At 38.8% G+C, this 72,089-nt stretch overlaps 3 protein-coding genes and 1 non-coding gene across 7 annotated transcripts; all 4 read left to right on the forward strand.

The window, feature by feature from the left end:
* The first annotated feature begins 834 nt into the window (after positions 1–834).
* Positions 835–2,534, forward strand: LOC121527882 (translation initiation factor IF-2-like). Of its 2 annotated transcripts, none has more exons than XM_041814901.1 (5): positions 835–987; positions 1,068–1,112; positions 1,199–1,285; positions 1,432–1,758; positions 1,793–2,534. In XM_041814901.1, exons 1-5 carry the CDS (start codon positions 933–935, stop codon positions 2,461–2,463), a joined length of 1,185 nt encoding a protein of 394 aa, XP_041670835.1. In that variant the 5' UTR covers positions 835–932; the 3' UTR covers positions 2,464–2,534. The 2 variants fall into 2 exon arrangements, with proteins under 2 accessions (XP_041670835.1, XP_041670836.1); XM_041814902.1 differs by having other exon boundaries at positions 1,432–1,725.
* Positions 2,535–6,855: 4,321 nt separating this feature from the next.
* trnas-acu lies at positions 6,856–6,929 on the forward strand. Its single transcript has one exon. It is a non-coding gene; the product is annotated as a tRNA-Ser (tRNA).
* Positions 6,930–23,872: 16,943 nt separating this feature from the next.
* LOC121528539 (mast cell protease 3-like) lies at positions 23,873–26,138 on the forward strand. The gene is made up of 5 exons (XM_041816041.1): positions 23,873–23,926; positions 23,998–24,149; positions 24,236–24,368; positions 25,621–25,884; positions 25,980–26,138. The coding sequence occupies exons 1-5, from the start codon at positions 23,873–23,875 to the stop codon at positions 26,136–26,138; spliced, it is 762 nt and encodes a 253-aa protein (XP_041671975.1).
* Positions 26,139–49,379: 23,241 nt separating this feature from the next.
* Positions 49,380–54,818, forward strand: LOC121528010 (C-type lectin domain family 4 member F-like). 3 transcript variants are annotated; one of them, XM_041815103.1, is made up of 7 exons: positions 49,380–49,441; positions 49,818–49,913; positions 51,124–51,225; positions 51,368–52,864; positions 52,960–53,102; positions 53,555–53,664; positions 54,444–54,818. In XM_041815103.1, exons 2-7 carry the CDS (start codon positions 49,841–49,843, stop codon positions 54,580–54,582), a joined length of 2,064 nt encoding a protein of 687 aa, XP_041671037.1. In that variant the 5' UTR covers positions 49,380–49,441; positions 49,818–49,840; the 3' UTR covers positions 54,583–54,818. The 3 variants fall into 3 exon arrangements, with proteins under 3 accessions (XP_041671037.1, XP_041671039.1, XP_041671038.1); XM_041815104.1 differs by having other exon boundaries at positions 49,400–49,441; positions 49,797–49,913; XM_041815105.1 differs by lacking the exon at positions 53,555–53,664.
* Positions 54,819–72,089: the final 17,271 nt, after the last annotated feature.

Genomic DNA, 72,089 nt, shown 5'->3' on the forward strand with positions numbered 1-72,089 from the left:
AATTATTGACATTTAAAAAAATCCCATTCATTCAAATTCACACACCACTGACACAGCCACACCTACTCACTACAGGAGAAGAGGCAAAGCTGCATTTGCAAACGCCACAGGGTTATAACAACACGGAAGATATTTAGGCCTCTCTGACATTTTTTTAACTCCTGATAGGGAAATTTTAAAACCTATATGACCTTCTGTATTACCTTTCACAAACTCTGCAACAGTTGTTCTGTTAAAGCCTGCACACTGAAACCTTTTCAGCAGAAACACAAGGATGGCCCTAAAGATCCACATGACTCCTAACCATCACTACAAGTGCATACATGAAAATATAAGTAACTTGAAAATCTTGACCTTGGCTTGTCATCCATCATCTTAAAGTAGACATAAAAAAATAGCCAAAAAAAAAACAGTGGTAGTCTAATGTATGCAAACACATTTTATATTGAAACATACCACAACAACTAACAACTTTAATTTCAGCAACTCATGGGGAAAAAAAATCAAATTCTTCTTGTTGATCTTCACATAAATTCCTGCTTTTCTCTTTCTCCTTCCTGCAACTTGTACGTTAGCAAAGGATAATTTATACTCATGCATAAATGCAGAGAGTGACTGCTATAAACTGAGGACTATCAGTAGTATTTAACCCACTGTTTATATCTCTCATGCTTTGGTTTGAAGGTTTGCATTGTAGACTTAAATATTGGCATGCTTGTTTTCAGAAGGCTTTCTCTTGGGGTTTAGATGTTGAATAAAGAGAAAAGAAACATCCCATCTTGTCACATGAAGAGTTAAATCCCAGTCAACTCTTCCTCCTTTTCAGAGAGAACCAATTAGTGCTGATCAGCCACAGCTGGACCTCCTGCATGGTGAGGATTTTTAAGTCCAGCATGTGGCCCAGGTGAGATTTTCTGTTGGTGGCTGGTGCAATGGGAGCTGTGTGGGTCTTCTTCTTTTGTATCCTGACTCTTTGGCTTGACCAAGGTTCTAAATCTTCACTAACATCCTCATTCTGCATTTGAATGTCAGATTCTATAAATGTTAACCAAGTTCACTCTCCACAGGGTCTTCTTGGCCTGCTGCTGTGAAAAATAAAAGACAAGATAATGGTATATAGAGAGAAAATCTAAAGGTTGGAATATCACTGGCTAAATCTTGGAGTTGTTTTCTAATATTGCAACACTTTGTGCCACAGATCCATCTCCAAATGAGATTTCTATAAAGAAGGCCCTTGCACTTCTCCAGTCAATGGAGTCTGTGTTGGAGCAACATGCTGAAGAAGGTAAGCAAATTAGACAAGTATTAATGACACATTACTTTCATGCATAGATGTATCTGGTTCAAATTTAAGAGCCCTCAGCTTCAAGTCAGTGGTATTGTTAGCTCTCTGAGTCAGATAATCAGCTTCAACGCTTAAATGTCTTTCAGTACGTCTGGAAACCAATGAAGTGGAAGCCGAGGCTTCAGTCGGCCACATGCGGGTTGTTGAGAGGCCGCTGAACACTGGGGGGCAAAATCTGCAGATGCCACAAAACATGCCTTGTGAGACCCCCAGTAGCAGTAGCAGCAGCCAGCCGGCAATGGATGAAGGCTCTGGCAGCAACCGCACGTCCATGGACGAGGGCTCCGGCGGCAACCGCACGTCCATGGACGAGGGCTCCGGCGGCAACCGCACGTCCATGGACGAGGGCTCCGGCGGCAACCGCACGGCCATGGACGAGGGCACCGGCGGCAACCGCACGGCCATGGACGAGGGCTCCGGCGGCAACCGCCGCGACCATGGGGCGAGGCTCCGGCGGCAACCGCACGGCCATGGACGAGGGCTCCGGCGGCAACCGCACGGCCATGGACGAGGGCTCCGGCGGCAACCGCACGGCCATGGACGAGGGCTCCGGCGGCAACCGCACGGCCATGGACGAGGGCTCCGGCGGCAACCGCACGGCCATGGACGAGGGCTCCGGCTGTAACCGCGCGCCATGGACGAGGGCTCCGGCGGCAACCGCACGGCCATGGACGAGGGCTCCGGCGGCAACCGCACGGCCATGGACGAGGGCTCCGGCGGCAACCGCACGGCCATGGACGAGGGCTCCGGCGGCAACCGCACGGCCATGGACGAGGGCTCCGGCGGCAACCGCACGGCCATGGACGAGGGCTCCGGCGGCAACCGCACGGCCATGGACCGAGGGCTCGGCGGCAACCGCGCGCCATGGACCGAGGCTCCGGCGGCAACCGCACGGCCATGGACGAGGGCTCCGGCGGCAACCGCACGGCCATGGACGAGGGCTCCGGCGGCAACCGCACGGCCATGGACCAGGGCTCCGGCGGCAACCGCACGGCCATGGACCAGGGCTCCGGCGGCAACCGCACGGCCATGGACGAGGGCTCCGGCGGCAACCGCACGGCCATGGACCAGGGCTCCGGCGGCAACCGCACGGCCATGGACCAGGGCTCCGGCACTAATGGCACCTCCATGGACCAGGGCTCCGGCACTAACGGCACCTCCATGGACCAGGGCTCCGGCACTAACGGCACCTCCATGGACCAGGGCTCCGGCACTAACGGCACCTCCATGGACCAGGGCTCCAGCACTAACGACACCTCTATGGACCAGGGCTCCATCAGCAAACGCACTTCCCGAGCAGTCATCCCTGATCAACCACTTGTACCTCAACCCCGCCTTCAACGCCACACAACTTTTGAGGCAACCCTATTCCAACTAAACCACGGAGGCTGGCCCCTACGGCCTGGAGAACCACAAGAACTACTGCAACCACATGTCTAGGGTTGACTTGGAAACTGTTTTTAGTCTTTAAACAGATTGAAAATGCCACCTTGTCAGGGTCTTATGGTCCATTTAAAGTTTATTTAAGTTGGGAAGAGGTGTTTGAATACATGCAAGAGTTCATTTGCATCTGTCTGCATGTACCATTGTTCTCTTGGCTTTAAATAAAACTGTAAAATTGTCTTTGCTACCTTTTTTAAATTTCTTAACTTTTCACTGCACACAACTAAAGCTAAGCTGAGTCTGTTAAAACTAGGGCTGTCAAGGTTAACCATAATTAACTAAGATCTGCAATGCCTGCATTCCTTTTTTTTTTTAAGCTTCTTTATAAATGCACAACTGCATTGGCTCCCTGCAGCCAAATAGCAGATGAGTATTTCATAAAGCCAACTATTTAAAGAGCCAATAGAAATAAAAAAAAAAAAAAAATTCTCCTTGGAAAAACATGAACTTCCATGCCCTTTTCTGATCACTCTTCCTTGACCTCAATGAAAAGGGTCAGTGTCAAAGGTGAGTGAGTGGATAAACTTAAGTATTACTGCATGTAAATTTGTGAAACATTTTAAAACTCAAAAATACAGACCTATATTTATGTTTATCATGGCTATATGTATCAAAAGCCCATATCCTAAGCTCACATTAAATAGTGCCAAATGGCAGCTTTCTGGGTGAATGAAATGAAGTGTTACATAAAAAAATCCATGTTTTTAAACTATAAACTAAATTATACCTGTGAATGGTGCTAATAGCCTAGCTTCTCATGACGATTTCTTACTAAAGGGGAAATGCACACTGAAATCTCTGGAGGATAATGGCATTACTATGGCCAAGTACCTCATACAACCCAACTTTAAAACAAGACTAGGTTACAAACTAGTGTATGCTTGACTGCAATTATCTGGGATGATGCATGTTGAAATACCAGACTGAATTATCTGTTCTGGCAGAAACACCCTCAAAGTTTAAAGCATGAAACCCTGTCGGCAGGAAACGGCTAACTCGGGTTAGCTAACCTGACACACCGGTTTGACTGAATATGTTCCACAATCATCTGGGAAAGCTCCCTTAAAAAAATCCTTTGGGAAGGGCAGGACTTTTCAGAAAATCTTCAGAAGGTGATTTGAGGAACGTTCTGTCCGTCACGTTCATGACGAGCTATCACAGCAACAAATGACGTAGTGTGCATCGTAGGTCTTGAATGGCGGTGCTTTGTGTAAAATTGATGACAAGGCCGCTCAGGAGATGTGCAAGAACAACTTCTGTGCAAAGGCAAGCTTTTTGGTGACTCTTTATGGTTGTTTAAAATGAAATGCAGTTTTATGCAGATCTATTTAAACTGCCGCTCCTCTAGATACATCAGAAAACTGTAACCATAACCATCCCAAACCCACGCTGAAAGAGCACACATTTTCTCTGTCACAGAAAGCTTTCAGTGTTGCTCCCTGCCCTTGTTCTTAATAAAGAGACATTCTCTAGCTCTGACAAAACTAAGTCTAAGCTAAGGCTAAGGCTAAGTCCAAGCTAATCCCTCCACTATCATGCATAGTATACAAGCACTTGAAACAACTAACCCCTTCCCCGTAACTACAACACAGCAATGCCAATGCAGGTTGGCAGAAGAGTGAGAACATCCCCTCTGTCACGCAAAGCCTTCATTGTTTCTCTCTGTGCTGGTTTTAATGAAAAATGTTGTCCAGTTCTGAAAAAAGTGCCACTGTTGCTAATTCTAAGCTAATCGCTCCACTAACAACCACTGTATATAAGCATTCATACAACAAGTAACCCTCCATCACACACTCACGCTAAAGCAGGTCAGCAGAAGAGTGAAAACGTCTTTCCCAACACGGAAAGCTTTAAGAACTGTTTTAATTCCTTATTTCATACAGAAACGTGGTCCAATTATAGTTAAACAGACGTAATGCTAAAGCTATATCTGAGGTATTTCTAAAAGTCTAGGCAGCCATTAGAGGGCTTTCAGTGCAGCTAAACCCTGTACCCCCAACCCCCAACTCTGTATGTATGGTTCTGAAAGTAGTGACACTCAGTCAGACACATAAAAACCCATGTAGAGGGCTGACCTCAGCCAAAAATCTGAAATATACCTTTAATTGTGATAGACATCCTCAAGACAGACCCTTACTCTCATCCTATCTGGACTAAACAAAACTCTTAGCTTGCTGAACACAGCAACCCCTGTTAAGGTCTGCATTAGCACCACTGAAAAATGTAGACACCACAAAGCATGATGGGAGATGTTGCTCTGTGATACTGGATGAAAGCAAATTCTCATACAAGAGAAAGGTAAGTTACCTCCTTTGTGAATTATTAATCTTTAATTTATCTCTATATAACTCAAGTAAACCTTCTTTATCCATCTTGATTTTTTTTTCAGTTGCAAATGATTTAAATGCATGAAGCGTGAAGCTCACATCAAAGACCTTTTTGGTTCCCTTTTTAAATCCATACAAAGCAGCCTGTTAGGGCAGTGTTTCTCAACCTTGGGGTCTGGACCCCCTTGGGGGTCGCGAGACACTGAGAGGGGGTCTCAAGATTCCCTAAAAAAACAAACAAACAAACAAAAAACCTAAGAATGTTTTTAAATTACACTGTTGCCACTTTACACCAATTTTAACCCATTTTCATCAATTTTCTCACCAATTTCAACACATTGTTGTCATTTTACATCTATTTTGTCAATTTTAAACCCCTTCCACCACTTTTTTTCTGCCTGTTTTTGCCACTTCTAAAACCATTTCTTGCCACTTAAGCTTAATGTTGCCTCTGTTGACCCATCATTGCCCCTATTAAAGATGCAGTGTGTAATATTTAGCCTAGTATCATTTAGCTGAACAAACTTGGTAAAATAAAGCAAAACATTTCTAAGAAGGTCTATCTAAATAAGTGTTTAGTCTTCTAAATTAAAAAAAAGCTATTTTGAAAAAAACAAAACAAAAACAACAACTCAGGGTCCCCTCCATGGATGACGCCATCTTGGATTTTTACATGTTTCCATGGTAACATAGAGGAAAAAAGGATAAATAAAGTTATTGTATTGTATTGTATTCACATTACAGATACACATTAAATTCAACTGGTTGCCACAGTTTCCAGCAGAGAAATGCAATCTAGAACCCACTACTAGATGTTGATATTCAGTTTAACACAGCACCTTTAACCCCCCCCCCCTTTTTTTTTTACCACGTTTTTCCACCCAATTTTATCATTTTACCAAAATTTCACTATCCAATATGCCCATTTTTTGCTAGCTTAACTTATTTCTGCCAATAAATAATATATTTTCTCTTTCTCAATAAATACTTTTTTACTAGTTTATATTAAATTTTCATCCCATTTTACCAAATTTTCACACATTTTTGCCAATTTAAATCCACTTTTTAACTCCCTTTTATTACTATTTATGCCCATTTTTCCACTTTAACCCATTTTTGCCATTTTTCTGTAATTGATACCACTTCTAACCAATTTCTGCTACTTTAAGAATCCCATTTCACTTCTTTTTCCACCTTTTTGCCATTATTAACCCATTTTAGCAAATTTGAACCAATTTTAATTCATTCTTTTTTAACAACAACAACAAAAAAGCCAAATGCCTACACAAATAATTAAAAAAGATATTTCTTTCTTTCATAAGAGTGGTTATTTTTTTTATCAGGTTTTATATAAAATATGGTTATCACAGCTCAACTCCATAATGGATCATGATTTTGCTGACCTCCATGGACCCCCAGTTTGGCTGGGCCCCGGAAAGCTCTCCTCTTTGTCCCCCCTCATGGACGGCCTTGTCTCCACATGACTACTCTTGAATGTGAATAGCTGTGTTCAACCACTGCAAAGCAAACCTGCTGTACAGCAAATATATATAGATATATATTTTTTTATTCAAGTCATCTTCATTTCTAAATATACCTCCCATGGTAGGTTTGTGAAATTATGTGAAAAGAAAATTCTGGTTTTCTTTGTCCAGATTTTTTGGAATATCAACCAAAAAAGTGGAACATGTAAACCTATAGAAAGAGTTGTGACAGGCCGGTCTAGGAGTGATTTCCTGTGGCTGGTTAGCTCAGTTGGTTAGAGCGTGGTGCTACTAACGCCAAGGTCGCGGGTTCGATCCCCGTACAGGCCATGCGGCACCTTTCACAAAGCAAAAAGAGTTATCCAATCAGAGCTGATCTCCTGCCTTCCCTAACTGATTATGGGAGAACAGGCTCCTAAATCGTCACTGATGAATGGTGTTCTTACTTCCACTCAAATCCCTTTTTATGTTGTAATCTTCTTTTACCAGAGATGTCCACTACAGGGCTTATGGGTTCAACACATTGTGGAAAATAAAAGTAAATAATTATAGTAATAGTAATACAAATAATGGCTAGGATTTATGTTACATCTTCATATGCTCAAATATTAATGCCTGAAGTGGTAAAATGATTATTATTATTAACTTGTATATGATCAGATTCAAATATACTATTAAAGAATAATAATTATCTGAATTAAATTCTAACAGCACGGGTCAAAGTCCCCTCATTTCAATCAGAGGTGATGCAGTTTGCATGATCACCACTGTGTTAGTCAAAGATGGAGAACTACGACAGGAAAGTTTGCAGATCAACCATGTGCTTGAGGATTTCAGATTTAAATTCAGGTACATTGGCCCATCTTCAAGGGTAATATAAAGTTAAAGTTGAATGTTAATCACTTGAAAACATGTGAAACGTGTCCTTGAATATTCTTAACTAAGCTACTTAGCTAGCTATCATATAAGGTAGTCTTAAAAAAAGGTTGATGTTGAAGTTTGGACTTGTAGACGTTCTTTTACATTAACCATTGTACAGAAACGCTGAAAAAAGACTTAAAATTGGTACTATATGGTACTTTTTTGAATTTTATCAACAATTTGCTGATCAAATGGTAAGTAAAATACAATCAAAAGAAAAACAACAGAACTCGTCCGTAGATCACTGTATAGACATAGCTCTTACATTTATTCACAAAATTTAAAAAGGGTACCAAGGAAATTGTTTTAATATCTTTTCTATGGGGGGTTAGTGCGCTTCCCTCATTGCAACAAGGTTCCTGGTTCACTTCCCAGTCAGGGCCTTTCTGTGCGGAGTTTGCATGTTGTCCCTGCGCATGCATGGGTTCTCTGTGAGTGCACCGGCTTCCTCCCACCACTAAAAACATGCTCATTAGTTTAGTTGGTGACTCTAAATTGGCCGTAGTTGTGAGTGCGAGTGTGCCTAGTTGTCTGTCTCTATATGTCAGCCCTACAATGTACCCCGCTTCTCGCCCAATGGCAGCTGGTTTAGACTCCAGCCCCTCTGCAACCCCCAACAGGATAAGTGATGGATGGAAAGCACTTATCAGGCCATCAGTCAAAGCAGACTCAAGGAGTTACTTTCGTTTTCAATGCAACACCGCCACCTACTGGACTTCTTTAAGCTTAAATTCAGAAGGTACAGACAGGGGATTATGTGAGAAGGGGGTACCTGTAGGCTCACAGGCAGAAGTTTCAGGGCTGTAGAACTAGGACTCTGCTTCGGACATCCGCGTTGTTGAGCATTTGTTTGAATACAGATTGCTAGCTACGGCTACCATTAATGACAGCAATGGCCAATAGACAGTGAGCTAAGTTTGATCTGTTTAAAATAAGATATACATTTCATTTAAGCAAAATCTGGCTTCTAACCTGAAGCCTTACCAAGCCCTGTACCCTACTTATCCCTGGTTCTGCTCTAAATGTTCTGTTTGTTCACTTGTTTTCATGTTGTATTTTGTGGGAAAAAAAGAAAAGTTTGTAAAAAAAGTTTGTGAATTTAAGGATCAAAGACTTCGGGGAAAGAATGGCTTATCATGCATTAAACAGTTAACCTGACATGCCAGATGGATTTGTTTCAGACGTCCATCTGAAAAACCTTCCATAGAAGGTGTTTGGGAAAGGTCAGAGCCTTTGAAAAAAAAAACTCAGAGGGTGATTGGATGAACTTTCTGTCTGTAACATCTTTACGGACCAATCAGAGCAACAAAGCACGTGACATTATAGCCCCAAACTGAGGTGCACTGCTACCGACGAATAAACTCCATAGATAGCTGCGATTGTAGACATGTCAGTACACGACTTGTGTCTTTTCTGAAAAGAAAACAATTCACTGTTGTTCTTTGCTCTTTATTTAATGAAGAAATTTCATCAATTTCTGATAAAACTCACGCTCTAGCAGCATCCATGCTAATGTCTTCCACTTTATTGCACCAGCCCCTTGTTGCTGCTTGCATACGTCACGACTCCACCTCGCCTGAAAGTACTGCCCCTCGACGCTGATTGGTCCTGTCACTTTGTAACCTGGCCCAAACTGTTTAGAAACAGGAAAATCCATCTGCTTTGCAAGGTTATAAAACAGTTATATAAAATGAACAAAAAAAAACACTTATCACAAAAAAGTATGTCAAATTAACTTTAAATTCCTACCTTTCAAGGTCATGTTAACTTAAGCAACTTGATTGCAATGCTCATTTATTTTGCTAGGTGGCGCTGTTGCGGAACACAGGTCCTGGTTCTGCGGTCCTGAATCTGTGGCCCATCTTAACCAACCTGCTAATCTTGTTTAATCGCAATGCTCCTCGACTTCACTGGGTGGCGCTGTTGTGACAAAAGACGGGTCCTAGTTCTACAGTCCTGAACCTGCGGTCCTGAAACTGCTGCCTGCAGATAAGGACCAGGGTTGCCAGGTCTGCGGTTTTCCACCCGAAATCCTCTATAAAGGTGAAAACTGTCAGCAGTAGCCTAAAGATTGCAACAAGTCACATCAATAAATCTAAGTCCACACAAAGGAAACAGACTTTAACTGCCAAATTCAAATGAAAACGTGTGTATTATTACCGTTGGGTGCGCCCAGGACGGAGGAACGTGCATAAAAGAGTGCAGAAGAAGTCCGCTGATGGCGCGTCTCTTCAGTAAGTCCATAATACCTTCATAGAGGTGTGCTGTCTGGTGTTGAAACTTCTAATGCTCTAATGGTCATTTCCTGCCGATGCTCTCCCATACTCGTATCTGATGATGACTTTTGTGATGCGCATCATCATTAACGAGCCAAACACACACGGATCACATCTTAGAATAATGTAAAACTGGGTAAAACTTCTTATTTTATTTGATCTTAAACATACCAAAGATAAATACTGTCAAAGGGCAGAAACAGAAAAATGAAAGCAACAAACTGGCAGAGCAGAAGGATCTGTGAGGGGGAGCTGCAGGTGTGAGGCAGGGCCGCTTTTAGCCATTTAGAGGCCCAGGGCAAAGACCACTATGGGGACCCTCCCCCTTTAGCTAAAAGTATCAAAAATTAGAGAAAAAAATAGAAAGCATCCCTTTAAGTTAACAGAGTCACAGAACTACAGTAAATGTCCAAATATGAAATATAAATACCCAAACAGACACCCATGATTCATCAGCTCCTTGAAAAGCTTCTCATAGCTCTAAGCTGTGGGGGTGGGGGGGCTGTGCTATATCCCTCAGAAAGTAGGTAGTTGCACCCCTGTGTCTTGTGTATGAGTATTTAATATCCATAGCAGAAAAACTACTCTATTTACACTCAGGTACAACTAAAACAACCTGCAGAGAAGCAGGAAAACATGGAACATGGCACACAGACACACACGCCAAGCACAGAAAAGCAGAATGTCTGCAGACATTCGAGCAATGTATGCAGTTTGGCAGAGGTTTTAACCGTATTATTTTGAATTTCAGCATTGGGCTTGTTTTGGGCTAGTTATTTTTTTATCAGCCATTGGGCTGGTTTTGTCACACAGACCTGGCAACCCTGATAAGGACTATTGAATTATTTCTGACTTCTGAGGTCTTCTTTTTCTCACAATTTGTCTTACTTAAAGAACCTCCCAAGAAAACAAGAATAACATTGCTTTAAAAAAGCATGCAGTATTTTTGATGTATCAAATTATCTAAGAACAAATGAACAAAGCTTAACTGACGTGCAAATGATTTAATGACTGAAGTGTTTTATCTGCCCTGGTATGTTTTATTTACGTGATCAACATCATTCGTGTAAGTAATTCACAGGGACGTAATTTAAAAGATATGTAAAAAAATAATGACATACTGACGTGCCCCTGCTATGCCGCCCATGTTAGAGACAATACGTGAAGTCACCGCCGCTTCTACATGAAGACATATGTAGCATTCTGCTCCGCATTGAATACAATGGAAAAAAAAAAAAAAAACCCATTACCAAGTATGTTGTTGAGCACAAACTACACGAAAGTCAGGGCTGCGACTGTGCATGATGTTAATGTGACTCAAAAGCTATTTCAGAGTCAGTGCTACAACTATGTAGCATATAAAGCAACGCCAAATCATGTTGGAAGCAAGGATGTTTCAGGTCAGAACGAAGAGCAAAGTTACGGTTCTGACTGCCATAAAAAAGCAACCTGTTTCTATGGTTACACCTGCTGGCTCTGGTGCCTTAAATATGGGGGTAAGTGAAATAATCTTTAAGTTATCCAACATAAATTATCTGCTGCACACAGAAGACAATTGTTTTGATAAAACAAAGAAGAAAAGTAGGAAAAACGCCGCCCTTTTATTGCACAGACTCCCTGGGACGGTTAAGCCGAAAAAAAGAGAGCTGCCCTACAGAAAATAACACGAAGACGACTGTCAGAGATCGCTGTAGCACACGCTCCAGTGTACGTCATCAGTGGGATATGCTTTGAAGGCAACAGGCAGTAACGTTCGTTGGACTTACATGTTTTATTGCATGTAAGCTCAAATGCTGTATCAAGCACTATTTTTTTTGTAGTTTCCAACACAACCTTTAAATTATCTATTTTTCCATGTGTATTTATTGTGTACTGTTGCAGGCGAACAGAGAGTGCACAGACAGCACATGGTGAGCTAAGGTTAGCAGCGCAGACTAGCTAAGTCAGCTAACAGCAAGGACGGACTGGATGATGTTTCAGAGTGAACTTTAAAGGGATACTTCAACATTTTGGCAAATTCGCCCATTTCCATAATTCCTATAGTCTTAGTAATGGGTTCATTTCCTTTAGTTGTTGGTGCAAGCTGTTTTTAAATCTGGGGGGGACCGTTAAACCAGCTGCACCGCGAACGCTATGTTAGCAGACAGAATTTTTGCTTTCCCTCATCAAACTCATCAAATACACAATCCAACAACTCCAAAACACTCTCGTGGACAAATAACATCTAATTATGTAACATTACGACACATGAAGCAAATACTCGGAACTACTTCTTGAGTAAACCACTGGGCGGAGTGACACAGTGCAGCAGCCATGTCTGGAGTGTAGTTCTGGCTTTGCATTTAGCTTTAAAACATCTCTGTCTGTACACAAATATTATTTTCAATCACAGGTTTGTGGACATTAAGGCGTTTAAAGTACATTATTTTAAATACTTCAGGATTTTGGCTTTTTGAATTTTGTCCAAAGATTTCTGCATCTTCTATTGTGCCAATAGTTACTGTGTTCATAATCAGATGAATTCACTATGAAATTATCTCCAACATCAGTATTTGAGTTGTCTTTAATTCTCTGTTTACATTGACACATGACAATTATGTAAGCAGTAATTAGTTATAAGTTTGTTTTTATTATTAAATTAATTTTTAAATAAATGTACTTAATGCAGAAGTAAGCAGAATATTTTTTTTTTCTGACAAAGTGATGCAGGAAAAATGTTCATAAGTTCCTGGAATGTGGATTTTCACACTTCACATTGTGGACTACACAGTGCCATCAGCTTAACACTACATGTGAATTTTGCAGATATACTGTTTAATTTGTCCATGCAAAACTTTTTTTTCAAGGTGTCTTTATTAGTTTCACAAATATAAGCAAAATACAATCTGTCATACAATTGTAAACTTTTTTTTTTTCAAAATATAACCATGAACTCACATCCCACTTTCCCTATTACACCATTTGTAATGATCAGTGTAATATAAAACTAAACAATCAAACAAAAAATGCAAATGAGCCAAAAAAAACCACCCAAAACAAAACATTAGAAAATAAATAAATAATAATAATTAAAAACAATCATAATAATAAATAAATAAAAGAGGGTGCGGGGATCCTATACATTTATAAATTCATACATTTTAAACATCTAAAGGGTTCATCTTTTCCACCTGGTTAAGAACTGGTTGCCAGATCCTATAAAAGTTATCAGCGCATCCTCTTGTAGTGTACCTAATTTTCTCAAAGGTCAGATGGTACATAAGGTCTCTGATCCATCCAAGGTTGGAGGGAAATCTGTCTTTCCATTTTATTAGCACAATTCTCCTTGCCAGGAGTGTAGAAAATGCTATCATTTTTTATGGTGTGAATTGATTTTGAGATCTTGCAGCACTGTTCCAAATATTGCTATTATGGCAAGAGGTTTTACGATAATCCTACGATGTCAGAAAAAAAAGGAAAATATTTAACCAAAATCTCTCATTTTCTGGAAAACTTTTTAAAGTTGATTTCTCAGTCATAACAAGATTGACCTCAAAAAGAATTTGTATTTTCACAGTATGCAGAATTTATTAAGTTCCTATGGCAAATAGGGATGCAACTAACGACTATTCCTGTAGTTGACTGGTTGGGTGCCATGCTGTGGGGTCCCCTGATGGCTTTCACAGCTCTTTTTGTTGGTTTGTTTGCTTGTTTTTTTGTTTTTTATATAGTTTTTTTTTAACTAAAAGCTGAAATAAAGAACGTTAATGTACTTCCAAACATGTTCGAACAAAAAATAAAGACAGTAAGTCAGAGTTCTTCATTCAAAAATTTATTAACACGTTTCTTCTCTTGCAATTACACTGTCATTTAAAACAATATTTTTGTCTTGGCTTTTACGAACCGTACATAATTTCACATGTCATTGCCTACTAAACAAATACTAAGAGAGAGAAAAAGACGGCGGAGACAAGGGACACATCGTACCTACTTGATGTGAGCCCTCTGGCAATCATGTCCTTGGAAACAGAATCCCAGAAATCCTCACAGTTGGCCCTCCCCCTTGAAATCCTCAGGAACAGGCTCTATCTACATCACTAACTGGAAATGACAGTCAAAGTAACACAAAAAATAACCAAGTTTTTCTTAGTGGCAGCCTCTACAAAATGTTTAAATGAACTAATAACATGTTTTGGTAAAAACTAACATGGCATGCTAAACACCCCTTTTTTGTGGAGATCCATCACCACCACAGGTGGGAAGTATCCGCAGTTCACACAGGAATATTTAATATTCATGCACTATAAGTGCTTCAAAATGTAAATACGCATTAAGAAGCCGATCCCTGCTCGACAAAGTTGTCTTCAAGGTTTCTTCCAGGGCATCAACAACTCGCCCCACAGCTGTGAGAGCCTATACAGAAAAACAGGCCAGATAAAACATTCATTGTACAACTGACCAACTATTGTCAGCACATGATATATATTTAATTAATTACACAATGAAAAATATTACAGGTTTATATACACTTGGGATGTATGTAAACCATGTACCTGAAGTGAGTTCCGTAAGAAGACACAAAGGTTTAAGGTCAACATAACACCATCATCAAAGTTGTGAAGCCCATCTTGATACTCCTGCTCTGGGTTGCACCGGCTGTGTGTAAGTTCAGATGTCGTCTAGTCTGAACTTAAATTCTTACTGATGAGGGAGTTTACGCTTCCCTAACATTTAAGGTGTTGCACCAGGTGAGATAGCTTCAACGTAGGCTTAAGTTCTAACTTCAATCTTACACTTACCTCCTACTAGGTGTAAAATAGAACATGGTTGTCATAGTGATGGCTCTAAAGGACGGGATAACCCAGAGGATGGCGAGGAGTTGAGAATTTTACCGGCAATTTGGTGTCAGCTCTGCGTTCTCCATGATCAGTAACACTGTTGTTTTCCATCCACTGTTAAATTGTCTTGTGTTAATAGGGATTTCACCACTACATGGCAGTGTTGAGGGATGCTAAGTGATTTTGAGATTTCTAAAAAAAATCAAAATGATTAAATATCACAGCATCAATGGTACTGTGTGTCCATGTCGGATAAATGCTAAACAAATAAATGAGTTTAAAGGCTCAAAATCTGAGATAAAAAGTCAATTTTATAAGTCTTAAGGGTCATATTGCAAATATAAAAGTCAAAGTAAAGTTTTTAAAGGGCAAATACATGAGATAGAGAGTTAAAATCATGAGTTTAAATATCAAGATATGAGATAAAATACAAAATCAAGAGTTTAAAAGGTCGAAATAGAAGATAAAATTCAAAATTGTGACTGTAACAGGTCAAAATATGAGATAAAATTCTAGATTAGGATTTTAAAAAGTGAAAATATGGGATTAAAAGTCAAAGGTATGAGTTTAAAAGGTCAATATATGATTTAAAATGAAAAATTGTGAATCTTAAAGGTCAAAATATGAGCAAAAGGGTCAAAATTATGATTTAAAAAGGTCAGAATATGAAATTAAAAGACAAAATCTGAAGTTTTAGTCATAATCTCGGGATGCAAATTGAAAATATGAAATGAAAACACAAATTAATTTCTTCCCCTCATTCCTGACTTTTTATCTAGTTATTTCAGTTTCTACTTTTTCAGATTTTTATGACTTAAAAAGGATATTTTTTTTTTTTAATCTTCAAGGTTACAAATGCATTTTTATTCTGGAGGAAATCTGCTGACCTCATTCCGGTGAGCCAGTTCTAATTATAAAGATATGATATGACCTTGTGAGCCAGGTAAAACTGCACCGAGGGCCGCATTTGGCCCCCGGGCCTTGAGTTTGACACCTGTGCCATAACTTAAGGCAGAACTTCAGCATAGATGGTGCGACAGGCTACTGGTATCTGTAAACCATCCCACATTTGCTGCATTCTTAGCAGCCTTTGCAGGGGGATTTACAACAGACATGTTAACAAAATACAGATTATAGCTTACCCATTTGAATACCAGTCAAAGACATAATCTGTGCTGGACTTGTGATGAGAATTGGTGGGCCAAGAACTATGTCTCCTGAACATGCTGAGCACAAGGTTTCCAGTGGTATTGACTGCGTTGGATGTTTATTTTGGACAGAAAGGACATTGTCTGATAATACAGCTGGGTATTTCTTTGAAGAGTGAATGTAGGAGAGCTTTTTCTGCAGTCTGTCATCTTCAGGAGGATACGTGATACCCACATTTTCTGCTGATGGTTGTGGCTCAGTTGTATCTAATGTCGCCTCTGTGCTTCTTATCTTCCTGAAGAGTTCACTCTGTGTCACATTTGGCCTTATTTGTAAACACACGAAATTCTAGGCTTTGCACATGGACAGTGCCACTTATTCATTTTCCTGTCATATGTGACTGTCACACAGCCCAGTCAGCTGTAGTCGTTGACATTCGGTTCATAGTTAGAAATTAACCTTTTGTGCTCAGACCTCAGGCTCACATCAGAGGCAGCTGCTGCCTGTGACTGAAGCTGGAGACACAGCTGTTTTTAGCTCTCTCTAAACCACTTGTTTCTGACCATTTCACTGAGACTCTCTTCTTTCAGTTCTGTCTGGTCAGCGTGTTTAGAACAGTAGTCTAGAGAGTGGACATGATGACACTGGAATGTCTTCATGCTACTTCTAACTGCGAAATCACATACCTGTTGGCACTCACTGGACTTAAAGCCTTGCCAACACAGGAAGCTGGCTTTTGTTGCCAGTGTCAGCTGGAGGCTCATCAGAAAGGACCCATCAGTAGGAGGCCTGCATATTTGAAAATGCTTCTCTGAATCCTGCCATCTTATGATCATTTTCAGGCAGAAAGGACAATGAAAGTGGCCATTGCTTCCTTTCCTGCAGGATTTCTGACCTCCAAGGTAAATGCATAAGTCTCTCCTGATTAAACTGCTGGTTGTAAGATTAACTTTAGTTGTTGAAGTCAAGTTTCAAACAGAATTTCATATAAACAAGAATAAATGTAATTATCCAGCAGCAGCAGAAATATTTCTCAGCGGATTACATATTTTGCAGTCCATCTTCAGGACTTCCAACACTAAAAACATGCTTACAAGTCCAAATAAAGAGAACTGTTCTTCTCTGTTTAACACTCTTGAGTAATACTGATATAAGATGTTGTCCTTGCTAATGATATCAGAAAGTGAAAGAATAATTGAATCAGAACAAAACTGGTTAGAAAAAGGAAGCTTTCTACAGAAAAGCCTCTTGGGCCTACACTCTATCTCCAACAGGAAATCCGTCTTTTTGAAGAAAATAGCAATAATTGGGGTATTTTCGCACTGCTCTTGTTCCATATCTGGATTAAATCTTCTGAGAGATTTGATCCGATCAACTTGTACTTCAGCAAAGAGCTAGATGAGACATGGATGATGAAAAGTTGTTCAGGACTTTCTCAAAAGGCGAGGTCGTGGCGAGCCCTCAAAATTGCATATTTTTGAAAAACAGGAAGTTGAGTATAACTCAGCGATGCATTGTCCAATCTGATTCAAACTTCCTGGATTTATGGACGGTCCATGTCTGCACACATTCATATGGTTATATTTTCTTTCTGTCATAGCGTCAATGAGTGGTGACAGAGAGTGTTAAAGCTGCTAGCAGAAGCCGCTGTTTAAAGTCCTTTGAAGATATTTACATGAAATTTGTGTCAGGACAGCCTAAAGAAGTGGATTTAGGTCTGTACAAAAATCTGTGACTTTTCATCAGAGGGAGTGGCCTCTACGGGGCGACATACAAAAAAGTTACCTTTTTGTCTTGCCATCAATTTTTGAACAGCCTTAACTCTGGAGTACATCCTTGTACCTGAGACAAATTTTATGTGCTTGATAACAGTCCTGCCCAGAACACATTAATGTTTGAAATTTTAAAAAATTGCGCAGTGCCACCCTCTGGCAACAGAAAGTCACTACGCCTGAATTTTGCTTTACGATACTGACGTGGTTGGTCAAATCATGCTGAAATTTGCTCAGGCAGTATCCAAGAAGTTGATCTTACACATACTTAATGGTCAAAGATCTACATCAAAAGGCGTGGACATGCCAATTTTTTGTTCGCCATGCAACAGGAAGTAGAATTTTCAAATTCTTAGGACACTTGTAGAGCACTCAAACTTGGCAGAAAAATTCCAAATGCCAATCTGAAATGATTGATATTACTTTTGTAGGTGGGCATGGCCTATTGGCTCAGTGAGGCCCCCTACAACTTTTCAAAAATTCAACCCCTGCCGCAGGTTTAACCTAGGATTTCAACCATTTGTGGGCAGATGTGTCATGTCAGGATGCACAAAAAATCCTCTTGGACCAATGTCGTAAATCAAACAGGAAGTCGGCCATTCTGATTTATTTTGGTTGAACGAGGCATATTTTAGGGGACACATTTGAACAAACTTGTCTGAGGGCGTTCATCCAAACAACTTGATCTTTGGTGCAGAGCAAGAAGAGATGTCTTAGGTCAAAAGTTGTTTACAACTATCTCATTGGTCAAAAGGTGTGGCCATGGCGGCCCCTCAAATTTAAATGCTTCCTTATGTAATAAAAGTAGCTGGCGCTCATTAAAAAAATTCCATTTATTACAAGATTGGCCAAATCGTACTGAAACTACCCCAGATACATCCTCCAATGTTGACCTTACTCAAATTGGAAGGTCAAGAGTCCTTACCTAAAACGATGTGGCCATGACAATTTATCATTCACCATGTAACAGGAAGTAGAATTATATGATGCTTACAAAACTTGCAAAGCCGTGAAACTTGGTACAAAAATACCCAGTAGCAAAATGAGAAGATTTATAGGATGATTTTTGAAGGCGTTGCTTTTTAGCTCAGTTGCGCCCCCTACAACATTTCAAAAATTCAGCCCTTGTAGCAGATTTTACCTAGAATTTTGAATATTCTTGAGCTTATACATCATTTAAAGATCTACAAAAAAGCCTCTCGGACCCATACCAAATAACAAACAGGAAGTTTGCCATTTTGATTTCTGTGGTTTAAAAGCAGCATGTTGCAGAGGTCATATTTAAAAAAATTCCTCTTGGGGCATTCATCCAAACATCTTCATGTAAAGTGTATTGAAAGAAGGCATGTAATAGTTGAAAATTTCATTTAAACTTTTTTGTTACTCAAAGGGGCGTGGCCATGGGGATTTTTTTCCACCATGAACAGGATGTAGAATTATCCATGGCTTAAAAAACTCACAGAGCCCTGAAACCTGACACAAAAATGAATAGTGGAAATCTGAGATGACCTCTCTTTGTATTGTGGGTGGGCATGGCTTTTGGCCCCAGTAGTGCCCCCTACAATATTTCAAAAAATCAGCCCCGGCAGCACATATTACCTAGGCATTTACAAATTCTTGAGCATATCTATCATCTCAAAACCTACAATAAAGCCTTTTAGGCCCATATTGTAAAACCAAAGCTAAGTTTTTAAATGTATTTTTTCTTGTTGAAAGTTTCAAAGCTCCCTGTTCTCTTAATAGAACCAGAATTAAGGCTATGCTGCCATCTTGTGATGATACAAAATACTCCAACCAGGCCCGGCAAGTGCAAACGTGCCCCTATAGGTAAGAGGCAATTTTTCCACCCCTAAGTTTGCACCTGTAGGTAACAAGAAACAATACTTCAACCCTGAGGTCAGGGAAAATAGTCATTGTTTTGTTCTGGATGGTCAGAGAAAGACAAAAAGTCATGAAATGCATCAAAATGTACAGTGCCTCGAGCACAAATAACGCTTTTACATGAACCACTCGAGATCAGCTGAAGAGAAGCATGTGAAATCATTTGTTTACAGCGCCTTTTTTTACCTCACTCTCTCTGAGTGGCAGCAGTTAATCCAGCACCATGGACAGCTTCACATACAAAGGCGCATTCTTGCATTAGTCCCTATCTGCAGTCCGCAGGCAGCAGTTTCAAGACCTCAGGTTCAGGACCCTAGAACTAGGACCCGTGTTTTGTCACAACAGCCCCACCGGCTAAGTCAGTAAGCATTGCAAGTAAGTCGCTTGAGTTAACATAACTCTGATAGGCAGGAATTTAAAGTTAACTTGAAGTTATTTTTTTGTGATAAGTGTTTATTTCCATTTTGTAGAAATGTTTTAAACTCAATAAGCCATTATTTCCCCAAAGTCTTTGATCCCCTATTGAATTCACAACTCTTTTTCCAAACTTTTCTTTATTTTCCACTTAATAAAACACAAAAACAAGAGAACAAACAGAACATTTAGGACAGCACCAGGGGATAACTGGGGTACAGGGCTTGCCGAAGGCTTCACGGACATTTGAGGGTGAAATGCAAGGAAACATAGATATAATATTTAGGGTAATGTTAGCTAGTTTCTAATGAACTGTGTAACATTATTGATAAGACAACATTAGTTCCCTTACTATCAGTAATGTTGTTTTATCAATAATGTTACACAATCCCATGCTGCAACATGTTGTTCATTTTGCTTGGATGAAATCTATATGTTATTTTAAACCTATCAAACTTAGCTCATCAAATACTTGCATTCGTTCTACTGCCCATCTCTGTCGTTCATGGTAGCAGTAGCTAGCAAGCTGTATTCAAACAAATGCTCATTAACAATGTGCACCTGCTCAAGCAGGGTCGTATTTCTACAGTCCTGAAACTGCTGCCTGTGAGCCTGCAGGTACCCCCTTCTCCATTCTTGAGTCAAAACATCAACAATGTCACTTTTCACCACACAAATGCTCACTTGTACATCATGTGGTTTAATAAATTTATTATGACAGTTCCACTGCAGCTATGCAAGAAACAACACAACACCACGCACAAGAACACAAAGAGGCTTTTGAAAAGCAAGTCTGCTTAAATCATAAACAATATTATAGTGAGTCTGAGTCAAAAACTGACCTTTTGCTGCTGCACACAGTATAAACACATGAGTGTGATTAATGACTAATAATCCAATTCAATTAATGTGCAACAAGAGCAGGGGCACAAATAACTGTAATCCAAACTGTGATCCACTCAAACTCATTTCAGTTAACAAGAAGCAGTTCCAAAACAAATCCATAAATACACACACATGCATGCACCCCCCCCCCCCCCCCACACACACACACACAGAGTTAAAAGGAGCCTTCCTTTCAGAAGTTGGCAGCGAGCTTATGTCCCTGCAAAAGTCCGCAGAATGAGACTAGACTGAGATTTTGATGACTGTCCGACTTCTGATTCTGTGAAACTTATAAACGTGGCTGAGAGTTTATCAGTCTGTAAACACAACGATGGACTTGGCAGTTCATGTGGAAATGAGGTAGCATCTTCTCTGATTGATGCTAGTGGCACTTGCAGCTACTGTCGCAATGACTGACTGTGAGGATCAAGTGGCTGAATGGCAGCATTGTGGATTTTCATTTATCAAGTCCTGAGTTCGAATCTTGCGTCTTGCACAAATCTTTTTTTTTAACATACAAGACTTGAAAATTTGCTTTAATGTGTGATCAAAACGACTGGCCTAACAAAATATTCATTTCAGTCCATTACAGTTCGCACTAAACGTCATTTTAATATTTTGATTATTTGCTCTGACATCACGCCTATAGCTCCGTCAGCTGCCCTTAAAATAGAAAATCACTCTGCAGTCCCGTGAGCTAAGGAATCCCAACATTGAAACGTAATCAATAGCTAAAGTTCTGCTGTAGCTATCAGAAAAACTCTGAAGTTAGAGACTTCAGAGTCACCTGGCCCTGCCCAGTGTGGTGCTGATCCTGCACCTGCAGCACAAACAGCGTCAGCGTGATAACTCCCTTCCACTGATGAAGAGTCTCTCTACCTGTAATGTACTCCCGCCCGCCTATACGCGGATTCTGGCCTGATGCTGATTGACTGAAAGCTGAACTGTAATGGACTGAAATGAATATTTCGTTAGGCCAGTCGTTTTGATCACACATTGAAGCAAATTTTCAAGTCCTGTATGTTTCCTAGCCAGGTAATAAAAAAAAATTTGTGTAAGACGCAAGATACAAGCTCAGGACTTGATAAAAGAAAGTCCGCGATGCTGCCATTCAGCCACTTGATCCTCGCAGTCAGTCACTGTGGAGTAATGTAATTAGATATCAACATTGGTTGGTGCCGTTCAGCTCCGAGCAAGACCGACAATCTTTCTCTTCCTCTGTAATTCATATAAACATAAATGTTACAGACCACTCTATCGATCTTATTGCTAACATCACCCGGCTCATACAGCGTCATAATGGCGATTTCTGTTAAATACGACTCATTGAACCCCCTGTCTTGTAGAGATGGCAATTCAACCACCGCTGTGATACGACTTTGGAGAGGAAGCCATTATAATAATAATAAAAATAATAATGATAATAATAACAGTATAATAAGATAACATTTCTCATTTCACATTGACGTTATATAGAGTTGTTACTAAGTCTAAACTGCTGCCTCCTGTGTGAAGCCTATCTGATGAGAAAGGCAGCCTCGCCTGTGAGCCTTCACTGAGGGCAAAGACCCAGGCTCTACACGTACAGATCCAAGCACACGCTTACAGATCTCAGTACAAATCATGTAAGGTACAAGTGTTGCAAAAGTCACGTGTGTATGACAGCCAATTGAGAGGCAGATTCTGAACCAAAATGAACTAAGTCCACAATTACAAATTGGTCTACATATTTGCAGATTTATGGATCTTTGTACAAATTTTCAAAACTTTGCACACATTTGCAAATCTTTACATGCATTTGTGGATTTGTGCACGCATTTGTGGATTTGTGCACGCATTTGTGGATTTGTGCATGCATTTGCAGATCTGTGCACGCATTTGTGGATCTGTGCATGCATTTGTGGATTTGTGCACGCATTTGTGGATTTGTGCACGCATTTGCGGATTTGTGTGCAGATCTTTGTACACATTTGCAGATCTCTGTACGCATTTGCAAATACTTTTGCAACAAATATAGCTCCATAGTATTAACTCATACACAAACTGTTGTGTAACCCTTTTTTTTCCCACTTAATGCATTCCTGGGATGAGCTACAATTTTGCTGTGCTGCAGCACACTGCCCGGGTTTGCAAACATCCCACTATCCCCACATATCAGCAATTGTAACACACCCCGACGTGCCCGAATGTGCTGCTTGAAGCCCTGGTTTAGATTGCTATGTGTGTTAACTGATAATACAAAGAAATAAAACAGGTTAAAAGTGTGTATTTGTGACTGTGGGAACTTCAGTTCTCGTGTCTGCAGTAGACAATAGTGGTTTCTGTGGTTCATCAAGACTGACTCACATTTCAAAAGGAACCTTCTGAGGTTTTAAGTTGTGACACGGACATCCACCACAGGAAAATGGAGCCATACCTTTGTTTATCACTCAATACTTTTATCAAATAAACCAAATGTACATACAAACAAACACCAGACAGCAGATATCAGAGACAAAATTCAATATTCAGTTCATTTAAGCTCACTGGCATTTGACACCCTGATATGACCCGTCAGTACACCAGGGTGAGGTTAAGGTTAAAAAACACATTTGATTACATAACAAACTTGCCACAGCATTTTGGATCACTTGTCAACAATAGAGGGAGATCTCACTGAGTCAGGTGAAAAAGGAATTGTACCTGGAGGATACAAAGGCAGGAACAAGCATCTGTACCTCTGCATGTGAGACAACAGATTTCAGATCAGCAGTGTTTTTCAAATTAAAGATACATGAACAGAGATCAAATGCAGATCAGAAATTACTTCCTGATATAGATTTTAATCAAAATTGTTGAAATTTAATTTCACAGTAAGTCAGAAGGACTGCCAAAGCAACAAGCAACCTTGGAAGCAATAAGGTGCTCTGCTCTGTCAGTGTTTAACTGGAGAGCATGTTCTCTTGTCTAGTCACATATTTGAATCAAAAGAAGAGGGAGAAGAAGAAAATAGAGATGGATTAATGTATCAAATGTATAAGAAATTAATACTACATGCCTTCACAAGACAGGGCGTGACTTAAGCAAGGCTGGTGAACACAATAACCACAGGTCTCATAGTGAGCACACAGGGGGGTCTCTGAAAACCTTCAGACCACAGACTGACTGCTGCTGTCACCATGCATGCTCTGTACAAGATCTTCATTTTTTCTGCTGTGGTGGGATTTGGTAAGATATTTCAATCTGATTTAAACATTTAGGCTCAAAAAGGAGAAATTTCAACCTAAAAAATGTCTCTACCTTTAAAGCCCTGGGTGGTGAAATCATTAATGGTGAAAAGACCAAGGAGAGCGCGATGCAGTACATGGCCTCTGTGCAGAATGACAAAGGTCATATCTGTGGAGGATTCCTCATCAGTGAAGACTTTGTGCTCACTGCGGCTCACTGTGATGATAAGTGTGTATCTTTTTGCTTCAAACATCCTGCTTCACCCTTGTGTTTTGTGTATAATTCTGCTGATTATTCTTAATATCTTCATGCAGGAATCCAACACATGTTGTCCTTGGCACCCACAGTCTCAAAGACGTTGATGAAACGAAGAAATACCTTGTGAAGAGGTGCAAACATGGGGATTTTAAGAGCACTAGGTGTGGGGATGACATCATGCTCCTCAAAGTAAGCATCGCCAGTCTGTTTGTCTCAAAAGACATTATGCTTCTTTGTGTCTGGTTAGCTGCTAAACCTTAAGTTTTGTTGTGAGTAAGGGTAGTGTGAGTAATTTTAAGATCCTTTTCCATTGTGCTTAAAGCAATCATAGACAAGAGAATAAAATTATTCTGAATATGTCTTCCTAGTCAGAAAGCCACAGAACTACACACCAATAGTAGACGTACAAATGTAGTTCTTGCTTATTTTCTGATAAAACAGACTAAAGTCTCCACATTTTAAAATAGTTTAACACATCATATTAATAACCCCTTTTTTTAAAAGAGCTATCATCTGCCATTTCCACAAGTAATTCAGAATTGACTTGATTTTATATATACTTTGGTGTAATTTGCTTGATATGAAAGCAGAGTGGGGAATTTAAAGGGGCTTGAACCTCCATGGGGGGCCTGGGTCCTGCCAAGGGACATTTTTTGGGAAATCAAACGCTATTTTGATGTTATTTAATGCACTCTGGGCACCTTATTCACATGCACATTACAAATACTGACCTTAACGATTCAAGTATGTTTTTTATAACCTCAAATTTGATGCACACCTATTTTGCCTATGCTTTGGGGCCCATTGGTCACCTTGGGCCCAACAACAGCCTGCCTTTGTGTGACGCCCTAAACTGCCTATGGTTGTGTACCACTATAGAAATGAAGTCATCATCATGAAAAACAAGTAGAAAATAGAATTCACCTTTAAAATGAAACATGACATGGTAATAATTGAATTCTGGAAATCAAAGCTAGTCTGTCATCCATCTAATATTTTAAATGTGGACTGTAGGCTGAATTATTTATTGACCTGGATGGAGATCTGCACGGCTGAGTGGCTTAACTCTTGGGCAGATTTTGGGAAAATACTGAATATTTCAGCTGATTTTGTTTGAAGAAACTCATTTACTGACTGAACTTAATGTTTTTAAAGTTCCATTGTCTTAACTGTTTCAGATTTTTTGTGATGCAGCATGAGCTGTAACATTTATTTATTTTTCTAACCTCACACATTTATCACTGTAAACAAAGTTAAAGCAATCCTGAATTCCTAACAGCTGTGTTCAGGTGGCAGCTTTATTAAGGGTAATGAAACATGTTGCTTTACTTCACTTGACGCCACATGTTGTTTCTGTTTGCTTTGCAATGAGAGGTGAAACCACGTCATATTATAAAGAATATTTTTCTAGATTTTAACCTTTTTTTTTTTTAATCTACAGTTGTCAAGGAAAGCTAAACTGGGGGGTGGCACACATATTGTACGCATCAAACTCCCGAGTCATAAAATTAAACTTAATAAGAAGAAAATGTGCCGTGTAGCTGGATGGGGTTCAAGAGTAACCGATGGAAAAGATGAAGATAAACTGTGGGATGTGAAAGTTCCTGTGATTGACTATGAGGAGTGTAATAAGCTGTGGCGGAACACGCTTCCTGAGAAAGTGATCTGTGCAGGTGGAAACAACACAAAGAAAGGATTCTGTAAGGTTGGTGATTCATCTGTTAGCAGTAAAAGTATAAACAGACACTATATTTAAAAAAAATCATTAAAAATGACAGAAATCATTTTTCCTCCTATCAGGGTGACTCTGGTGGACCTTTGGTGTGTGACGATTTGGCCGTTGGTATTGTCTCCTTTAACAACAACGAAAAGTGTGACTATGTAAATAATATTCCCAACGTCTATACAGATGTATCCAAATACATCTCCTGGATTAACAAGATCATGAAGAAGTGCTAAATGTAGCGTTAAACATGATTTCAATGTGATGGATGCATTTGGCTGCATTGTGAAATTGATCCACCTCAATCAGAATTGGTGTTAAACCTTTTTTCCCTTTGTTTTCCAAACCTTGTAGAGTTTTCAGTATAGTTGGGACATTTTATCCCTTTTTATTATCATTATTGTTGTTGAAATGTTTGATCATAGCTTGCTAGCACATCTAACAGGTAATTCAGTTTGTTGCATCTAAATTGTCCTTTGTTGAAAATAAATCACTTGACAGGTTTATTCTGTAATTGAGATTGCTATGTGTGTTAAATGTTGAAACAAAGAAATAAAACAACTTATGATTGTATGTTTGTGACTGTGGGAACTTCAGTTCTCATGTCTGCAGCAGACAACAGTGGTTTCTGTGGTTCATCAAGACTGACTCCCGTTTCAAAAGGAAATTTCTGAGGTTTTAAGTTGTGACATGGACATCCACCACAGGAAAAATGGTGCCGTATCTCTGTTTATCACTCAATACTTTTATCAGATAAACCCAATTTATTTACAAACAAACATCAGACAGCAGATATCAGAGACAAAATTCAATATTCAGTTCATTTAAGCTCACTGGCATTTGACATCCTCATACTGCCTCTTAAGTAGTAACACACACCAGTGTGAGGTCAAGATAAAAATACACATTTGATTACATAACACACTCGCATTGGGAGCATCCAGCATTTTGGATGACTTGTCAACAACAGAGAGAGGTCTCACTGAGTCAGGTGAAAAGAAATTGTACCTGGAGGATACAAAAGTAGGAACAAGCATCTCTAACTCTGCTTGTGAGACAACAGATTTCAGATCAGTAGTGTTTTTCCACTGAAAGATATATGAACAGGCAGTGAATTAATATGCAGATCAGAAAGCATTGCTTGATAAAACAAACATTTATTTTCACAGAAAGTCAAAGAGAGCCAAAAGAACAAGCAACCTTGGAAGCATTAAGGAGTTCATCCCTGTCAGTGGTTAACTGAAGAACATTTTCTCTTTTCTTGTCAAATACTTGAACCAAAAGTAGGGAGAAGAAGAAAAATGGGTATAAAATTATTTATTACATGTTTAAGAAATTTAGGACAAGAATTAACAGTTTGATTAAGCATCAATACTACACGGCTTCACAAGACAGGATCTGACCTAAGCCATGCTGATGAAGACTATAACCACAGGGTCTCATAGTGAACACAATGAAACTTGGAGTGGTCTCTGAAAACTTTCAGACCACAGGCTGTCACTATGCCTGCTCTGCACAAGATCTTCATGTTTTGTGCTCTGGTTGGATTCGGTAAGATTATCTGACCCATGAGCAACAGGCTAATATAACTTAATCTCACAAATTTACCTTTATGCCAACAAAGCATTTTCGTTATGGTGCCAACTGTTGGTAGTAAACAATCCTCCATGCAAGATTTTCTTTAGTCACACGACATTACATTTTAACTCTTTAAGCGCCAAAGTCGCAAACTTGTCACAAGCAACATTTCTGAATTAAACAGGCTCCAGCTGCAAATATGGTGCCTAATGTTGTTACTACTTTACACCAGGAGATGGTGGACATGAGTAACTTTAATCCCAGCAGTATTTGTGGATGTGTTTCTATTCAAAGTTTTGGAGAGAGAACGTTTTGAAAGACGCACCCCCAGTCGAGGAGACAAGGAAGTGGTGGTTTTAGTCGGAGCGTAACAGAGAGAAAGAGAGTGAATTGTAGCCAGAATGCTCACAATGCTGGGAGAAATAGGGGAATATTCACCCTCTGACATGATGTTCAGTCGTCTGGTGAAACCATGGATGAGACTGACAGTCAACAAGCAGCCCATACCGAAGCCGATGCTTTGCCTCGCCGTGGCCGGGGGGGTGAGAGGGGATGTGGTGGGTGTAGCATAGGTGGTCAAACGCCGCCATGGAGGTAGCGGGAATAAAAAATGCCGCAGAGCTAGGGGCAGCTATGTTAGAAGCTGTGGGAGAAAACACACAGCCAATGGCGGTGGAGGCCACCTGGTGACGTCAGAATATGCAAATTAGATGAGTGAATTTACTCCCATCACAAACTGTGAGTCATACTGAAGAGTTTTCTCATTTACAGTATGCCTTTATCTCTAATCACTTTCAAGCTACAGCTTTTTGAAATCTTGGTATCAAAATTGAATATTTTCTTGAAAAACCTCTGGTGCCCAAAGGGTTAACTCTGTGCTTTCACGTAAAGCTGTCTCTAAAAGACCAAAATTGATGGCTGTTTTACAGTTCAGTTTGGACAAACATCACTGCAACCTGCTATAGTTTCTGATGAGGCTAAAACCCAGAATGTACCAAGACCTGATGTGCACAGAGGTGCGAGGGCCCGTTCTGTGCTGCTTGCAGCCCTATTGGTTGTTTTTGTTCTTCATCTTAGATAAATAAAGAGGTGCTATACTACAGATGTGTGCACATGTGAGCTACTGCAACGACAGGCAGAGCAAATATGATTGGTTGACTTTTTCCCTGTCTCCTATTGGTTGGTTTATCCAAAAAATCCTCAAGTAGACAGATGTTTTGAGCATGCAGAGAAAGTTTCATATGTTGGCACAAATTTAGGTGGGTAATTAAACCCTCCCCCACCCCCACCCACCCAAAAAACAAAAACAAAAAACAGGAGGGCCTTTTTTTTTTTTTCTTCCCACACATTCACTGGGGGGAGCTTAATACCTGGCTCAACAATACTTCTTCCAGCAAGACAAGCTCATAGGATAAATCCAATCAAAGGAAAGGAACCACAGTATTTTTGTCTCACTGAGAAACATCCACTCAGTTTTGAAAAGGTGAATGTAGTCCATTTCTTCAGTTATCAGCCAAGCCAAACTATTCAAACCTAAAGAAGTCCTTATTCAACTTCAGTAGAAGCTGGCTTTCTAAGTTGTGTATGTTATATATGGTCGTGGGTGGGCTGGTTTTTCAGCTTGAGTTTCTCCTGCCATCTCCATTGCCAATTTTTGTTTGAATAAAGGCGGGAGAGCTTGCTACACAGACCGAGGATGACGTAGCCTATTTCCAAATCCATCCCAGGTGTGAGCGGTGACTGTAAATGTGGCACCATTTCAAAGGTAATAAACAGGCTTTCCAATGGTATAAAATGTATTGCCAAGAAGCATTGTTACAACAACAAAATAATCTACCAAACACAAATTCCCTTACTTTTTGTACTATGTTTAGAAATTAAAAAGATGGAATGTAAATTTAGCTTGAGGTTGTTGTTTTTTAAGCCTGAAAATGGTACAGTTTAAACAAAAGTTGCTACCTGCAATATTTTGTTTATTGGAAAATTAGACTGAAAGAACTATTTACATTTTACACTAAATTTTATATAAACTTGAAACTTGAATTGAGTGTCCTATCAATGTTTTTGGTCACAAGAGTAAAATAACTTTTTACAATTTGCACTAATTTGTAAATGAAATTGCAACTTGAATTAAGTTTCAATGTTTTTGATCACAAGAGTAAAAGAACTATTTACAATTTACACTAAGTTTTATATAAACTTGAATCTTGAGTTGAATTTCAGATCAATGTTTTTAATCACATACCATCACTAAACTATCACTAAAAGGTGTAGATTGATACTGACTACAGAAATAATGACGTTAATGGCTAATGTATTTAGCTGACACTGAACCCCATGCTGAGTTTCACAGCGGTGGTGTCACCAGTGTGCCCTGGATGTGCTCTGACATCCACTCTATTACATTGTCTGTAACACATGACTACTGTCACAATAATTATTCTTCATTTTTTTTTTTATTCTTCATCATCCTTTATTATCATCCCTGATAATAAAATTGATAAGAAAACGGTTATCATTGGTGGCCATTTTGAAAAATGGCTGCCATGGGCACCGTATTGAAAATTTAGGATGCCTCCATATCCAGTTTTCTTTAGCATGCTGTGACGGAGCGAGTCCGTCACTGACTGCGGGCAGCACACAAACACACGCACACGCTTAAGCACACACCGCGCTGAGGCAGATACAAAAAAAGCGCACAGGCAGACATGACACTCACCAAACTTTTCCCCCTCTGACAGCTGTTTTAATTATACAATGAAATTCACAGAACCTTTCCCTTCCTTCTCCGTTTCATAGCGCAACCAAGGGTGCATACTTGGGAGCTCTAGCTTTCAGAGACATACATTTAAACAGTTTAAAGCGCTCTTACCTGGAGGCACGCTGCATTTGAGTTCTACCACATCCAGCTCCCATTATGTGAATGACAAAACCGAGCGCATCATTTCTGCCTCCTATATAATTTTAATGTCCCAAAGGACATGTGACCCTCTCAAAGGGTCACATGATTCATTTAATTGAGATTTTACTTGTTTCTTGTGAAAATAAGGAGTATTTTGTGCTTTTGAGTAAATTAAATAGGTAACAAAAAACCAATGAAAAATGAATGAAAATGATGACGGTTAATAAAATGTTTAGAATGTCTTTATTTGAATGAAAATGTTGTTTTGAAGAAATTTAGGGGATTCATGATGCCCAGTAGGAGGGGCTTCTGCTTTAAATGAAGGCTGCCATGGCCTAGTGGGTCAGATGGTTCTGGGTTACAGAGCAGGTAACACCAGGTTTGACTTTGACTTCTTTTCGGCCTTTTTGAGTTGAGTTATTGAAGGACTCTTTTGTTTATTGAATCACTTTTATGTTTAATTGTATATAGTGTAAATAGTATTTTTTCCATTTTTGCTCATTTTTTCCCATTTTTGTGCTGCACTTTTGGAGGCCGCCTGGAAATAAATTTCACCATCACTGCAACCTTCTGACTACGCCTGTGTTTTTGAGTGTTTTTGAAAGAACTTCGCCACAAATGGTGTCAGAAGTGAGATGGCTAGTCACAAGAAGATTATCCAGCCCAGAAGAACGCGCACAGGACTGAGGTCTCAGCAGAGAGTGCGGCTAGAGGAAGCAGCGGCATGGACGGACTCAGCTTGGGAGATAATGTCAGCAGCATCAGAGGAGGACAGTGATGAGCCCAGACCTGTCCCAGCACCAGCAGCGTCTAGGGCCCCTGATGCAGCAGGCAGCACCAGGGGAGAACTGCTTACCATGGTGAGAGACTTTTTGGCAGCACAGAAGAGGAGAGAGAAAGGCATGATGGCAGAGCTCCGGGACCTGAGGGCTTCTCTTCCAAGGACAGAGCAGTTGTCTTTACCTGCTACCCAACCAAGCCTGGCTGCACCACCACCAGGGCTGAGCCGGCCTGACACTGCTACCACTCCTAGCACAGTGACTGCAAGCAGCCCAAGGCTTGACCTGCCAACACCAGCACCGCGACGACATCAGAGGTCTCCATCTGAGGCTGCTGAAGCTCCTACCTTCCAGTCACAGGATTCCAACAGCAGACCTGACCAGCCAAGTCCAGAATGGAGGCACTATCAAGACCCAAAAATTCCACAGTATCAGATTGGTGAGAACATTGAACACTATTTGCTGCGCTTTGAGCACATTGCTAAAACCTGGAAGTGGCCTGAGAGCGAGTGGGCCTGCCGGCTTGTGCCACTGTTGACTGGTAAGGTGCTGGAGGCCTACACTGCGATGGATGAGGAGAGAGCCCACTGCAACCCAGACCTGAGAGCAGCTCTGCTGACAAAGTTTAACATCTCTCCAGAAACATACCGGCTGCAGTTCAGATCCACGACTGTCCCTCCTGGTGAGAACCCCACTGAGCCCTACTACCGCCTGAAGGGGCTCTACAGACGCTGGGTCCGGCCAGACCAGCATTCCAAGGAGGAGATCAGTGAGACCATCATCTTGGAGCAGCTTCTGCGGGTGCTTCCAGCAGAGGTGAGGACCTGGGTGAAGGAGCACGAGCCAGCGGAGGGTCTTGCAGCGGCCAGGCTAGCTCTACAGTACCTGAACGCGAGGAAGGGGGCACCAGTTCAACGCAACACCAGTGCATCTCACCGGCCAGCCTTCCAGCATCCCCAAGCTAGGCCAGCTCGGGGAGAGAGCAGCCATGAACCTTCAGGTGATATCAGCTCTGCCATAAACCAACGTGGGTTTGGTAAGGACCTTGTTTGTTTTTCCCGCCAGCAGCCAGGCCACAAAGCTTCTGTGCGTCCCGTACGCAAAGCTAAGGTCACCAGCGCTTGTTATGGACCCCGGCTTGAAGTGAGTCCTAACGGAGACATGGGGGTAAAAACTAAACATAAAACTGTTATTGTCAATGGTCAGCTGGTAACAGCATTATTGGACACTGGTAGCTTCATGTCCCTGGTTAAACAAAGTCTGGTACCAGTAGGTATCCAAAAGCTGATCTTACCATTACCATTGATGAACAACCTTACCTTATGACAGTGGGGGTGGTTGAAAATCTGCCGGTAGACGACATTTTGGGATGGGACTTACCTGTGCTTCTAGAGTTGTTACATGACACTGAAGTGCTGATTGATACTGATGTGGAAAAAACAAGGGGCCTGAATGAAAATGTCAATGTGTCTTGCCCTGTTATTACCAGAGCCCAAGCAAGAGCAGGTGTCCAACTGCTCCCAGACCTTGACAGTAGCCTGTGTGATGGTGGCACTAAGGGGCCAAGAAAATCCCGCCACCAGCGGCGCTTTGAGAAGCAGCTAATGCTAACATCACCAGTCAGACAGGATTTGCTGGGTGACAAAGTGTGGGATGTACCCAAAAATATTTCTGAGCTGCAGAAAGGTGACGTAACTTTGAGACCTTTGTTTGCTAAAGTAGCCACAGAGGAAAATGTAGATTGTGTGGGAAAAGAACATTTGTTATTGACAATGATGTGCTTTATTGTGTTTCTGCTGAGGACAAACGTCTAGTGATCCCATATGATTGTAGAAACCTCATCATGCATCTTGCACACACACTCCTATGGGCAGGACATTTAGGTCGCCACAAAACATACCTCCGTGTTAGTTCACAGTTCTATTGGCCTTCAGTGTACTCTGACATACAGAAATACTGCACCACATGTCCCACATGTCAGAAAACATGCACTGCCTGCAAGTCTGATCGAGCCTTTCTGCAGCCCCTTCCTGTCATCTCCACTCCATTTCACAGGATCGCCATGGACATTGTTGGCCCCCTTGTGAAAAGCAGCCGTGGTCATCAGTACATCCTGGTTGTGTGTGACTATGCCACACAATTTCCAGAGGCCTTTCCTCTGCGCACCATTACCGCTCTGGCTGTGGTACGTGCCTTGATCCAGCTCTTCTCCAGGGTGGGAATACCAGACGAGATCCTCACGGACCAAGGCACCAACTTCACCTCAAGGTTGATGCAGCTTCTCTACAAACAACTGGGCAGCACCACACTCAAGACCACTCCCTATCACCCTCAGACTAGTGGTCTGGTTGAGAGGTTCAACCAGACGCTGAAGAGGATGCTCCAGAAGTTTGTAGATGACACAGGGAAGGACTGGGATCACTGGCTGCCATTTCTGCTGTTTGCTTACAGGAGGTTCCTCAAGCTTCAACAGGTTTCTCTCCATTTGAGCTGCTGTACGGCTGGGATGTTCAAGGACCCCTTGGTCTGCTCCGTAAAGGGTGGGAAGCCCGTCTACTATGGCAAATGACAAAGGGGTGATCCAGTTTGTGTTGGAGATGCGAGATTGGCTCACAAAATACCAAGAGGAGGCAGAGGTCAACCTGCGTGAAGCTCAGAGAAGCCAGAAGACCTGGTATGACCAACAGGCTTGCCACCGAGGGGTTCCAGCCTGGCCAGAAAGTGCTGCTGCTCCTTCCCTCCTCCAACAGCAAACTCCTGGCAAAATAGCAAGGTCCCTACACCAACACATACAAGATGGGTCCTGTCACCTATGAGGTCCACCATCCAGAGAAGAAAAGGCAAAAACAGACATACTACATGAACTTACTGAAGGAGTGGAAGGAACGCCCAAACCAGTCTCCTGTAATTGCTATGCTGGTGAGGGAAGTGAACCTGGATGAGGAAGAGGAAACTGGTCTGATATCTCCTGAAATGCCTGCTTCTCCATTTCTGGCTCATCTGACTCCAGAACAAGCTGCCCAGCTTCTCCAGGTCTTCAAGGAGACTTCTTCACTGTTTTCTGCCAGCCCAGGAAAAACAACAGTGGTTGAGCATGTCATTCGTTTAAAGGAGGGTCAACCAATTCGCCAGCGTCCCTACCATGTCCCACAATATCTAGTGGCAAAGCTGCAACAAGAAGTGAAGGAGACGCTGAAGCTGAGTATGATCGAGCCATGCAACTCTGAGTGGTGTGGTCCAGTGGTGATAGTCTTAAAAAAGGATGGGTCTCTTCGCATCTGCATCGATTTCAGGAAACTCAACTCAATCTCAGAGTTCGACGCCTACCCTATGCCAAGAATTGATGACCTACTGGAGAATATTGGAGCAGCAAAATACATCACCACGTTGGACCTGTGCAAAGGGTACCGGCAAGTGCCCCTGGAGAAGTCAAGCCGACCATACACAGCATTCAGGACACCAGCTGGCCTTTTTCAGTTCACAGTGATGCCATTCGGTCTCCATGGAGCGCCAGCCACCTTCCAGAGACTGATGGATCGAGTTCTCCAGGAGTGTGGGAACTGCAGTGCTGCCTACCTTGATGATGTGGTGATCTTAAGCAACACCTGGGAGGATCACCTTTAACATCTGGTACTGGTCCTGGGGAAGATTAAGGAAGCGGGACTGACTCTTAACCCCTCCAAATGTGAATGGGCACATCAGGAGACACGTTACCTGGGTTACCAACTAGGGCGAGGAGAGGTGCGACCACAAGTGGATAAGGTGGAACCTATCCAGAAGTGCCCTCTACCTCGGCCCAAGAAGGAGGTGCGATCTTTCCTGGGCCTGATTGGCTGGTACAGAAGGTTCATGCCACAGTTTGCAACCATTGCTGCACCACTCACAGCACTCACCAGTAAGCACCAGAAAAACCCAGTAACCTGGTCTGACGACCGCGAAACAGCCTTCACCACACTGAAATCCCAGCTGTGTTCCTCTCCTGTTCTCAAAAGCCCAGACTTGAAACAAAGGTTCCTGGTCCAGGTGGATGCATCAGCAGTTGGCCTTGGAGCAGTTCTGGCTTTTTTGAAAGAACCCTGCCACAAATGCCTTTGGCTTTAACTGTACCAAATTTCATGCTTTTATCACAAAGTGAACAATTGTTGTGGTTATCTCCTCCACTACTACCTCTTATATAAAGTTTGTGACATAGAAAGCCCCGTCTTTTCAGAAAAGATTTTTCATGGCAGATGTCCATTTGAGCTAATTACCTCCGCCAAGAAGGTTATGTGATCAACAGGGTTTGTTAGAAACATAACTCAAAATGTTAAGGATGGATTTTAATGAAATTTTTCAGAAATGTCAGAAATGGCATAAGGAAGAACTGATTAGATTTTGGGAGTGATCCGGTTCACCGTCTGGATCCACATATTTTTAAAGGATTCTTCACTATTGGGAGATAGGGCTAATGGCGGAGGTCTGCACTCTCCAAGTGCTTTTCTAGTTATAAGACGTAAAATGCATATTTTTGTCAGTTTGGTATGGTACCTGATTAATGACTAGAGATAAAGAAACTTCATGAAAATGAAAGGTGACACTGAGCTCTCTGTATGCTGTGGTTAATATATATATTAGTAATTATTGTGTTTTGTTTGGATTTTGGCTCTGGAAAGACTTTTTCTTTCAACAATAAGGCTTTTTGGTTGAGCACAGTTGAAGAACACTGGCCATGTTTACATGGACCACTTGTAGTCAGAATAAATACCTGATCTGAATGAAAAAAAAGTTCATAGAAACACTTCGTTCTGTGTTGAATCCTGCTAATTGTAAAGGAAATTTCATTCAGAACTAGAGGGTTGGTCAATGCCACAGTTTACTGATTAGTTTTCCACCAGGGCCAAAGTACTTTAAGGAAAGAAAGGCGGGGGCCAGAGGTCTATTTTTGTTGTTGTTGTTTTTTTAAAAAATAACTGAGTGAAACAAAAAAGCGAGTCCGCTTTCTTGTATTTTCTCGGTTAAATGAAAAGATGTACTCCATGTTTTAAAATAAAATAATGTTATATATAATACAGTTTCATGTATATATAGATATTTATTTATTTTGAATCAATATGTGCATATTCATATATTAATTTGATCATTTGAGTGTTTTATTCTGATAACTTACACAGCAAGGCCTTTTCCCGTGTATACGAAGTACTTCCAGTTCAGTGTTTATTGTGCTGGACCACTTCCGCCAAAAATGATTTATGACTTCTTTATATACTTACATTTCACTAGCAGTTATTATTTTTATATGGATCATGTATTAAGTGATTCATTAAAATTCATATAATCTAGTGGTTTGAGCTTTTTGTTCTGAAAATGTGTACAATCCTTGTCTACTGTATTGAATGACGTAGTGGACTTGCCTCTGGCAACAAGGGGGCGACATCAGCATCCGGCCAGCCAAACTCCCGTCACGTATTATGTCTGTGCAAAGTGATACTTGAATATGGATCATACTTCGATGTAATGAAATTAATGTTTCATAATCGCTGTCCTTGTTTGTCTAAAAAGTCATGTATTTTTCGTATACTTCTATTTCCTCATGTCACAAACTTGCCCGTATCAATATGGCAGAGATGCACGAAGAAAACAACGAAGAAGCTGTTCAGTTCAAGCGACTTCAGTATTAGAGGACAAGATGTGGCGGCGTTTGTTTGACTGCTGGTGTGAAGTGGAGGTCCTCGGCTGCATCCAGGTCCCTCTCACCCATGCTGACTTTTTTTTGTTGAATATGCGCAGATATTGTTTCTTCTAAAATCACAAGTGAATATAAATTACCACTGGTGTTTAGTGACAAACCAGACACAATGCACTTTTAAATGTAAGTAAACCTGAAGCTCAGAGCTAACTTCGCCCACTTCAGCATTTTTAAAAAATGCACAAAAAGTGATCAGTTTGGTACTGAGAGAAGGGACAGGTTTTTCCAGATGAGGCCGGGGTGGCCGTGATGTCCCCTTACCAGATAATAACACTGTCCTGCAGCCATAAACTTAACTTCAGACTTTTATCAGGTTGGGTCAAATGTCAGAAATAACACCAGCATTGGTGTGTTTTATTATAGTTCAGCCAGATATTTCAGTGTACAGCTGAAAATAAATGTAAAAGTATTCACTACCTCTTAAAAGAGCTTAGAAGTATTGATCAGATAATAAAATGTACAGACACATGAGCGTACAACACTCTAATCTTTTCATGCAGGGAAGGATTGGAAAAACGAGTGATCTGATGGTGTAGAGTGACAGCGTTTTATTTTCCACAAACACATTTACACATTGGCTGTTGCCCTTGCGGACATTATCAGAAAGTAAAGAATGAACTAAAAAAGAACAAATCCAGTAAAATAAAAGATTTACCGCATCAGAATTCTTTTTGCTTTTTTATTTCATTTAATAACACAGTTTCTTGGAGAGGAAAAGGGCCATATTGCCAGAGGCAAGACCACCTCACAAGCACCTCTTTTCTTGCTTAGACAGCAGTCTGTTGCTCCCAAGCAGAATTTCATCCACCACATAATTATCAAGATATTGTTGTCATTGTAACAGTTACTGTTTGTTAAAACACAGAAATCTGACATTAAAACAACTCTAATGTAGGGCTTTCCTGTATTTTTACAAATTTTAACCATACATTATTTTAGTGGTTTGAAATGTGTAATTTCTTTCCTATAATGTTTAAAAACACTGAAAATACACACAGCCCATGTAAAGTTAAAGTTAGAAACTGTAATTTAACAACAAAAAATTACTGTAATTTTCCCAAGCAGTGCTTGAGTCTCTGCTTTCTTTACAGCCTGCTCAGTCCGAGACAGTATTCTCTCTCCTGCGCCTGCTTTAAGGCTCTTTTTTCTTCCTGCTCCTTTTCCACAATTTTTTGTTCCATTTTTAGTCTCTCCGTCCTTTCTAGATCATTCAGACGTTTTTTGTCCTGAATGCGCTTCTCAGTTAGGGCCTCATTGTCCTCATCCAGGCTCCTTAGATGTTCTTTTCGAAGCTTGTCGGCCCTCTCAGCGACTTTGACTTCTGTCTTGTTGTTGTCTTCTCTCATTAAAGCAAAGTGACGGTTGTCCACCCCCAGTTTTTCCTGGATGGCTGCCTCCTCCTTAATTTAATTTCTCTGTTTTTTCTGAATCTGGAGTCCAAGGACGAGGCTATTTCATTCTTAACCTCACCCTCTTCTGTCATCCTGGAAGCGTAAAGTCTCTCCAAGGCTTTCTTTCTCTTCTCCTGGGCCTCCAGCTCTTTCTGCGATGGCGGCTGGTTTAACTGCTCCCTCGGTCCCCTGGCCGCCATCGCTCTCTTCTTTGTCCTTTCTTCCTTTACAGGAGTCTGGGACAATGATTTGAGCCGCTGATAATCCCTCACAGACAGGATGTAGTATCCTCCAGAGGGATCTTGAGTGCACATATTTTTCACTACGTCCCGATGTTGCTGGGACGTATGATACCGGGGCTAACCGTTCTCGCTTGGACAGCAGTCTGTTGCTCCCAAGCAGAATTTCATCCACCACACAAGTGTTGGGGGCCACTGCCCGCCAACCAAAACTATTTTGGCTTTTGTGACTCATTGTCAGACGATTTGGTGTTTCGCCATTTTGGTATCGGCACTGACTTTGCAAAGTTCTTAAAAGTCATAGAAATCTGTGTTTGTCCGCTGCTGAGAAAATGTTACTTTCCAGAGGCAAGACCACGTCACAGGTACAGGTATATGAGGGGACTTCTGATATCCTAAAGATATCCTTGTTAGGTCCAAAAATCTGAAACAGAAAGGAATAAAAATATTTAGATATGAAATCAGGAATGTGGGAAAAGAAATTCATTTGTGTTATAATTTCACATTTTCAATTTTGCATCTCACAAGTAGGATTCAAACTCAGGATTTTGACTTTATATAACATATTTTGAGCATTTCAACTCATAATTTTGACTTCTCATATAATACTGTGATTTTTAAGATTCATAATTCTAATTTTAAGTGATATTTTGATCTTGTAATCAATTAATTTGTGTTTTACCTAATATTTTCAACTACAGACTTTGACTTTATAATCCTATAGTTTGACCTTTTAGACTCATAATATAAAATTTTGAATCATATTTTGAACTTGAATTTCATGATTACAAATTTTATTTCATATTTTGACCTTTTTTCAAATTCATGTTTTGACCTTTTTGAACAATTAAATTTACTTTTCTCAGATTGTGAGCCTTTAAAACTTGTGTTTTTAATTTTTTAAATGTCAAAATCATTTACCATCAGACTAATTCTTAGCCCTCAGACAACAGTGTGAATATTTAATATCTATATTTGTATGCAGAAATGCGTTTTGAGCAAATAGAAGGTTTCGTAGGAGGGCAGAGAAAGTATTTAACTGTTCTTTTGTCTCTACTGAAATCCAATACGTGTTATAGTCTGTCTGGTTGATATTTCTGATATTGGGACCATATCAAAATTCTAGAGCAGCCTTTCTCAACCTTAGGGTCCTGACCCCAGTGGAGGTAGCGAGATGATTTCTGGGGGTTCTGGAAAAATATAAATGCATTTAATAATATTAAATTGCATAATATCAGACAGACAATAACAATACTTACTGAGAATTTGGACACCAATACAAAATGGCGTATTCACTATTTAGTTCACTGTATAGTGAATATGGAGTGATTTTGAAATCAGCCATGGAAAACAAATGAGCGAGATATCCTTTCTTATATTTTAGCAATAAAATTACACTTATTCTCTGTAATAGAAAATTATAGCTGTATTGTAGGGATGTGTATTGGCAAGAATCTGGCAATAGATATGTATCCCGATTGGGGGGGGGGGCGCGATCTGTATATTATTTAGATATTTATATAAATAAATAACTGTACTTTTAAGTTAATATGGAATTTAATATGGACTGCTGATCCTCATGTCCGGCTTTAAGGACTGATGGACTGTATTGACCTATGGCTAAGTCCCGCCCTCAAACGCGATGAGCCAATCACAGTGCGCATACCACTCCAATACACTCGGACATCGGCTGCCTGGACATCCATTGAAATGAATGGGAAAAAGTCAGTTTTTGTCCGGTTTTATGAGGTTTTTTGAGATTTTAAGTTTAAAAATGGTCAAACAGTGTTCATTGGGTACATGCGACTCCAACACAAGGTATCCTGAGAGTCTGGATGATGGAGTGTATTTTTTACCCTTTCCTAAGCCACATCTAAACCGAGAAAAGTGTCTTCTTTGGATAAAAGTGTTGCAGTAGACCACAACATCAACTCAACATGGATAAAATTAACATCTGTTCCAAGGTAAGCCAACATCGTATTTGAGGCAACATATTGTGACTTTGCTGGAGAGAAATATAAAGTTATTTTTAACATCTCTAACGTAAGCTAAAGTTAGCCTAACATTAGCTCCTAGCTGCGTTGTTCGTTGTGTCACGTTTGTTGGGAGTTCGTTGGCATTTTTTTTTCTAGTTTTTGTAATTTGGTTATCATGCATCATTGTTAGCTGTTGTCCAAAAGTCTCTAGTTAAACTAACGTTAACTTCTGGAGCTTAGCTTCATGAACTTATCTGTAAAAGCCGAGATAACAAAGGTTGGCAGACGTTACGCTGAATGATTCAGTGTAAATACTGTAGCACCAAACTAACGGAGAGACACTCTTGGTAAAGATGGTAAAAAGGTCGTTATATTTTTTGTCATATTATGAGCCAAAAACCTGAACTTCAGTGGCACTTTGATGCTGATCCTCTATCTTGTGGTCTGAGATTGTGATGGCAACGAGATGTGGTTTATCATGTTTGCTCTGGGACCTGTAAATTTTGGCTTTTAACTTTTTATCAACCTTCTCGACAATAAAATGATTAATATATCCTTCCAATGCGTAGTTTAGACCCTTTTGGTGACTTCTAGATGATATCTCTCTGTCTCCAAAAATCATCATTGGCCTCCTGTGAAATGTCTCCTGCAATAGTGTCCGTCAGTGAATGTTCATTGTTTGTCCGAGTGAGTGGAGGGGGTGTGGCTTAGCCATAGGTCAATTGTGAGGAGGGCATGACGTGACGGGTCAGCGTTTTGATGGTATTATGGAAGCCCTGGTTCTTAACGACACCAAGACGGCGCAGGTCCTTATAAATAAAACTAAGTATTAACCAGGAAATTTAGGTTGCATGAGTACAGGTCTTTACACACTGGGTCTGTTATTTTCGGATGTGTTTTATTCTGATCCATTTCGTGCTGCAAGCCTGTTTCTCGGTCACTCCTTTAAAATCCCGCTGGATCCATCCTGACAGAGAGCTTCATTCAGCACCCATTCATGCGTCATAGCGCTGAGCCAAGTTGGAGAGATGGAGAGCAACTTTTTAATTCTGTCTCTGTTATGAGCTGTGAGTAGGTCACAAACATACAACTTTATCTGTTATATTCCCATAGCTGATATCCACATTACACACCTGCAAACTATGGTGTTTTAAATGAGGTTTCAGGAGTGGGAAAGAGGGAGGAGTTGTACTTGACTCCTGTCTATGTTTGTATCGTCTTTGATGTTTTGGAAGTCATAATAAATCCACACATCTGCTACAAACGCAGCAGACGCTGCTCTGCTGTGCAGGCACGAGCAACCGGCTCACTCAGACCGGAAGACTCACTTGATCTTGAATGCAGGGGGTGAAATTACATCACAAAACCTTGCACCAACAAAGTAAATTATTGAGAAAATATCGTTACAGTATTGCGCCGTGAAATATCGCGATATATCAGTGTATTGATATTTTCTTACACCCCTACTGTACTGTGAGCTGTACTGACTTGCAGACAGATGGACACGGACGGATAGACCGATATTTCCTTAAAAGATGTTTTTCACCTTTATTCAGGTTAACTAACAGACATAAAGTATGTGTATACTGCCCTAGCATTTGCCACATCAACTAAATTGAGTAATTTTCACTCCCTGTCCCATCATTGGCACTGGTAAAACTAGCCTATCACTCACTGATTCACATGCAGACATGTATAAACACTGACGGGCTTTTTGAAAAATGCTGCCGCCTATTTAACAAATTTAAAAAATGTAACACACTGACTTGACACTAAGTAGAACCCGATTAAACCATACATTTGTAATCTGTCAATATAATTCTATAAATCAGCTGCTTACTGTCAGTTTATATGTTTTTATTTACAGACCTCGTTTATTTTTTGGTCACAGTGGATGCCATTATTACTACATACATGAATGTAGACCAAGGGCGTCAAACTTCACAGCAGAGGCCAGATTCTGGATTCAGGACAAACCTGAGGGCCTAACAGGGTCACCTTTTTAACCATAAACTGTCAAATAAAAAAAATATATATATAAAAAAAAAAACAAACAAACAAACAAAAAAACTTAGCACTGATGATGAACGATTCTGACCCCAGACAGCAAGCAGTTATTGAAACTCTATTGAACCAACGTTATTTTTTCAACATTAAGTCATTGAATCAACATTGAAATATGATGTTGATTCTACATCATGTTGCACCATTTTTTAATATTGAAACAACATTGAAATTCTGAACATAGAACAACAGAATTTCAATGGTATTTCAATTATCAGGAATATTGAAACAACGTGGACATTTCTACTCAACTATAAATCAAGGTGTTTTCAATTCAATTTCAACTGTAATAAGCTGAATATCCAGGCCTAGAAACCCTGCTTTCTCTACAGCCAGGGTGGGAAAAAGTTATGAAAACCTTTTAGGGTTGGCAAAAAATGACTACACCTGATGACTTTAAAGTACATATAAACACATTTTTATTAGAATATAACAGCATTTGATAACACATTTACATTTAATAACACATTTACATTTAATAACACATTTACCGGTGCAGGCGTCCAGCTCCCCCTGCCCTGTCCGGTGCATAGCGGAGCCACTTCTGAACTGCCTGGGAAAACATGAATTGGGTCACCATCGCGGGCCCTCCCTGCAGTACAAGAGCATCTAAATAGAAAATACAAACAAAGTGCAGAGTTACGCTTAGTTTATACTTCCGTGAATCAAATTTTTTTTTAAAAAGGAGGAGGCAGGAGCAGGAAACCTAGAGTGAAAATATGACTTGTTGCAGAAAAAAAAGGGACATTTTGTGCATTTTTCTCTTTTTGCTGCTAAAATTGTAGAAAACAAGAGGTCAGTACAAGTGCTTTGGTTGTAAAAATTATATATATATATATATATATATATATATATATATATATATATATATATATATATATATAAAGAAAACACAACAAAGTAATTACATTACACTATTTACAACTGATTTTACATCTGCATGCAATCTACAGTCCGTGTGTATTGTGCCAGTCATTGTAACAGTCCTTTTAGGCCACACAACACAGTGGGATGTATATGGCGCATTTACGTCATGTAATCTAATCCAAACCCCTACATGTGATACATCATAGGAAAGGTCAGTCTATTGGCTAAACGACTAGTCAGTCAAAAAGAAGCTGGTTCTCATTGGCTGAAAGTTTGGAGGGCAGGAGTCTGGGCTGGTCTTTTCTGAATTGCGGTCGCTGGTTGGACATTAGAGCCTGTGGTTTGGATATACAAATTCCGATCGGCTCAAATGAGGTGTCAATCAAATGGTCAGACCCCAGCGGCCATGTTGAGGAAAGATGTAAACAATCGGGGGGAGGAATATGCAGATATAACAAAAAAGGAGGAGGAAATTTACAGGGTGGACGTCTTTTTGTAAATGCAACTATATTTAGTCATGATTTATGGCCTTTTCTTATGAGTTTTGGACAAGATGCTGAGTGTCATTGGATTTATGGATATCTTAGGAAGATTTTGAGACTATTTTTGTGGGAATATTCTGATGCAGTGGAACAGGACAGGGCTTCAAAGGTGAGTAATTCCGTTTATTTTACTCCGTCTTTTTTGCTGCAGGTCTGACGGACTGTGTTTGCTGTTATGGTTGTATCTGAGATTGGTTTATATGGCTGAAAACATGAGATTGTTAGCTTTCAAACAGAGGATCACACTTGTGATATGCTACTGCTGCCACTGCTTCTCTGTAAAGATGGTGTTATGCAAATTAAGTCGTCAACGGCCCGTTGACGACTATAATTAATCATGATAAATGAGTGAAAATTTGTATTTTAAACACCTACGAACATAAGCATTAAAAGTGAATATATTTTTAAAAATTTCCGACTTTTCCCCCAAATTTCTCAGGCCAGATGACACCTGGTGGTGGGCCGGGAGTGGGCCATGGTCCGCCATCTGGGGATGGCTGTTTTACTGCATAAAGCTCTCTGTCAGGATGGATCCAGCGTGATTTTTAAGGAATGACAGAGTCACAGGCTCGCAATACGAAACAATTTGCCACATTCTATGAATTTTCACTATAAAAATTCGTAGAATGTTTACTTACCACTCTGGTTCAGCTTTCATAACTCTGGTTCCCAGGCAATTGTAGTTTGACTATAAAATAATGTAGCCAGCACTTTTTTTTTTACTCTTCAGATAATTTTAATGCACAGTCAGGTAACAGTATTCTCTTTCTGTCCTTCTCATCATTCAGTTTGAATATGATGGAGAGATAACTCTGTGGTTTCATCAGGTTTCTGTTCCCTTTTCACAAGGTTCTTCTTCTTAATGACTTTAAAATATGTGAACTACCAGGTATTCTCTCCCACTGTAAGAGGTTAAACAGTTCATTTTATTTAACTTCGGTGGTTTTTAAAAGGATGTGAGAGTACAGGCTGAGGTAGAAGGAGCCACAAAATAAACCACAGGAATAGAAAGCTCAGTTTTTACTCTGAAAAGCCACACATACCATCAGAAGTGAGTGTTGTAATTTGGAATCTGAATTCTAATTTACAGACTGTACTTTTAATAAAGGCATAAAATTGAATAATCTATAAATATGTTTGACAAAACAGAGACAGAATGAGTCATGTATACAGCTTTTTTATTCGCTACAGTGAAGTCTGCGGATGAGAAGTTCCCAGAGGCAGCACCTACCCTTGAGAGAAGAGCTATTTAGTTGACCTTTTGTGAGGGAGATCACACAGGGTCCTTACTGAGTGTGATCAATCAGTGCAATGCCAGGTGTGTGTGAGCTGATGGCTCCTGATTGTGGCCAGGTGTGGAAAGCCTACTTATACTCCTGGTTTTCAGCTCTCAGTGCTGACTCTTTACCTCACCTTCAGAGCTAGTGAGCGCCTCCCCCTTTGTTTTCCTGTGTTTTAGTGAGAGTTTGCACAAACATAACTGACAACTTACCTGAGTATATTATCTGGGATTTACCAGCTGAAGTGGTTTAGTGCTGGAGGCCTTTGCCCAGTCCTTTTGTTTAATTTTACACTAGTCTGGTGACCTTAGTGTTTCATTGGAGGAGGCTTTTCTTTCCCCTTAGAGCTTTGTTTCTAGTCAGCTGCTAGGCAGCGGTGGTTTTGTTCTCTTTTCTCAGTATTTATTTAGTTGGGGAGATTCTTAGTTCTGGTTGCCACCAATTTGGGTTCTCTCCCTTCCCTTTCCCAAATATCGCTTGTGATTTTAGTGGTTATCCTTCTGGGATAACTTTAAGAAACCCGGGTCCGCAATTGTGTCCCACTTCCCCATCCTGACACCTTTATCCTTGAATCATAAAACTTGCCTGCACATCCCTGAGATTCCCACCAGGGATTTCGATTTCAGAACCAACAAGAACATTGTCATGGTAGTTTCGACCATCCCTGCTCAGGTTCTGCGCTTACCTGTCAGAAGAAGATCTAAGATAGCCTGTGCCAAACGTGGGAAGACTTTTCTGGTTTAATAGGTACACAGCAACCTCCGCATTCTCCTGAAAGTTTTTGTGGAACAGCTCTGCAGTGATTGTGTTTTGCGCTCCATGCAGAACTGCAACTTGAGTCATATGTTTAAGCCTACTGGATAAGCTTTTGGTGACCGGATTATTGAGGGAATATGGATCCTGCGCCAGGTGCATCCACGTACAATCTGACGGTTTTTGGTAGATTGTTTTGCAGATCACCATTGGACTCAGTAGTTAAGCCTTCACCAGCCTACGTAAATCTTCTATTGCATTGACCAAAGGATTGCTGGTATTTCGCAGGATCACTTTGGAGTGCAGTCCGTATTGAAACCCACCCACATGTGCTGGTATAAGGAAAGTAGCATTGATTAGAGTCAGTGGTGGGTAGAGTACACAGTTACAGTACTCAAGTAAAAGTACTGATACTTAATAATCATATTTACTCAAGTATAAGTAAAATTACTCGTAGAAATAAGTACTTGAGTAAGAGTAAATAAGTACCTTATTAAAAAACTACTCAAGTAGTGAATAACTTTATTTAGTGCAATTTATTAAAATTGATTGCATTCCAACATATTCAGGGGTAGTAATGTAAGCTGCACACTGTCGTTAAAAAAGTAGCATAACTTGCCAAAAATAACCACAAGAAATAAAAAATGTAACTTAATACTCAAAGCAGCAGTCAAGTTATGTTTGCTAATCACAATTATGAGATGAAAAATTCAATATAATGAGAAAAAACAGACTCTTTCTCTCATAATAGTAATCTTATTTCTAAATGTTGAATGTAGTCTCACATACATGAATGGATACCTTGCAGTTCTTACTTTTGAATCACATTATTCATGTATTAGTGATTTTTGGCTCATATTTATAAAATTATTCATATGAACTGGCCTCATTTCTGACTTTTGGACCTTTTTTTAATATATAATTTTTGCTTTTTAGCTCCAGTTTATGAATTTTTATCCTGATTATCACTCAAAAAATTTTGCAAGCCAAACTGAAACTTATTAAAACCAAAGACTGTGGCCCACTAGCCCAACATTATAACCATGTTAGTTTTCAGTGATATGCCACACACATGATAACAGTATCAACGACGACGTAACGTTAAACAATGGCATGTAAAATCACATTTGTGGCAGATTTTCATAGGTGGTTGGACACGTGACATCATTTATCACTGACACAACTGTGTCTTTGCAGTCTGCGGGTTAAAACAGAGATTTGAACTTATACGTTTAGCTAACTAGCAGTGCAGTCGTTAGCTTGTTTAGCTTACTTACCATAATGTGCTTTCTTAGATTTGACGTGCTATTTTTGGAGCTTGAGATTTCCACCGTTGTAGGTAGACACAGTAGGCAGTGCATTATGTGGCTGTTGTTCCTTGTCATTTGAAACAAAGAGTCTTGATGTTGGACCAACATGCTCCTCTGAAGGAGCCATTATCTCCAACTGTTGATAGTTAACCCCTTTAAAGCTTGAAAACACAAATAATAGCCAGAAAATTCTCGTTTTTTTGGAACTGAAATTTTTTTTTTTTTACTTTCTACTGAAATTCAAAAAAATCAAAATTTCCATAAAATGTAACAATATTTTTAGTATCGCATTTCATTCTTTAGGTGTTTTTGGTAACTGATAATCCACTTGAGGGCATTTTTATCATTTATCAGATATTCGTAAGTTTTTTGAGTAATTTATTGAGCACATAGAGATATCATAAATGTATGTATCAAATATGTTACAGCAGGCTTTAAGGGGTTAAGAGGAAGGGGTCACTCCTCTGTTTACGCTGTGGTGCAGAGGATTTTACCTCATGCTGCTGTGAGAGCTCAGTTGAATGTAAAAAAAAATACTTCATGAAAATAAATTATAAACAAGTAAAAGTAGCGGACAGTGTATTGCCCAGTGTAACATAGTATAAGTACAGTTTTTTAATCACAAATGTAACAGAGTAGGAGTAAAAAGAACTCTTCTTAATAACTACTCTCAGAAGTAGGATTTTTTTTAAAAAACTATTCAAGTACATGTAATCTCATGTACAAGTACATGTAAGCAAATACAGCTCACTGCTTTGAGTGCCTGTGGCAACTGACAGCCAGCATACAACAGACGAAGAGTTTCCTCTGGCTTGAGGGCAAGTCCCAATCTGTTGAGTATCAACCTGAGCTGTTCACCAAATGCCTGAGCCAAGCAGAACATCTGTATCTTCTTATCCTTTATTAAGGCGTTTGGGTGGAACTAGTGTATAACTGCTACTACTTGGTTGTTGCCTTGAACTGAGGCTATGATCCAAGTCCGCTGGAGCGCACCGGCTAGTCTGGTTGCAGAGATGCATACCAATGTCCACATGTTCTGACACAAGCCCTCAATGCATCCAGCCGGATAAGGGATAGTGATTGGATCATCAAGGGGTGGGTGCTCTTCTCATTTGTCTTTCAGGGGTGGACAAAATGGATCCACGACGTAAGCTATACTGGTCTTATGTCTTTTGCAGTGCCAGTTAAAGAAAGAGTGCAAGCTTTAAATCTAAACCAGAGCTTGAGCAAATGGGGCTAACATCTCCTCACCCTGATTTACACAGTACTTGCTTATGTCAGTTTTAAGGAAAGAAACCATTGTGAGGAACTCGTCGCCATCATTCGGTATGTCCTTACCGACACTGGAACCAGATATCCAAAAGAGACTCTTCAGGAGGTCTGTTTCAGTTTTGGCGAGACCGTGGTTTTCGAAATTCATCCCAATGCCATTAGCAATTAATGATTCACTGTGAACCTGAGCGCCTCGCATTTTGTCTGTCATTTTACCAAATATCCGACCTGTGCTATTTACCTCTTTCTCTTTGAGTGAGTAGTAATACAGTATTCTGGATCTTGCAGGTACTCACCGGACTGCATGTAGTCCTAGTAAGTGAGTCCTGAACCTTCTGAACAAGGTGTCTAGTTCCTGGACTAGTTCCAGGTTACTTGTGCAGGCCAAAGACACGCTTGCTAGCTATATTAGTGGCTCTAAATTGTCCATAGGTGTGAGTGTTGCTGCTTGTCTGTCCCTATTTGTGAGCTCTGTGATTGGCTGGTAACCAGTCCAGGGGGTGACCCAGAGTGGCTCCAGTACTCTCTGACCCTGAATATAAGCGAAGTAGACAATGGTTGGATGGTCTTTAGATGTGCACAATGACATAATAATACATTTTAAAACTGGAAGCAGAGTTAGAACTTTATACTTTTTCCTGTAACTCTGTCACTGTTTCATTGACCTCAGTAGAAAGGTAATTAGAGTGAAATAGGAACAGAAACTGCTCAAGATGCAGGTCTAAGAAAATTGGAAACTTCCCCATAAGAACTGCTGAACTTCCAGATATTCAACAGGATAAATGTGGGGAAAACATCATTGCAGCATCTTCATGTGAATGCGGTCAGAGTGACACTTCTTTTTATCATCTCAGCTCACAGGTACGTGCACGTTTGGGGCTTTTTTTCCCTTCAAAGATAACTGAATATTACATCCAAAATAGCTAATTTTCATTTCAGTTTTAATCAGAATACTTTCAGTAATTTCAATGAACTCACAATTTTTTTTCATTCTTTGACAACCTTGAGAAAAATTCCTTTTAGGGGTTTCCAAATCACCCCATGATTAGAGGTTTGATTTTGTCATATTTGAATAGTCCTTGTTTAATAACATGAAACCAAGTGGTTTATTTTGTGTAATTTTTCAGGAAATGTTACGTCTTACTTGACTCCATGTTTTTAAGTTTGTCCTGAGGTATGTAGAAGGAACAGAGGTTGGCTCTAACATGAAATACAGATGTTACATGTTTTATTCTAGAAAAAAGTTGAACCATTATCAGAATGGATCTGATGGAGATTGATGACAGCGTGTATATGACGAAGAACCTCACAATGAAGGACCTCGTCACAAAAGGTAAAACATATCCCCCTTAAAATACAGTACAATATGAAAGAGTAAGAATAAATAAGAGAATTAACAACTGTAAATCTTGTTTTAAAGACAAGCTGACCCTCAGAAACCCTTTATTCAGATAAAACCCTCTCTATCTGTGTGTTAAGGGTTATTATAGTAGTGCTATTCTAAACCTTTTTATCTGTGTATTAAGTATCATAGTATTATTATAGTAGTGTTATTATCGTGTTATTATTGTAGTCTTATATAGTAATGTTATAAACTCCTCTATCTGTGTATTAAGTAATGTTATTATAGTAACATTACAGTAATGTTATTATTGTATTGTTCTTATAAACTCCTCCATCTGTGTATTTAGTAATGTTATTATAGTAGTGTTATTATTGGGTTATTATGGTATTATTTTAGTAGTGTTGTTATAGTAATTTTATTATTGTACTGTTCTTATAAACTCCTATATCTGTGTATTTAGTAATGTTGTTATAGAATTATTGTAGTAGTGTTATTAGAGTAATGTTTTATAGTGTTATAGTAGTAGTATTATAGTAATGTTTTTATTGTATTGTTATTATAAACTCCTATCTGTGTATTAAGTAATGTTATTATAGTAGTGTTGTTAAAGTGTTATCATAAACGTGTTTATCAGAGTTTATTAATGTTTAGTAGTGTTATTATAAACACACAATCACTGTTTTAACTGAAAGCTTTAAATTGAACAACTGCAGTTCAAAACAAAATTTTAGTCCCAATTGGCAGTGTGATGAAATGTTTAGTGTTTTGATTTCTTTGAACACTTGAAGTCAAAATGATTCATTTTATCATCGTGTATCATTAAAACAAACACTAAGTCTGACACCATGACTTAGAGCTAGTAGACAGCTTCAGAGTGCTTATAGACAGTAATACATATAGAAACATGGAGGAGTGTATGTACAAAATGACTCCATGTCCAATGATTCTTGTTGATGTGAGAGAACTGAGACTTCTCAGGAGTTTTGTTTTCTTTTAGTAAGACAAACATAACAGCTCAGAGATCTCCTTGGCCTTGGGTTCCTTTGCTTTCTCGTTTTTCTGATAAAAAAAAAAACCTACTTTTATTTTACAAGAAAATGTGACATTTAGAAAAAAACAAGTTTAACAACAGGAGAAAAACTTTAAAAGGTAAACATTTAGTGTTTAAGCATTAAGTTTAAGTTTTTGTGTCCTTCAGAGGATCTTCACAGAAGAGCACCTTCCTCCAGATCCGTCTCTGTGTTCCTTGGATTACTGTGTGTCCTCCTGCTGGCTGGAAATGTCGGACAGTTTCTCTTCTGTAAGTTATTTCTATCTCGCAGCACTCGCCGTGTTCTGGTTAAAATACTCCAGGTTCAGCTCTTTTTAAGATAATAAAAACTAGAACTACATCAGTCGCATGTTTTTTTTTCTTTTTCTTTTCTGTTATTTCCACTCTACAGATCACTTTACCTTCCACCCCAAGTCTACGGAGCAGATTCAGGCTGGAGCTGCAGAGAGATACCAGTTACAGACAAACTACAGCTCCTTAAAACAAAGGATGGATCAGCTACAGACCACACTGAGTAACTCTACAGAAGACAAAGACCAGCTGCAGACAAGCTACAAAAACTTAGAGCAAGAGAGGGATCAGCTACAGACAAACTACAAAAACTTAGAGCAAGAGAGGGATCAGCTAAAGACAAACTACAAAAACTTAGAGCAAGAGAAGGATCAGCTACAATCAAACTACAGCAACTTAGAACAAGCTAGGTATCAGCTACAGACAAACTACAGGAACTTAGAACATGCGAGGGATCAGCTACAGACAAACTACAGCAACTTAGAACAAGCTAGGTATCAGCTACAGACAAACTACAGGAACTTAGAACATGCGAGGGATCAGCTACAGACAAACTACAGCAACTTAGAACAAGCTAGGTATCAGCTACAGACAAACTACAGGAACTTAGAACATTCGAGGGATCAGCTACAGACAAACTACAGCAACTTAGAACAAGCTAGGTATCAGCTACAGACAAACTACAGGAACTTAGAACATGCGAGGGATCAGCTACAGACAAACTACAGGAACTTAGAACATGCGAGGGATCAGCTACAGACAAACTACAGCGCCATAGAACAAGCTAGAGATCAGCTACAGACAAACTACGGCAACTTAGAACAAAGAATGGATCAGCTACAGACAAACTACGGCAACTTAGAACAAGAGAGAGATCAGCTACAAACAAACTACGGCAACTTAGAACAAAGGATGGATCAGCTACAGACAAACTACGGCAACTTAGAACAAGAGAGAGATCAGCTACAAACAAACTACGGCAACTTAGAACAAGAGAGGGATCAGCTACAAACAAACTACAGGACTGTGGAGCAAGTGAGGGATCAGCTACAGACAAACTACAGGGACCTGCAGAAGAGCTCTGATAATCTGAAGAGAGAAAAGGATGAGCTACAAAGGAACTATTCCTCACTGGAGAGTGACAAGGACAAGCTGATAGCCAGCTACACGTATCTGAATGACAGTAAAAATCAACTTCAGAGCAGATACCAGTCCCTGTCTGATGACAAAGATGTTTTAGAGAATAGTAACAATGATCTTAAGAGGGAAATGAAACAGTTAAACACAAACTACGGTACCTTAAAACAAGAGAAAGATCAGCTTCAAACAAACCTTAATAACATGCAGAGGAATCTGAATGACCTTGGAAAAGAAAAGACCGAGTTACAGACACAGTTAAACAGCATGAGAACAAACAGAGATGAGTTACAGAGGAGCAATTCTGCACTGAGGAATGACAAGGATCAACTGCAAAGAAGCAAAAACGACTTACAAAGCAAATACAACACTCTGCAGAGGGCGAAGGATCAGCTGAGGACTGACTACAATAGTCTGACAGCAGTAAGAGATCAGTTACAGCAGAGGGTCAACAAGATGGGTAAGATGATTCTCACTGAAGTTTAATGTTGTTCTAAAGAGTGGGTTGGTGTTTACAGTCTGATTATTGCACTCTCTTTCTCTTTAAATCTTTAGACAGGAGTTGTCCATCAGGCTGGAGCAAGTTTGGTGAAAGCTGTTTCCACGTTTCAACCACAACAAGAAGCTGGCATTCAAGCAGAAGCTTCTGCACCTCCAATGGAGGGGATCTGGCAATCATAAACACCAAAGATAAAATGGTAAGAAAGAAAGAAATGTGTCCCAATATTAAAGTTTCTACATGTAGAGATCTGTAATAATTTTAATAAAATAAAATAAAATAAAAATTTTAATAAATGATGTATTTTATATAGTTCTAACATCACCTCAGATATTTCCAATACTACTCAGGAAGTCACAGCTCAAGTTTCCCCCCACAGTTCCTCTTTTTCTGCTAAAATGTATTCAGCCACATCCCAATATGTTGACCTTACTGCATAGAAGGTCAAAAGCTGTGGTCATGGGAATTTTGTTCACCATGAAACATGAAATAGCTATTCAGGGGCTGACAACATGCAGATGTAGTGAAACCTCACAGAAAGAAATAACAGTCAGATATGAAATGATTGATATTGATTTTGTTAGTGGACATGGTTTATGGGTACAGTGGCTAATAGATGTCTGAGTTTAATCATGTTTATCATATTAACAGATATTTGTCAGAGGGTTGGTGGATTCAGATAAACTTGCCTGGATTGGTCTGAATGACCATGTTAGTGAAGGGACCTGGAAGTGGGTGGATGGGACCAGAGTCACAACCACGTAAGTTTTTACTAAACACAGAATCCCAAACATTCTTATCAGGATTTTGTGTTTTATTAAAAGTAATCCCTTTATTCTAATGGTTCAAAATCTATCTTTGTTTCAGCTCTTCATTAAACAATGCAGTGATTGTAATCTGAGGTTTTAAGGGGACATATTTTACCCTTTTAAGACAAGTTTCTGTTGGTCTCAGAGGTCCCCAAAACATACCTGTAAAGTTTGTTGCTGAAAAAAAAAAAAACACTGTTTCTGAGCTGTTTCTGTGTCCTTAAATGTTAATGAGCTGACTGACTCAACCCCTCTCAGGAAATGGATGTTCCTCCTCTCACCTGCCAGCTGAGAGGAGTATCAGGAGAGGAGGGTGGAACTTTTTTCCAAACTGGGAGGGCCAACCGAGCCTGGGGGCGGGGCTAACTCCCCACATAACATCATGAGGGGAAAATCTGAGAACGGATTGTTTTAGCACAAGTTTTCTGAAAGATGGAGAAGGAGAGGGGGGAGGCAATGGATTTTTATGGCACTTGAGGGAATTGTGGACAGGCCAGGGGCACATATTTTTGTTAGAAAAGCCTGAAAAAGTAATTTTGCATAGTATGTCCACTCTAAAGTTTGCTCATACTAACTTAGAAAGCACTGATAGACAGAGGATGATGATGATTAACGCATTAACAGCATAAAGATGATGAAGTCATTAACGATATAATGATGATTATGTCAATAATGGCACGTCTGATATAAATGTGACTAACAGGTGTTTTCTCTCATATCTCATCTGATAGATTCTGGGGGCCTGGGCAGCCTGACAACTGGAATAATGTGGAGGACTGTGGAGAAATACGGCACATGAAAGGCGTGGTAGACTGGAATGATGATGACTGTAGTTTTCAACGTATCTGTATCTGTGAAAAATCCCCATAACATTCAATTACCCCATTTACATTTACAGATGTCCTTCCAAACCATCAGGTTCTCTTTTTTCTACTGAACAACACAATCCTGATTGATAGATTTGAATGCATATCAATGTACTGTACATATACAGTGCTTAAGAAATGTATTAGACCACCCTAACCCTAACCAAAGTAAAGTTTATGCCACAGCTGCCCTAAATTAACAGCATTGGTAATTACCAAAATCATTTTTTTATGTTTCTGCAATGGGTAATACACCAATATGTAGACGGTCTTTAACCAAAATGATATTTTTAATGCTAAAAGATAATTATTATTGTTATCCATGAATTTTCAAATTTACTGATTTACAAAAAAAATGAAAAAATAGTAAAGGACATTATTATTTCTTGATTAATACTTATATTAATACTTATATTAATACTTTGGATTCCCATTAGCTGTACCCTGGAGCACAGCTAGTCTCCCTGGGGTCCAGGCTAAAAACAAACATTTACAGGCATATCATATATACAATATGTCAAATTATAGTTATTTACTTGCATTCTTGAACAGAGAAATGAGTTTTACTGGTTGAATGTTATGCTTGATTAATTTTTGGCTTCTCAGAGAAGCCCAGTGAGCCGGCTCAAATTTGGGTGAATTCAGTTTGAAATCCCTAATTCCTGTTCAAAATGGTAAAACGTGGAGAGCTCACTGAAAATAAAAGAGAGTCCACATTAAAGCACTTCATGATGCTGGATGGTCTTTGAGACAAATATGACAGGTGGTCTAATAAATTTGTTAAGCACTGAAAATATATATACAGTCATGGACGAAAGTATTGGCACCCCTGGAATTTTTCCAGAAAATACACCATCTCTCCCAGAAATTGTTGCAATTACAAATGTTTTTGGCATACATGTTTTCATTGCCTTTATGTGCATTGGAACAACACAAAAAATCAGAAGAAAAAAGATAAAAATGTACACAATTTTACACAAAACTCAAAAAATGGGCCTGACAAAATTATTGGCACCCTCAACTTAATATTTAGTTGCACACCCTTGGGAAAAAATAACTGAAATCAGTCTCTTCCTATAACCATCAACAAGCTTCTGACACCTCTCGAATGGAATTTTGGACCACTCTTCTTTTGCAAACTGCTCCAGGTCTCTCAGATTTGAAGGGTTCCTTCTTGCAACAGCAGTTTTGAGATCTCTCCATAGGTGTTCAATAGGATTTAGATCTGGACTCATTGCTGGCCACTTCAGAACTCTCCAGCTTTGTCTCCAACCATTTCTTGGTGCTTTTTGAGGTATGTTTGGGGTCATTGTCCTGCTGGAACACCCATGACCTCTGACCCAGACCCAGCTTTCTGACACTAGGCCCTACATTGCGGCCCAGAATTTTTTGATATTCTCCAGATTTCATGATTTCTTGCACACAGTCAAGGCACCCAGTGCCAGAGGCAGCAAAATGACCCCAAAACATCCTTGAGCCTCCACCATGTTTGACTGTAGGTACTGTGTTCTTTTCTTTGTAAGCCTCATTCCATTTTCTGTAAACAGTAGAATGACATGCTTTTCCAAAAAGCTCTACCTTGGTCTCATCTGTCCACAAAATGTTCTCCCAGAAGGATTGAGGCTTACTCAGGTACATTTTTGCAAACTCCAGTCTGGCTTTTTTATGTCTCTTTGTCAGCAGTGGGGTTCTCCTCGGTCTCCTGCCATAGCACTTCATCTCATTCAGATGACCACGTATGGTCCCAGTTGACACTTTTGCACCCTGAGTCTGCAGGACAGCCTGAATTTGTGTGGAAGTTGACTGAGGACCATTTCAACTATCCTGCATTACATTATTTTGTCCATTTTTCTCTTCCATCCACGTCCAGGGGGATTAGCCACAGTTCCATGGGTTATAAACGTCTTGATTATATTACGCACAGTGGACAAAGGACTTTCAAGATCTCTGGAGATGGTCTTTAACCTTGAGATTGTTCATATTTTTCTTAAATTTTGCTTCTTAAGTCCTCAGACAATTCTTGGCCCTTCTTTCTCTTCTCCATGCTTGGTGTGACACACACAGGCACACAACACAAAGGTTGAGTCAACTTTTATACCTTCTAACTGGCTTCAGGTGTGATTTTTATATTGCCAGCACCTGTTACTGCCACAGGTGAGTTTAAATGAGCATCACATGCTTGAAATAAAATGATTTAGCCACAGTTTTAAAAGGGTGCCAATAATTTTGTCAGGCCCATTTTTTGATTTTTGTGTAAAGTTGTGTACATTTTTATCTTTTTTCTTCTGATTTTCTGTGTTGTTCCAATGCACATAAAGGCAATGAACACATGTATGCCAAAAACATTTGTAATTGCAACAATTTCTGGGAGAGATGGTGTATTTTCTGAAAAAAATTCCAGGGGTGCCAATACCTTCATCCATGACTGTATATATACACTACAACTCAAAAGTCTGGGATCACTTGGGATTTTTTTGTTTTAATGGAAAAACTCATGAAATTAGGTAGAATAGGAGATACAGCAAAATAACTGGAGATGTTGACATTGTCAGAGTTAGAAATAATGGTTTTTAATGAAAAATGTTCTTTAAACTTTGCCTTTATAGAAAAAAAAACAACCCTTTTGCAGCAATTACAGCCGTGCAGACCTTAGACATTCTAGCTGTCAATTTTCAAGGTAATCTGATAAGATTTCATCCCATGCTTCTTGAAGCATCTCCCACAAAATGGGTTGGCTTGATGGAGTTCCTTCGTACCGTATGGTTAAGCTGCTCCCACAACAGCTCAATAGGGTTCAGATCTGAAGACTGTGCTGGCCACTCCATTACAGTCAGAGCTCTGGCTGGCTGCTGATTCTTTAAATATGTCGTAGACATGTTGGAGATGTGTTTTGGGCCATCCTGTTGTAGGATGAAATTGACCTTAGCAAGTGCTGTCCACAGGGTATGGCATGGCATTACAAAATCTCGAGATAGCTTTCCTTTCCCAAGGTCTCTTCCACTCTTTATATATCTGCTATTAGCCTCCATGCTAGGAGATTGATGCAGAGGACTGACAGTTGATGATAACTGTTTGTGAACTGCATGAAAATGTTTTTATTTGGAAAACAAAGAAATTTGCCAGTGATCCCAAACTTTTGAGCAGTTGTGTGCATATATGTATGTATATAGCATATATATAACACACACAAACACATAAATGATCAATCCTAATACAGAGTTATAGGGTATATACATACAGCATTTGCATTGATAATTAGTATCTGTGATCATTAATAGAAATTTCCAGTTGAGAAGAATTGTCAAATTTTGATTATCTATACTATATGTATTTTTTAAAAATGAGTATTACTTTAACTATCATGTCTTTAATTAGCCTAAAGGTTAGAAGAATCTTCAGAATAATGCTGATTAGCAGCAGGAGTGAGTGGCTTTGGATGTGAGAAAGCTCCTAACTGGTGCTAACAGAGTTGAAGGAGCGTGACCACGCTGTAGCCACACCTCTTCCTGCGTTTCCATAAACCTCACAGTCTACTCTTTACACTTCCACCTTCTCCTTTTCTCTATGGGTCTGTTGTAGGAATAAACAGACACTGCCATTGTTTTCTGTCATTAAATTGTCATGTAAATAAAGAGGATGTTTAAACCAGATGAATGTAGTGCCTTCTCATGTTTATTACATTTAAATCAATGACTATATTATTACACAGACCGCCCCATGACTGTAATGAAGGATTAAATGTTAAACTGCTTTAACTGTCACAACTGAAGCTATAAACCATCAACAAGGCTGTGAAACTAAGACCAAGAAAAGGTGTCTTAAGCCCTTTAAGACCTCTTTTATAATATTGAATATTATGAGACCTCTATTTAATAAACATTTTTAATAAATTACTGAAAAACATTTTGAATAAAATCTGATTAATTATAAAAATGCCATCCAGTGGATTATCAGACGTCATACATTTAACAATTTTATTGCAAAATGGACACACAGTTTTATTTGACAGAGAAGGCTCTGCTCAAAAGATGCTCCCTGGGTTAGTCTAGCAGCATGCTTCAGCTTTCCAGCAAGGGCAAGGCTAGAAACCCTTCTATAGAAGGATATAAGCTATTAATGACAATTTATGCTGAATACAATGAAACTAGTTCAAAAGCTGCAAAAACGTTTGCTTGGACTGAATGCTGTCACTAATGGCTGCCTCCACTGTGTTCACCAGAGCCATACATACAGAGTTGCACTAAGGGCAGGGTTTAGGGGGACTGAAAGTCCTCTAATGGCTGCCTCCACTGCTCTAAATACTCAGATATAGCTTTAGCCTGTTTCACCAGAACTGGGCCACATTTATGTATGACAAAAGAATAAAACAACCCTATAAGCTTTTCATGTTGGGAAAGATGTATTTTACTCCTCTGCTGACCTGCTTTGGCATGACTATGTCATAGTTGAGGGGGAAAAGGTAACTTTTTGTGTCAATGTTTGTGTACAACTGCTGCTCGTGTAGCGATTACCTCTGACTAAGTTACAGCAGCACTTAGTCAAAACTGGACATTTCTTTATTAAAACAAGCAAAGACAGCAACACTAAAAGCTGTCTGTAACAGAAGGAGTGTTTTTGCTCTTCTGCCAACGCGCTTCAGCGTGAGTGTGCGATAGTTAAAGGGTGAAAGGATTACTTGTAATTGTATTTACGGCTGCTAGCTGAACATTAGCGTGGCTTTAGCCAGACCAACAAATTTTTTCATCACAGCTAGCGCTGAGAGAAACACGGAAAGCTTTCTGTGACAGAAAACTATGTTGTCGCTCTTCTGCCCCCCCCCGTATGGTTATGTGATTGTTGCGGGGAAAGGGTTACTTGTTGTATACAGCTTATGAGTTTTTGTGTCCCAGCTAATAACTCTAGCAGGCCTGCTAGTTATTTGCTGGGACTGAGCTGCAGCGGTGCTTCTAGCTCAACCACACATTGTGTCTTATCCAAACAAGTGCTGAGAGCAAGACTGAAAGCTTTCTGTGACAGAAAAAAAATGTTCTCTCTCCACTCCCGGTCTGTTTCGGCATGGCTTTCCGATCCTGGTGGAGGGCTTGTCCCGCATTGTCCGGCGTTAGCTGTTAGCTTGGATGTTGCTGTAAGACAGCTGCTGTTTACTCCGACCTGGACTGCTGTTCTTCTTAAAACCAGAGCACAGAGCAACACCGACAGCTTGTCTTGTCCAGAGAATATATTTTGTTGAGACTCGTGCACAACCTTCGGTTTTCAATTTTTCCATCATGAGCTCCTGTCCCCCTGCTCTCCTCTCATTCTCGTCTGCTTTCGTGCTGCAGAGTGACACACAAACACGATGCTTAAGCATACACCTACACTGAAACGCACGCTGACATGTTGGTGGTGTAGACCTCAGGCTTCTATCTGTGGAGGGAAAAAGTTTCAGAATACTGGAGGATAAACAGCAGAACTTTCTCCTCTTAAAGCTCCTCTCTGAACACGGAGGATCCGCGCATCAGCGCTTTGTGTGTGTGCTCCAGCTGCGTGTGTCTGTGTCGCTGTGTGAGTCAGGAATGTGTGCTTTGTTAAAAAAAAAAAAAAAAAAGTAAATATTCCCTTAATACAATATGCTTATGGGGAACAAATAAATGTTAAAATCTCCACATTTGCATCGGCAGGGATATGATAAATGTGCTGTTTATAGATAATTAACGGGTATAAAAAATTATAGGAACATTTAAGTAAAACTTCAGCTCAATTTTACACATATAAAGACCCTTACACACCTGTCTGAGGAGAATTAGAAATGTTCATGAAACCTGCTGCAGTTTTTATTTTATTTTAGAACGAACAGTTCATTAACAGTTCGTGTTTTATTGTTAGTATAAACTTACTACCATTAAAGACTTATATCTGATAAGAAAATAATAATCTCCAGTGACACTGTCAGTCTCTATCAGTGAAGTCTGACTCATGTCTCGGTAGATTTTTCATATGAACACAGAGAGGAGCTTTATTAAGCGGGAGGCAGAGAGAGAGAGAGGACAGCATGTTATCGTACGCCATCTAGACCATAACGTCTACTTCGGCGCTTGCATTAAAACAGCAAAGTTGTACGTCTTAACATGTAAAAATCGCATTAAGATGAAAGAAAATGCTGTGTTAAAAAGTACATTTTTTTTTTACTTATTAAGGCGTTTAAATTTGGGTGCTACCACTTCATCAGTTTCTGAGGGGAAATCCTATATATACAATCATTACAAGATAGAAATCAATTCCCCACCTACCTTGTATAAATTGGGGTTAAGAGACAATAGGCTATTACTTCAATTGGGGTTCAAAAATAATATTTATTTACGGTGACATTAAACACCTGTGTTATTTCTGTACTGGTTACTAATTGCAGTACATGCAGCTTGTTTACAATATCATACATGACATGTTGTGTTTGCCTATGTGCCCACTAGATGGCAGTATTAGAGTAATAATGGCAGCTTGTTGAATTTTGAAACCAACCTCTAGTCTCCAGGGGCCCATTCTGAAAGTTTTTTTTTTTTTTTAATTTAACACAAATGAACAATACAAAAACATACATTCTCTCATAAGGACCATTCATTTTCTTACAATGAAATGTCAAACACAAGAAATTCACATTCACATTTTACATTATTGGGCACAGAAAACAAGGCAAGCAAAATATATATATAGGGAGGAGCAAAGTTAGGGATGAATCAAATAAGCAAGAATAAGTTAGGGCTAAATCAGATAAGTAAGAAATGAGATATATCTTCACAGGTCTTTATAGCAATTTTACACAATTTTTTAAGGGACAGAAAAAAATAATTTGAAATCATTAATAAACCAATCAAAGGAGGGTTTGCTATTTCTCCACTTGCTGCAATGAATATGATATTTACCCATTAGAATAATCAAATTTACCAGATCAGAGATATTAGATTTTAAGTTATGTATGTAAAAGAATATATGAGAAATATCAAAAGCAGGTACACAGGTGAACGTCAAACTTAAATCTTTTTTTTTTTTTTTTTTTTTTAGAAATTCTGCAACTGGGTAGACTTTATAAAGTATTTTAAAATGAGTTTCTTTAATCTTTGGGGAGATAGGCCATTTAATATATTTAGAGTGTGCTTTTTCCATCATAGACACAGTTACCTTATCAATCACTTGTGCTTTAATTTCTCAGTTGTAATTATAAAATATTATAGATTTCAACATAGCACTAATCAGTTTGTTATTACATTTTTTGTCAATTAAGTTACAATCTTTAATCATCAATTTTGGTAGTACTGATACAACATTCGAATACAATAAGGTATTCTTGATTAATTGAATCAGTTGTAAGGGGATTGCTTTGCAAATCCTATTATACTCTCTCTGAGTACAATTTATTCCATATTTTTCAAACCAAGCCCTGTAGTCTAGAAGACTTCCATCAGAATCCATTATAACCTTTACAAACAGAATGCCTTTCTCATACCAATCTCTTCTGAATATTGATTTCTTGTTTACTGTGATCACTCTGTTATTCCATAAAATAGATCCATGAGGGGAGAAATTATGAGTAAATATCATTTTCCAGCATTGAAGAATCTGCTTGTGGAAGTTAGATAGCTTAATAATAGGAACTTTGTGTAGATCAGTATCACATTTTAAAAGGAATTCAAGCCCTCCTAATTTTTAAACAATGATCTTGGAATATGAAACCACATTTACTCTGTCTGAGACAAATATGTCTTCAGCCATTTAATCTCAAGAGTTCCAACAATTGAATCAAATTCTAAAGCTTTAATACCCCCATTCCCATATTCTTTAACTAGCTCAGATCTTTTAATATAATGGGTTTTCGTTTTACATGAAAATGAAAAAATAATAGAATTAGCTTTTTTATATTGTCTGAAGAGACATACAGGGAGTGACATGGATAAATTATTTTGGAGACACCTTCTGCTTTTGATAGAATGACTCTAACATAGATTGTAAGATCTCTGGTTAACCAACGACTTAGGGATCTTTTCATGTCTATCAAGCGATTAGCTACATTAACGTCTTCTCTTCTGATAATGTTTTTTGAAATCATTATTCCAAGATATTTTACTTCAGATGTAACTTTAATTGAAGCAATATTGGGATCTGTACATGTATGAATGGGAAGTATTTCACATTTTTTAATATTTAAAGATAGCCCTGAAGCCTTGGAGAATATAGAAATATTATTAAGAGCTTTCTCAACCATAAATTTGTTTTTTAAGAAGATGACAGTGTCATCCGCGAACTGACATATTGTAAATTCCTTATTGAATATTGTAATACCTTCAATTTCTGGATTGCTTTTAATGAGCAGTGTTAACAGATGAGTGGTCAAAATAAAAAATTTCGAGGAGATTGGGCAGCCTTGCCGAACGCCGCAATGTTCAAAGAAACTGAGTTATAAATGTCAGTATAAAACATCTTAACAATATTACAAAATATTTTACCAAAACATATAAGGTGCAATGCTTCTAATAAAAAGTGTTTAACGGTGTCAAAAGCCTTATAAAAATCAAGAAATAACACCAAACTATCAGTATCAATAAAGTCTTTGTAGTCAAGCATATCTAATATCAATCTGGTGTGATTGTGTATACTTCTTCCTTTTATAAAGGCTGATTGACATTCATGTATTATTTGCTTTAAACCCTCATTTAAAAGGTTTGCATAAACATGTGCCAATAATTTGTAATCATTACACAATGAGGTAATCGGTCTCCAATTATCCAATAAAAGTACATCTTTGTTGGGTTTTGGGATTAGAGAGATAAGACCCTGTTTCATTGTGGGAGGAAGATTGTTGTTTGAAATACATTCTGTGAAAGCATTGTAAAGCAACTCTATAATATCTTTCCAAAAAAATTTGTAGAACTCGACGGTTAAACCATCTAGTCTTGGTGACTTCCCGTAAGACATCTGCATAACTGCTCTGTCTAGCTCTTCAATTTCAAGCATATCCTCCATATAATTTTTGAAATCATCATCCATTAACTTATTTTGTTCTCTAATCTTATTTAAAAACTGAAGACAGTTTTCCTTAGAAAAATTGGATTTATACAAATTGCTATGAAAAACTTTAACTTCCTCATTTACTTGGTCCTGATCTTCATTAATTACATCATTAATAAGCAACCTATGAATTTTCTTTGTTGTCTGTCTCTGTTTTTCCAAATTAAAGAAATGAGATGGGTTTTCTGAAAGGTTTTGTGCAAGACCAAAATGAACCGGCACCAGAGACTGCAAGCTTTGGCGACTAGATTCCAGCAGGTGGTTCATCGTCCAAGAACTGGATTATATACAGCACGTTATTACCAGGTAGGCTATGAATTACTAGTGTGAACAAGCCGGGTTACTTATTTGGTAATTATCAATTGATTGTTTTCAAATCTACAGTTGGCAATTGCATCATTTCCTGATAGAAGAGCGACAACGAAGACAGTTCAACTGGTGTATCCCTGCGGTCGCTGGCTTCACTACCACAACCCATTAAGGCATTCCACTTTCAAAGAGTTATCTTCCATTAATGCCTTTAGAATCATAGATTTTCTATGCCTTGATCTCAGTCCGATCCATAAAATCATAACATTCTACAGAGCAGACCATTGTGCAGCCTAGGGTTAAGCCTTAAGTTAGCTCGCTAGCGTTAACCCCAAAACCCAGCTTCGTAGAGCGAAGCATTCAGTCGATAATTACCAAATAAGTAACTCTGCTTGTTCACGCTAGTAGTTCATAGCCTACCTGGTTATAACATGCTGTATAGAATCAAGTTCTTGGTCATCCGATGATAAAAGTGGGGTATATTCAGCAAATGTACGGCCACAACCGTAAAAAAAAAAGTAAAAAAAGCCAAAATGTACCCAGTAGCAAGAGCCATATGACCACCACATGACCACAATGTAGGCATGCATTCAGCCCAACGCAGCCCCTACGTCTGAAGGGGGTGGGTATGTTGACTCCAGCCAATAGTATGGAAGCCTCAATGCTGTAAACGTCTTGAGACGTAAAAAATGTACTTGTTAACATGGCATTTCTTTCGTCTTAACGTGGTTTTAATGTGTTAAGACGTAGTATTTTTACATGTTAAGACGTATAAATTTGACGTTTTAATGTGAACACCGAAGTAGACGTTATGGTCCAGTTGGCGTTCTATAGCATGTGGCTATGTGCATAAATTTGGCTCAAAAATAACAATAATGACAAAATCACTGCCAGTCAAGCATTTCAACAGTTATCCCAGATAGTTACAGTCAGCCATGTACTAGGTTTTTACCTAGTCTTGTTACAACTAAATTAAGGCAGTCTTTCTAAACATTATCTTGATCTAACTGAAATAAATTTATAGCCTACCCTTTGAAAAAAACAAAAACAAATGAGGAATATTGTCTTTAACTGGCAGCATAATAAAGATCAATGATGCAATATGATATTGTGTGTTTTGTTTATGAGTCAAATGCATGTTTGAAGGAGCATTTAAAACCTTAATCTGGTGTAGCTGATAATGTCATGTAGTGTAGTCTGCACATCTAAATATCTTACAGATTAATCTACAAAATGATTATATTTTGTGATTGTGATATATTTATATTTTGAAGCAAGCACCATGCAAAACATTTTCATTAACCCCAAATGTGTGGCAAAGCAAAAATACATAAAGTGAGTCATTTCTAACCAAATTAAGACGCCTTTATTTTGCAGACAATATAATAAACAAATACTGTATATATTCATACTCTTAAATCATCATAGCTGTGTGAAACTACATTAAATTCACAGTGAAGATCTGGTTTGTGAGTTCTTAACCAAGTTTGTATGTAACTGACTTCTTAAACATCAAATTAAACTAATACATATATAATTATGAACATGCAGGCTCTCAAATTTATAAGCAAAATGCAATGACTTGGAGATTTACAATTAACACAACATAAATGCTTACTAGTAGTCAATATTGACAACAAAATACTGAACATAATAAGATTTCTTATTGATGAATCACAGTCCTAACCATGATTACATCCATTCTTGATTTTTCCCTCCTCTTTAAAGGCTTCATACTCTCACTTAAATCATAGATTGTTATTTAATAGTAGTCATTTAAGTTTCCATAGAGTGTGGTTTCATTAATAACAGTCCTGTGTGATAGTCTGCAGGTGTTTTAACAGCAGAGAGGAGCCACAGTGTTTAAATGCATTCCTAGGTGTACTTATAATGGGTCTGGATATGTTTCCAACTTATACTACACCTTATTAATGAAGATATAAACATTTTCTGTGTCAATTCTGTCTTTTAATATGTATAAACAAGTAAAACTATCTGTAAAACTACTGATTACCACACGCTTCAGGATGTTTTCCTCTCCTGTTTACCCACCTGTGACAGCCTGTGATGGGGCTGCATCTGCATCTCTCCCCTCGTCTTTCTCCCTGGTGCAGCCACAGACCCTCTCTCTCCCTCTGCTTTTCTCTCTTGTCCCGGAGCCTCTCCAGTAAACTTTGGCATATTTCCCCTGGTAAAATCACATTGAATCACCGCTATTAAACAAGGAAAAGGACAGCGTGGGGCAGCTGTGGTGAAGCTAACCGCCGTAGTAGCAGCTATCTGTGTTCACAGACCTACAGTATTAAATCAAACTTCAAATATGTAGTTTATGCACTTACAGGATAGTTTAAACTCCTCTGTGACTTTTATCCAGTCATTCTTTTTATATAGCCAATCTATTTACATTGAGTCGAGTTGGAGAGCTCCGGTATCTGCACAATGGTGTTTGCTTTCTTCTCCATTGCTGATGTCATCCTCTTCTGCCGACACTGATTGGCCGTTGCGTCATGGCCTCAGGTGAATTTGTCGCCAAAGTTGAATATTTTGAACTTGCGCAAGAGTGTGTGTTCGCACCCTTTGCGCGCGAAAAAAATAAAAAAATAAACATATAAATGAATGCAAAAAATACACATTTCAGCTCTTAACCAGCATAAAGAACATGTTTTATAGAAACAGCAAAAGAAAAAAACAACTGGCGAACATTGAATTGCTCCCAGTTAAGTACTTCTGATTCAGTCTCTTGGGGACTTATCTTTGTGTTTTCTATGTGTTCGTGTGCAGCAGTCCACCTGTATTTTAATAGTCCTAAGTATCCTGTTCTTCAAATTGGCTTCACCACAATCCACTTTCATCCTCTGCAGCAGCTCAGGAGACAACAGAACCTCCAGGGTCATCATGGCCAAGCCTCCACTGCCCATGGGCCTGTTCATCTCCTGCAGGTGGTGGTAAACATAAAAACATTGCAAAAATTCTGTTATAAACTTTCAAAAATATGTATGGTTTTAGATACAATACATATTCATTTCATAAAGCCCATTCACAAAATCAAAATTTTGCATTAGAATCAATTTGGCATTAGAGCTTCCTACTGTAAAATAGTGTGTATTTCCTAAGAATAATACACAACATGCAAACATCATCATATCAAGTGGATGCCTCTGACACAACATTATCTTAGTGGTAAAATAAAACATGAGACTAGTGTACTCACCAAATAGTTGACTTTTTATCTGCAATACTTCTGACCCTTCCTGGCTGCATCCAAAATCCTGATGCTTGACTGCATGATAGACTTTACAAAGCTCTGCAGAGGATATTTTGTCATCTTGTGGTGATGTTGCTTCCTGAAAAATATGACGTCAGGGATGACGTATCCACGGCTCATCTGTTGCTCTTATGTTTGTCAGTAATAGTGTGCCCTTCAGTAGCCCCCTTTCCTCTGGTACTGACGTCCACATCACACCAACAAAGAATGCAATATGCATGCAAGTCATCTTTGCTGCTTTTAGCAATAAATGAGTGTTCTGGATTGAATGAGGTCTGTCTTTTCGGCATGCGTTCTGTTAATGTGGTGGCATGTTGTAGGGGGCTAACACATGGGCGTTTGTTTACATTTTCAACCAATTGTATATCAGCTTATCACTTCGCTTTCAGCCAATAATACTGTTTATCCATCTTTTGTTAGTCCGAATGTGTTACGGGATTGGATAATATGCTGCGCTATGTTCAGGTGCAACTCCAAAAAGGAGGACAAATAGGTGTCTGGATTGAGGCTTCGGCGGACGCCAGGCAAGGCATTCAAATACCAGACTGTCCGTCCTAAAACCGGACTTATGACCACCCTAAGGCTATGTGCTTGCTTCAGTGATGATGAAGCTACCTAGTTACTAGCTAGTTATAATGAAGCTAGCTATAATGAAGCTAACTAGTTACTAGCTAGTTATAATGAAGCTAGCTATAATGAAGCTAACTAGTTACTAGCTAGTTATAATGAATCTAGCTATAATGAAGCTAACTAGTTACTAGCTAGTTATAATGGATCTAGCTATAATGAAGCTAACTAGTTACTAGCTAGTTATAATGAAGCTAGTTATAATGAAGCTAACTAGTTACTAGATAGTTATAATGAATCTAGCTATAATGAAGCTAACTAGTTACTAGCTAGTTATAATGAAGCTAGTTATAATGAAGCTAACTAGTTACTAGCTAGTTATAATGAAGCTAGTTATAATGAAGCTAACTAGTTACTAGCTAGTTATAATGAAGCTAGTTATAATGAAGCTAACTAGTTACTAGCTAGTTATAATGAAGCTAGCTATAATGAAACTAACTAGTTACTAGCTAGTTATGATGAATCTAGCTATAATGAAGCTAACTAGTTACTAGCTAGTTATAATGAATCTAGCTTTAATGAAGCTAACTAGTTACTAGCTAGTTATAATGAATCTAGTTATAATGAAGCTAACTAGTTACTAGCTAGTTATAATGAATCTAGTTATAATGAAGCTAACTAGTTACTAGCTAGTTATAATGAAGCTAACTAGTGCCTAGCTAGTTATGATGAATCTAGCTATAATGAAGCTAACTAGTTCCTAGCTAGTTATAATGAATCTAGCTATAATGAAGCTAACTAGTTAGTAGCTAGTTATGATGAATCTAGCTATAATGAAGCTAACTAGTTCCTAGCTAGTTATAATGAATCTAGCTATAATGAAGCTAACTAGTTAGTAGCTAGTTATAATGAAGCTAGTTATAATGAAGCTAACTAGTTCCTAGCTAGTTATAATGAAGCTAGTTATAATGATTCTAACTAGTTACTAGCTAGTTATAATGAATCTAGCTATAATGAAGCTAACTAGTTACTAGCTAGTTATGATGAATCTAGCTATAATGAAGCTAACTAGTTACTAGCTAGTTATAATGAATCTAGCTTTAATGAAGCTAACTAGTTACTAGCTAGTTATAATGAATCTAGCTATAATGAAGCTAACTAGTTACTAGCTAGTTATAATGAAGCTAGTTATAATGAAGCTAACTAGTTACTAGCTAGTTATAATGAATCTAGCTATAATGAAGCTAACTAGTTACTAGCTAGTTATGATGAATCTAGCTATAATGAAGCTAACTAGTTACTAGCTAGTTATGATGAATCTAGCTATAATGAAGCTAACTAGTTACTAGCTAGTTATAATGAAGCTAGCTATAATGAAGCTAACTAGTTACTAGCTAGTTATAATGAAGCTAGTTATAATGAAGCTAACTAGTTACTAGCTAGTTATAATAAAGCTAGCTATAATGAAGCTAACTAGTTACTAGCTAGTTATGATGAAGCTAGCTATAATGAAGCTAACTAGTTACTAGCTAGTTATGATGAATCTAGCTATAATGAAGCTAACTAGTTACTAGCTAGTTATAATGAATCTAGTTATAATGAAGCTAACTAGTTCCTAGCTAGTTATAATGAAGCTAGTTATAATGATTCTAACTAGTTACTAGCTAGTTATAATGAATCTAGTTATAATGAAGCTAACTAGTTCCTAGCTAGTTATAATGAAGCTAGTTATAATGATTCTAACTAGTTACTAGCTAGTTATAATGAATCTAGCTATAATGAAGCTAACTAGTTACTAGCTAGTTATAATGAATCTAGTTATAATGAAGCTAACTAGTTCCTAGCTAGTTATAATGAAGCTAGTTATAATGATTCTAACTAGTTACTAGCTAGTTATAATGAATCTAGCTATAATGAAGCTAATTAGTTACTAGCTAGTTATGATGAAGCTAGCTATAATGAAGCTAACTAGTTACTAGCTAGTTATAATGAAGCTAGTTATAATGAAGCTAACTAGTTACTAGCTAGTTATAATGAATCTAGTTATAATGAAGCTAACTAGTTACTAGCTAGTTATAATGAAGCTAATTATAATGAAGCTAACTAGTTACTAGCTAGTTATAATGAATCTAGTTATAATGAAGCTAACTAGTTACTAGCTAGTTATAATGAATCTAGTTATAATGAAGCTAACTAGTTACTAGCTAGTTATAATGAATCTAGTTATAATGAAGCTAACTAGTTACTAGCTAGTTATAATGAAGCTAGTTATAATGAAGCTAACTAGTTACTAGCTAGTTATAATGAATCTAGTTATAATGAAGCTAACTAGTTACTAGCTAGTTATAATGAAGCTAATTATAATGAAGCTAACTAGTTACTAGCTAGTTATAATGAATCTAGTTATAATGAAGCTAACTAGTTACTAGCTAGTTATAATGAATCTAGTTATAATGAAGCTAACTAGTTACTAGCTAGTTATAATGAAGCTAGTTATAATGAAGCTAACTAGTTACTAGCTAGTTATGATGAATCTAACTATAATGAAGCTAACTAGTTACAAGCTAGTTATAATGAAGCTAGCTATAATGAAGCTAACTAGTTACTAGCTAGTTATGATGAAGCTAGCTATAATGAAGCTAACTAGTTACTAGCTAGTTATGATGAATCTAGCTATAATGAAGCTAACTAGTTACTAGCTAGTTATAATGAAGCTAGCTATAATGAAGCTAACTAGTTACTAGCTAGTTATGATGAAGCTAGCTATAATGAAGCTAACTAGTTACTAGCTAGTTATGATGAAGCTAGCTATAATGAAGCTAACTAGTTACTAGCTAGTTATGATGAAGCTAGCTATAATGAAGCTAACTAGTTACTAGCTAGTTATAATGAAGCTAGCTATAATGAAGCTAACTAGTTACTAGCTAGTTATGATGAAGCTAGCTATAATGAAGCTAACTAGTTACTAGCTAGTTATAATGAATCTAGTTATAATGAAGCTAACTAGTTACTAGCTAGTTATAATGAAGCTAGCTACAATGAAGCTAGTTATAATGAAGCTAACTAGTTACTAGCTAGTTATAATGAAGCTAGCTATAATGAAGCTAACTAGTTACTAGCTAGTTATAATGAAGCTAGTTATAATGAAGCTAACTAGTTACTAGCTAGTTATAATGAATCTAGTTATAATGAAGCTAACTAGTTACTAGCTAGTTATAATGAAGCTAATTATAATGAAGCTAACTAGTTACTAGCTAGTTATAATGAATCTAGTTATAATGAAGCTAACTAGTTACTAGCTAGTTATAATGAATCTAGTTATAATGAAGCTAACTAGTTACTAGCTAGTTATAATGAATCTAGTTATAATGAAGCTAACTAGTTACTAGCTAGTTATAATGAAGCTAGTTATAATGAAGCTAACTAGTTACTAGCTAGTTATAATGAAGCTAATTTTAATGAAGCTAACTAGTTACTAGCTAGTTATAATGAAGCTAACTAGTTACTAGCTAGTTTTAATGAAGCTAACTAGTCACTAGCTAGTTATAATGAATCTAGTTATAATTAAGCTAATTTTAATGAAGCTAACTAGTTACTAGCTAGTTATAATGAAGCTAACTAGTTACTAGCTAGTTTTAATGAAGCTAACTAGTCACTAGCTAGTTATAATGAATCTAGTTATAATTAAGCTAATTTTAATGAAGCTAACTAGTTACTAGCTAGTTATAATGAAGCTAACTAGTTACTAGCTAGTTATAATGAAGCTAGTTATAATGAAGCTAACTAGTTACTAGCTAGTTATGATGAATCTAACTATAATGAAGCTAACTAGTTACAAGCTAGTTATAATGAAGCTAGCTATAATGAAGCTAACTAGTTACTAGCTAGTTATGATGAAGCTAGCTATAATGAAGCTAACTAGTTACTAGCTAGTTATGATGAATCTAGCTATAATGAAGCTAACTAGTTACTAGCTAGTTATAATGAAGCTAGCTATAATGAAGCTAACTAGTTACTAGCTAGTTATGATGAAGCTAGCTATAATGAAGCTAACTAGTTACTAGCTAGTTATGATGAATCTAGTTATAATGAAGCTAACTAGTTACTAGCTAGTTATAATAAAGCTACCTATAATGAAGCTAACTAGTTACTAGCTAGTTATGATGAAGCTAGCTATAATGAAGCTAACTAGTTACTAGCTAGTTATAATGAAGCTAGCTATAATGAAGCTAACTAGTTACTAGCTAGTTATGATGAATCTAGCTATAATGAAGCTAACTAGTTACTAGCTAGTTATAATGAATCTAGTTATAATGAAGCTAACTAGTTAC

The sequence above is a fragment of the Cheilinus undulatus genome, linkage group 20, assembly GCF_018320785.1.
Source record: "Cheilinus undulatus linkage group 20, ASM1832078v1, whole genome shotgun sequence".
In the NCBI taxonomy this organism is placed as follows: Eukaryota; Metazoa; Chordata; class Actinopteri; order Labriformes; family Labridae; genus Cheilinus; species Cheilinus undulatus.

What these genes read in the sequence shown, in the direction of transcription:
- LOC121528010 (XM_041815103.1), top strand. Translation starts at nt 49,841, where the DNA reads ATGGATCTGATGGAGATTGATGACAGCGTGTATATGACGAAGAACCTC. An exon ending in GAAGGACCTCGTCACAAAAG is followed by an intron (nt 49,914 to 51,123) that starts GTAAAACATATC and finishes TGTGTCCTTCAG; the next exon opens with AGGATCTTCACAGAAGAGCA. An exon ending in TGTCGGACAGTTTCTCTTCT is followed by an intron (nt 51,226 to 51,367) that starts GTAAGTTATTTC and finishes TCCACTCTACAG; the next exon opens with ATCACTTTACCTTCCACCCC.
- LOC121527882 (XM_041814901.1), top strand. Translation starts at nt 933, where the DNA reads ATGGGAGCTGTGTGGGTCTTCTTCTTTTGTATCCTGACTCTTTGGCTT. An exon ending in GACTCTTTGGCTTGACCAAG is followed by an intron (nt 988 to 1,067) that starts GTTCTAAATCTT and finishes CACTCTCCACAG; the next exon opens with GGTCTTCTTGGCCTGCTGCT. An exon ending in GGAGCAACATGCTGAAGAAG is followed by an intron (nt 1,286 to 1,431) that starts GTAAGCAAATTA and finishes AATGTCTTTCAG; the next exon opens with TACGTCTGGAAACCAATGAA.
- LOC121528539 (XM_041816041.1), top strand. Translation starts at nt 23,873, where the DNA reads ATGCATGCTCTGTACAAGATCTTCATTTTTTCTGCTGTGGTGGGATTT. An exon ending in GCGGCTCACTGTGATGATAA is followed by an intron (nt 24,150 to 24,235) that starts GTGTGTATCTTT and finishes ATCTTCATGCAG; the next exon opens with GAATCCAACACATGTTGTCC. An exon ending in ATGACATCATGCTCCTCAAA is followed by an intron (nt 24,369 to 25,620) that starts GTAAGCATCGCC and finishes TTTAATCTACAG; the next exon opens with TTGTCAAGGAAAGCTAAACT.